Source organism: Astatotilapia calliptera, chromosome 10 (genome assembly GCF_900246225.1).
Source record: "Astatotilapia calliptera chromosome 10, fAstCal1.2, whole genome shotgun sequence".
NCBI classification, from domain to species: Eukaryota; Metazoa; Chordata; class Actinopteri; order Cichliformes; family Cichlidae; genus Astatotilapia; species Astatotilapia calliptera.
Window position 1 is genome coordinate 7,107,035 of NC_039311.1, and position 72,089 is coordinate 7,179,123.

The 72,089-nt window shown below is 42.9% G+C and overlaps 1 protein-coding gene and 2 pseudogenes across 2 annotated transcripts; all 3 read right to left on the reverse strand.

Annotated features, from left to right (window-relative positions):
- Positions 1-25,366: 25,366 nt before the first annotated feature.
- Positions 25,367-39,472, reverse strand: zpld1a (zona pellucida-like domain containing 1a). 2 transcript variants are annotated; one of them, XM_026182311.1, is made up of 12 exons: positions 39,423-39,472; positions 39,185-39,272; positions 38,595-38,708; positions 38,057-38,277; positions 37,563-37,744; positions 36,940-37,012; positions 36,401-36,498; positions 29,885-29,965; positions 29,609-29,780; positions 28,171-28,273; positions 27,866-27,895; positions 25,367-25,934 (listed from the first exon to the last, which is right to left on the reverse strand). In XM_026182311.1, the coding sequence occupies exons 3-12, from the start codon at positions 38,698-38,700 to the stop codon at positions 25,759-25,761; spliced, it is 1,242 nt and encodes a 413-aa protein (XP_026038096.1). In that variant the 5' UTR covers positions 38,701-38,708; positions 39,185-39,272; positions 39,423-39,472; the 3' UTR covers positions 25,367-25,758. The 2 variants fall into 2 exon arrangements, with proteins under 2 accessions (XP_026038096.1, XP_026038095.1); XM_026182310.1 differs by having other exon boundaries at positions 38,057-38,178; positions 39,185-39,464.
- A 2,606-nt stretch (positions 39,473-42,078) lies between these two features.
- On the reverse strand, positions 42,079-42,197 carry LOC113031275 (uncharacterized; annotated as a pseudogene).
- A 9,347-nt stretch (positions 42,198-51,544) lies between these two features.
- On the reverse strand, positions 51,545-51,663 carry LOC113031285 (uncharacterized; annotated as a pseudogene).
- Between the last annotated feature and the right edge of the window lie 20,426 nt (positions 51,664-72,089).

The window sequence follows — 72,089 nt, forward strand, 5'->3', positions numbered from 1 at the left end:
TGACATTTAGAACCAGTTTGGTAACATAAAAGTTTGTTTGTCAGTACCTGTGGATTAATAGAGAGGACACCGAAGTTAGCGTCTTGCTCAGGCCGGAGCTCATTTATTTCTGAGCTGCGCATGCGCAGAGCCTATAGCTAGAGTCTCTCTGATAGTTCCACAGCAGTGCAAGAGCACCATCTACTGGCATAATGAAATATAACCATGGTCTGGCAACACATAACAATGTCAAAATAAGTCACAATAATAAACAAAAAATAAGGGGGTAATTGGTTTTCTTACAAAAATAAACACGTAGCTTTTCAACCTGCTACATATTTGATGAAAATGAAAGGACAAAATGAAGTTGTTCCAAACAAAACACCAACTAAAGCCAAAGTTGGCTCTGGTGCAAAGTTATAATTAATAGTGTTAATTAAAACTCTTCCTGAGCTAAAGTAGCTCATGTTTCAAGTAGTTGTCAGCAACTTTGCAGTTTGAGACAAGCATGGCATTTTCACTGGTAGTTCCTGTCACTGATGTCCAGAATGAAAATGTTAAAGAGCTTTGGCCTGCTGTGGTCGTGGCTATTAAAACGGCATCCTTTGTTGCACTGAACATGGTAAGTACAAGTTCTTCATGTTGAAATAATTTGGTTTCTACGAGGTTTCAAATAAAATCAAATCACTTTTATCGTCACTGTTACTGTTTCTCATCACTTTAGATGCACAGTTTGTAATGTGGAGGTTTGCAGAAAATTTGGGAACAGGAAGTCTTTGCTGGCTGAGTAAGTAAAAGTCTTTGTGAGCTGAAGTAGTGTATTAGTAGGTTGTGCAAGAAGCCTTGGGAAATAGATGCTTGTCGTTTTCTCTGACTCTTGTAATATTTCAGATCCACTGAGGACAGATACAAAGCTATATATCATGCAACCCGGTCCCGCTCCATCCTCTTGTTGGGAATCGGATGCTACAAGAAACTGGATCAAAATGTGCAAAAATGATACTTAGAGTAGCTTAAATGTTGTCACGTACTGCACATTAAACCAGTTATTACACAGTACTCATAAGTGTAACATGCTGGTACAGCAGTGCCAGTTAGACTGTTGATACACAGAGTTAAATAACGCTATTAGATCTTTGTGTATTACATTACAGAAACTGCCACTGCAGACTTCACAAATGTAACAGGTGATCAAACGCATCCTCATTCTCTTCCCCCAGCCTGCAGACTCGTACCTAGTCCAGGTGTATAACCTCACCATTCTGTGTTCAGAGGAGTACATCATAGAGCACCAGTCAGTGCATTTCCTGGTGCAGCACGGATTTGACATCAGCAAGCAGTATGGCCACAGAAGCCATACTGCTTGTTCACAATTACCACTGGCCATAAGCCAGTGGTAATTGTGAACCAGAGGGCAGGGATCGCACTAAGGTGAAACACAGACAACCAGTTCACAAATGATAATGAAATAGAAAGGCGTGACATGCAAAAAAAGCCCATTTTTTTCTCTGTCAAACCTGTAAGAGAAGCACTTTGCGCTCCAATCACAAAATGGCATATAAAATGGGAACGGAAAGCGATATTGATGTGCTTGAAAAACTGAGCATTCCAACGAGTTGCTCTACATACCTGTGGGTTTTTGTGTTTGTAGATCCTAAGTTGAGGTCAATAGAGTTAAAAACAGTTATTTTTCTTTCTCTCCAAACTGACTGAAGAAATTAAATAGGGAGTGAATGGGAGCTCAGGATGGCATTCCTCTGAAACAAATGGCACCAGTTCATAAAGCATCAGACGTGTAGAAAAAAACACCCCCCCCCCCCCCCCCCCCAAAAAAAACAAAAAAAAGATACAGTATATATATATATATATATATCTTTCAGGTCAGTTCCGGATCGTTGAGTGTGAGAAGAACTGACCTGAAAGATAGGATCATGGCCAAGCTTGGAACCTGGACCCCCCGTAGCTGGTTACCAAGATTGCGTGAAGTACCCTCAGAAGGTCTGCTAGATGATGCTAATGCAGCACTACGGACGATACCTACAGCCACGATTACCGACACTAACAAGTTGATCTACAATACGGCAGCCATGATCAGTGAGATGCTTGGCTACAAGTTGAACAGCCACAAGGGGCAGTACCCTCCATGGAGAAGGAGGCTAGAGGCTAAGATCAAGGTAGCACGGAGGGAGGTTAGCTAACTATCGGAGTTGCAGAAAGGCGCGATGTGGAAGGTGCCTAAGAAGTACAGGAAACTGTCCATACCTGAATCCTTGGAAACTGCCAAGCAAAGACTCACAGCCTTGGCTGGCCGCTTGAGGAGGTACACCAGAGAGATAGAAGGCAGGAGAATAAACCAGCTGTTCTCCACAGAACCAGCCAAGGTATACTCTCAGTGGCAGGGGAACAATATGAGAACAGCACCACCAAGGCTGGAGGCAGAACAATACTAGAAGAGCATATGGGAGAAGGACGCAACCCATAACGGCAATGCTCAGTGGCTAGTGGATCTGAGTGCAGACCACAGCGACCTCCCCGAACAGGGTCCAGTAACCATCACAGTGGCAGATATACAAGAAAGGGTCTCCAGTATGAAGAGTTGGACAGCACCAGGCCCTGACATGGTTCACGCCTACTGGCTGAAGAAGCTGACTGCACTCCATGAGCACCTGGCAGCACAAATGAATCAGATGCTAGTTGACGAGAGACACCCAGAATGGCTAACCGAATGCCAAACAGTCCGGATCCCCAAGGATCCCCAGAAGGGACCGGTCCCCTCTAACTACCAACCAATAACCTGCCTCAGCACCACGTAGAAGCTCCTGTCAGGCATCATAGCGGCTAAGATGAACAGGCACATGGGTCAATACATGAGCGGGGCACAGAAAGGGATGGGCAAGAATACCAGAGGCGCAAAACACCAGCTACTGGCAGACCAAGCAGTCAGCCGAGACTGCAGGACCAGACTGACCAACCTGTGCACTGCCTGGATTGATTACAAGAAGGCCTATGACTCAATGCCCCACACCTGGATCCTGGAATGCCTAGAACTATATAAGATCAACAGGACCCTGAGAGCCTTCATCAGGAACTCAATGGGGATGTGGCGGACCACACTAGAGGCCAACCTCAAGCCCATAGCACAAGTCACCATCAAGTGTGGGATCTACCAAGGAGATGCTCTGTCCCCACTGCTGTTCTGCATAGGCCTTAACCCCCTCAGTGAGATAATTGACAAGACTGGCTACGGATACCGACTATGGAATGGAACAGTTGTCAGCCTGGATGACATCAAGCTGTATGCCAAGCGTGAACGAGACATCAATTCACTGATCCACACCACCAGGATATACAGCAAGGACATCGGAATGTCGTTCAGGCTGGAGAAGTGTAGTCGGATGGTAACAAAGAGAGGGAAGGTAGTCAGAACGGAGGGGATCAAACTACCAGAAGGCAACATTGCAGACATAGAGGACAGTTACAAGTACCTGGGGATCCTGCAGGCGAATGGGAATCATGAAGAGGCCGCTAGAAAAGCTGCAACCACCAAGTACCTGCAGAGGGTCAGGCAAGTCCTGAGGAGTCAGCTGAATGGTAAGAACAAGATCCGGGCTATCAACACCTAGGCCCTGCCCGTGATCAGGTACCCTGCTGGGGTAATAGGCTAGCCAAAGGAGGAGATAGAAGTCCCTTAATTTGTGATTAATGAATAAGTCAAAAGGTTAAAGGTAACACACTGTTTGATTTACTAATAGTCTTTTATTCTGTATGTTGTAGCTCTTACGGTGTGTTCACATACACGGCTGTTTAATAAAAGGATTGTGAACCATCAGTTTGAGAGACCATCTTTTCAACCGGGGATGCTACAGTAAGAGCTTGACCCCAGCTGAGAAGAGCTCCATCCCACGCTCAGCATCGAGGTCCCAGTTCCACAGCTCCACACAAGGTCTTCTGGGATCTGATGGTCAACTAAATTGCCCCGTCCTCAGCATGGAAGCATCTGCGCGAGATATGTGAAGACTTATCGAAGTGTCTGAAATGTAACATTCCAACTTCCCCCTTAGTGTGTTTGTTGGGCAGCTTAGATAATGTCACTTCAGAAAAGAATATCGCCCATATGGTTTTCACTGCCCTATGCATAGCCAAGAAAACAGTCCTCATGAACTGGAAAAATAAAAATAATCTTAATTCTAACCAATATAGAAATTATCTATTAGATTACATTAGTCTTGATACAGCCTCTGCCACCACATCAGATCAATTGCTCTGGGCTCCTTTGATCAGCTCCATCACCTAGTGGGGGTGGGGGGTCATAGTTTGGTCCCGCCTTCACTGTTGTGATTGGTGTGGGGTAGAGATGGACCGATCCGATATTACGTATCGGTATCGGTCCGATACTGACCTAAATTACTGGATCGGATATCGGAGAAAAATAAAAAATGTAATCCGATCTATTAATTATCACGAAAGCACCTCACAAAACTTGCAACACGCTGTAACTCACCTTAGAACGTTAGCACGTCGGAGCAGTATGCATCACGTGATAGAGCGGCTGTGGCATGCGGGACCTGTGGTCTGGATAGCATTTGGAGCTTCGCTAGCAACATTTCATCTCCGACAAAGTTATTCCCGAGAGAAGTAAAGCAAGTGTGTAAGTCCATCTCTGAATGTTTGTAAAGCATTCCTGCCTTAAGCTTAACAAGCGACTGCCTCTTCTCGCTGCTACTTCAATCATGAAACTGCTTAATGATCAGCTGATCGGCTTTTCTGTCGGGAGTCCATCTCTCTTGTTTGTTTTTGGCCCACTTTGCACCAGAAAGAGGAAACCAGCGGCTGAACAACAGCAGCACGTTTAAGCTTGATAAGCTGTTCTTAGAATTTATTTAATATTACTTTCTACTCGAGGATCTTTTTCTACGTAGCTGACGGCTGGTAACTGTGCAGGGGCGGATCTAGCAAAGTTTAGCCAGGGGGGCCGATAGGGCATTAACAGGGAAAAGGGGGCACAAAGACATACTTTTCTTTCTTATTCTCATTTAAAATGTCTAGCTTTTAATAAATAATTATCTGACACCCAAAGTTTTAATTTGATGTAAAATGAATAGAAGTCAATTACTGTATATAGTGACTATTAAGTCTAATATAAATACCCTAGTAAGCTATAGTACTTTTTCCTTTGTGCAGTCTGCAATTTTGTTGAAGAAAGATGTTGAATCTATTTAATATTTCTTGAAAAATAATTGATTTCTGTGCATTTTTTTTCACACTGCATCAAATTAAGGTTGATTACGTCGATTAAGCATCATGAGGTGGAGCGTGAGGGGTGGTTCCCTATTTTTTATTTATTTATTTTTGTTGTTGCTGGGAGTTGGAACCCTATTAGTTAGGTTGCTTAATATTTACGCTAAGTACTCTTTAAAATACCAGAATAGGGAGGATGGTGTAGGTTTAAGTTTATTAGATTGATCAGTATTGCTGAACTATGAAATTTTTTTTTTGCATACAGGTATAACAGAATAGCTTTAGTGTAGTTGTTGTTTTAAACTTGAGTATGAACTTATACAAAATGCAGCAAGATATTTTAAAAAACAGTTTTGTCGATTAAAAAACACTATATCGGATTCATATCGGTATCGGCAGATATCGATAAATAATTTCCCCCAGGGATCAATAAAGTATTCTGATTCTGATTCTGATATCCAAATTTATGATATCGGTATCGGACATAAAAAAGTGGTATCGTGCCATCTCTAGTGTGGGGGTAGGGACAGGCTTAGGGCGTCGGGGGGTTCCCCGGAGGCATCTTCCTTGGGGGGCTCAACCCGGGGTAGCGGTCATGTCCGGTTAGGGGCTCTGTTGGCTCTCAGGTGACTGTTTCCTCGCGGCTGCGTGCAGCGGGGCTAGGGGAGGGTCTGTGCTGACGGACGTGGGTTACTGACCTGGTAGCCTGGCTGCCCCTGGATGGGCGCTCCGCCTCTGGGCTGGGACCCGGACCGGGCCTCGGGGGCTTGGGTCCTGGTTGGTGTGTTGCCGGGGTTGTGGGCGGGTGGGTGCATGGGGGCCCAGCCCTGGAGCAGGTTGCCGCCGGTGCATCGAGCCACCTGGGGGGCTCTTCAACTGGTGGGGGAGATTGTCACATCTTGCAGGAGCTTTCCTCTCCTCAGGAGCTCCCTCTGCAGGAGGGGGAGATACAGGAGAGGTGGAGGAAGATCTCAGCCTGGGTGTTTATTGTCTTATGTAGTCTGGAAGATGAGTGGATGGTGGGGTGGGTGCAGTTTTCTCTGTGGTGGGGTTGGGTGGACTGTCCCGGGCTCTGTGAGGCCGGGCGGCGCTGCTGCACTGGGCCCCGGTCTGGATGGGCCTGGGCCCCCTTTCCCTGGCGGGTCGCGGAGTATGGGGGTGCCTACTGGGGTCAGCGGGGGAGCTGGCCCCAGGGAGGGGTCACTTGCCCCTCCCTTCCTTCCCTCCCCATCTCCAGCTGCCTCCCTCTTCCCGCTCCACCACAACCACCCACACATGCAGGGCCTTGGAGTAGGGGTATGTCACCAGGGTGCAGAGGAGGCTACCCCCCCTCTGTCCCCTTCTGGCTGCCTCTGCCTCAATTTTATCCCACAACTTAGACATTCACATTACTCACACTCTCATTACACATACATATAGGATCTTGGGGGTGGGCACAATACACGGAGTCCAAAGTACCATCAGGGTGTACACCCCACCCCTGGCATCGTTGCCCACCTCTCAATTTTAAATACACGTAGACATTGAGGGCTAGCAGGAGGGACCATGCGCTTACCTGCTGCTCTCTGGCAGGTAGCTCCAAGCCCTCCTGGGTTTTAAATGCACCTTAGAACACACATGCATCAACACTACAATGAGCGGGTGGAGGGAGGTTTGGAGTCTTCTCTCACCCCCATTCTCTGCGACCTGCTGGAGCAGGGGGGCTAGGAGGAGGAGTTGGCCGTCCGACTGCGGTCTGGAGTGTGGAGCCTTCCTGCTGCTGCGGAGTCGGGGCGGTCTGCCTCCCCCCACCGCAGGGAAAAGGGAAACACCACCTGGGTCTGGGTGCAGTTCCCCCCTCCAGGGGCGGGGGCACCTAGACCCGGTTTGTAGAGTACGCTTGGGGAGTGTGATCGTGTGTACAACGTCTCTTTATGTCTGTCTCCACGTTGGTTGAGTGTGGAGTAAGTGCATATGAGAGCATGAGGGTGGGAATGGATGTTTGTATCTGTGTGTGCCTGTATGTCTGTGTCTATATGTCAGGTTGGGTGTCAGGCGCCACCTCTCTGGGGACATCTCAGGCCCTCCAAGGTTTGGAGGCCTATCTCCCCCTACCACCACTTCCCCTGCCAGTGGCGGACCCCCTCAGACATCGGTGCGTTGGTGGTTCTTTGTGTCCGGGGATGGGCGTCCGGGTACACACCGGCTCACTCCTTGGCGGCCGCTTATCGGGGCCTGGAGCCTGGGGCTCGCTCGGGCCACTACAGAGGTGGGGTGCCCCCGGCCTCTCGGCCTGGGGCTCGGTCACTCAGGCGCAGCTGGCTGCCGGCGGAGCTCACGGGCGCGTCACTGCAACTCCCCCTGGCTTCTGCTCCGCGGCTGCTGAGTGAGCCCTCATCTGGGACTCTCCTCAGCTCTTTCCGGGACAGTGGCGCAGCTGCCCCTCTGTTGGTCTTCCTTGGTCTCTTGTGTTCTGGGGGCCTCTGGATGTCTGGAGTTTTGATCTCCTCCACACCTGCTTCATGCCCTGGAGGATGGGGCTGTGGCCCCCCCACACCCTCTAGCAGATTATTACATGAAGGAACCTTTTAAAAAACAAAAAACAAGCGCGTCCATGCTCACAGGTGTACACACGGGTGATCACACCCACAAACTACACCCCTTTTGGCTCCTACCTCAAAGCACACTGTGTTCTGTTGATCTTATGTGCTGCACAATAATGTTTAACATTTAGTATTTACTGTCATATTCCCATATATCATTGTGATGTTGTTTATTTTATTACTCTTGTTCTCTTCTGCTTGCTTTCTTTTTTCTTTCTCAGCAGGTGACCCAGGTGATTGATATATGCATTTTTTTTCTCTGCCCGTTCTGTTGGTTTTTGTCTTTTGCCCTTCTCCCCCGTCCCTCTTCTCAGCTGTTTCTCTTTCCCTCTTTCTTTCTCCCCTTCTTTCCCCCAGTCAAGTCTGTCCCGTATTCAGTAAGTGAAAATAAAATAAACAATAAAAGGTGAATCAAATGGACCATTACGGCAAGGCTGGGATGGTCAGTTTGGTAAAGTAAATCCGTTGGGCATCTTTCTTTGCCTTTAGACAACAATTCTGAGGGCAAAAGAGCCAAACGGGACAGGCCCAAAAAAAAAAAAAAAAAAAGCAAAAAAAAAAAAAAAGCATGGAAGCATCTGAAGAAGAGACAGAGTTTGCGGAGGATCCCAAGGCCAATGAGGAAGAGGAGCCTCCACACTCTGTTCGTCAAAGGAGGCCTTCTGAAAAAATGCAAGCATATCAGGAGGAGGAGGCCCACAAGAAAGAAAAACGGCTTCTCAAAGTTTATGATGAGTGGAAAAAGCAAGTACGTAAAACACGAGAGCAATTAAAAGGAGACTTAACAAACAATCAAATTGCTTCACTCATGGACATGTTAGAGAATGAAAAGGAGAATGTCATAAAGTTGTATATGGAAATTAGAGAAAATATTACTCCCTCGAGTGGCACAAGGCGACTCGTAGACGCATGTGAAGCAGTCACCAGAGACATTATCAAGATTGCTCATGAAAGACTCTCAGGCATAGATGACTATGATAGGGACAAGGTAAAGATACGTCTCCGTGAGCTTCTTGAGCCAGACTATGCTCAGTCCATTTACAGTTCCTCAGTCACGCACTCAAGTAAAAACTCTTCTGCCAGTAAGTCATACTCTGCAATGTCAATAGTAGCTGTTAGGAGAGCAGAAGCTGCAGCAGAGTTGGCAGCCAAAGAAGCAGAGTATGAGGTGTTATTAGAGGAGGAAAAACAAAAGGTTTTAGAAGAAAGGCAAAGAAAGGAGCTTGAATCTCAAAGGCGTGAGCTAGAGAAACTGAAGGCTGAAAAGGATTTAAAGGCTGCACGAGCTAGATTAAGGACCTATGACACTGAGATAAAGAGTGAAATCAGTGCCTCTGATGTTGACTATAGAAACACTGCTCAGAAAGCCTCAGTAAAGTCCCTGACAACAATGTAGTGTCTACCTCACTTCCACAAACAGATGTCCTCTACTTAGCACAAGCAGTACTGGATAGTGTTGCATTGAACAGACTGCCAGTGCCAGAGCCCTCCACGTTCACAGGTGACCCAATACAATTCATAGAGTGGAAAGCTTCCTTTACTGCTCTCATTGATAAACGGAACATCTCACCTGCTGACAAACTGCACTACTTAAAGAAATACATAGGAGGTCCAGTTCGACAAACGCTTGATGGCATCTTCTATAGAAACGACAGTGAAGCATACAGAGATGCATGGGAGCGTCTCAACCACAGGTATGGACATCCATTTGTGGTACAGAGGGCTTTCAGAGAAAGACTGGCAAAATGGCCAAAGATCCAAACAAATGACTCCACAGGATTCAGGGCATTTGCTGATTTCATTCAAACATGTCACGAGGCCATGCCCCACATTGAAGGCTTAAGCATTCTCAACGATTGTGAGGAGAACCAAAAACTCGTTCAAAAGTTACCAAACTGGGTAGCTGCAAGGTGGAATCATCAGGCCACTCAGTTTATGAAAGAAAGTGGGAAGTTTCCAGGTTTAAAGGACTTTGCCAAGTTGATGTCTTCTGAAGCAGAGATCATGTGCAACCCGATTACATCATTTCAGGCTCTCCACTCTGGTAAGGGCTGCCAAAAGGACAAAAGGCCCACCTCTAGTGTTCTCCATATCCAGGCAATAACTGAGACTGAAAATAAAGGTCCAAATGTTAAGGCCCCATGCATGTTCTGTCAAAACAACGGACATAAACTTCACAGTTGTCCACAGTTCAATGGAATATTGCTTGAGGAACGAAGGAAATATATAAAGGAGAAAAAACTCTGTTATGGTTGTCTCAAACCCGGACACAGCGCAAAGAACTGTAATTACAGACTTGTATGTGAAGTGTGTAAGAAAAAACATCCTACCTGTCTGCACGACTTCAACTATAACAATGATAAATCAGCCTCAAACCAGCCACAAACTCAGATCAGCACAGAACAGGCTGCAACCACCCTGTCTCTGAATGCAGAAGCCAGTGAACAGTGCGTGAGCACCTCCATGATTGTACCAGTATGGGTTTCTTCAGAGCAACATCCAGGTACAGTGGGGCAAAAAAGTATTTAGTCAGCCACCAATTGCGCAAGTTCCCCCACTTAAAATGATGACAGAGGTCAGTAATTTGCACCAGAGGTACACTTCAACTGTGAGAGACAAAATGTGAAAAAAAAATCCATGAATCCACATGGTAGGATTTGTAAAGAATTTATTCGTAAATTAGGGTGGAAAATAAGTATTTGGTCACCTCAAACAAGGAAAATCTCTGGCTCTCACAGACCTGTAACGTCTTCTGTAAGAAGCTTTTCTGTCCCCCACTCGTTACCTGTATGAATGGCACCTGTTTGAACTCATCATCTGTATAAAAGACACCTGTCCACAGCCTCAAACAGTCAGACTCCAAACTCTGCCATGGCCAAGACCAAAGAGCTTTCGAAGGACACCAGGAAAAGTATTGTAGACCTGCACCAGACTGGGAAGAGTGAATCTACAATAGGCAAGCAGCTTGGTGTGAAAAAATCAACTGTGGGAGCAATCATCAGAAAATGGAAGACACTGATAAATTCCCTCGATCTGGGGCTCCACGCAAGATCTCATCCCGTGGGGTCAAAATGATCATGAGAACGGTGAGCAAAGATCCCAGAACCACACGGGGGGACCTGGTGAATGACCTGCAGAGAGCTGGGACCAAAGTAACAAAGGTCACCATCAGTAACACACTACAACGGCAGGGAATCAAATCCCGCAGTGCCAGACGTATTCCGCTGCTGAAGCCAGTGCATGTCCAGGCCCGTCTGAAGTTTGCCAGAGAGCACATGGATGATACAGCAGAGGATTGGGAGAATGTCATGTGGTCAGATGAAACCAAAGTAGAACTTTTTGGTATAAACTCAACTCGTCGTGTTTGGAGGAAGAAGAATACTGAGTTGCATCCCAAGAACACCATACCTACTGTGAAGCATGGGGTGGAAACATCATCATGAGAGCGGTTAACTGGTATACATTCTTTAGTGTAAGCAGGAGGGAGTTCAATCATTTCTGAGGAGTTATAGCCTCTTACCTTGAGACCTGAGATGCGTTCGCTTGGCACAACAACATCCTTACCAAGCAGTGTAGTGAGCTTCAACCTTATTGGGGTAGCCCTAGCTTGGAGGTTATTAGACACATCTTGGTCAATGAACACGGTGTCACTTTGCGTGTCTAGGAGGGCATAAACAAGCCTTTCTGTAATGTACCTCCACCTGCAGACATCGACATGAACATACCACTTGGAGACCCAGAGGTTAAGAAGGTACAGGCACTGAACACGCTCAAAACAGAGAAAAAAGGTTTATCAGACAAGTTAACAAAGTTTTCCTCATGGTACAAAGCCACCCAAGCCATAGCTCGACTCATTCGCTGTGCCAAGGGAGACAAAACAACAGGCCACAGTACAGTACAAGAAAGACAAAATGCACAATGTGTTATTCTAAGGGACACACAAGTAAGTGAATATGCAGAGGAGATAAGGTTGCTAAAGAACGGGAAACCACTTCCACACAAAAATAAACTGTTTCAAATGGACACCTTTCTTGATACTGATGGACTCCTTAAGGTGGGAGGAAGACTTAAAGATGCTTCATTCTCCTCCATACTGAAACACCCAGTGATAGTTCCAAAAGGTCACCATGTCACTCAACTAATAATAGATCGCAGTAAGGTGCAGCACCAAGGGAAAGGTTTTACAATCAATGAGATCAGAGTGAATGGATTTTGGATTCCAGGCATCAACAAGGCCGTAGCAAATTTTATACACCACTGTGTGAAGTGTCGCAAACTCAGAAGAGGCACAGAGGAACAAAAGATGTCTGATCTCCCAACGCAGCGCTTAGATCCATCTCCACCATTTACATTCTGTGGAATGGACTGTTTTGGTCCTTTTCTAACCAAACAAGCTCGCAAAGAGCACAAGCATTATGGACTTCTTTTTACATGCCTTTGCTGCAGAGCAGTGCACATAGAAATGTTGGACAACATGACTACAGACGCCTTTATCAATGTGCTCTGCTGTTTTATAGCCATAAGAGGAGCAGTCAGTGAGATTAGATACGATCAAGGAAGCAACTTTGTCGGAGCCAAAAATGAACTACAAGAAGCTTTAAAACAAGTGGACTCCAACCGCATTACCACATTTCTTGCAGAGAAGCAGTGTGACTTCAAAATGCACACTCCTCATTCAAGTCATACAGGAGGTGTATGGGAAAGACAAATCAGGACAGTTCGAAACATTCTGCGCTCCACAGTTTCACTTTCATCTGGCAGAATGGATGACTGTGACAAAGTGGAGAAGCAGTTGTAATTCTCTCCATTTGTCCCATATGTGTTTACCTTTTTTTTGCACATTATACACATTATTCTGTTTCTATGTATTTGCTATGATTTGCTATTTGTCAAGTAACATTGCTTCACTCACTATCCCGGGTTTGTTTGTGTAAGCGTTTTGTTGCCGGCAAATCAAACATTCTGCAAATTAAGACAAATACTAAGTTATGTTTCTTTATACTTTATTATGTTACAGATTAAGTCATTTGTTCATACTTACTCTGTTTGTCTTTTCAGTCTTCATGAGTGTCAGGTGTGGGGAAACGCCCGCTTGGCATTTCCTCATTTTAAAGTCCTGATCATGTCACACATGACATCATCAGGTCAAACCATGTGGAGGGGTTTCTTTTTCCAGAGAGATGCTTCCTTTTGTTTGTGTTAATGTTTAAAGGGATTTGTTGAATGTTTTTCCTTTTGTTAATACTGCCATTTAGTTGTGTAAATGTGCATATTAGAAGTGTGTAGAGGTTTTGTGTTTTTAGATAACCTGAGTAGAGTTTTAGATCCCTCAGTTGAGTGAGTGGTACTGGCTGGGCAATTGGAGGGAAATTGATGGCCCTATTTAAAGCCAGTCTCTACCAGATGCAGGAGAGAGGAGAGGTGAGCTGTGTCACCAGAGCCATGTTATGTTGAGTTTTGTTAAATGAATTGATTTGGGGAAAGTTTTGTTAAGTTATACATTAGATTAAGTTCACTGCAAATAAATTGCTCACCTTGGAAACCCAAAATGTCTGCATAGTCTGCTTCCCTACCACCTTCCTTGATGTTCGAGTGTGACTACCTCACAAATGGTGGCAGCAGTGGCTCCAGGCCAGTAGGTAGCAGCAATGCAGAAAGGGGCCAGACCAAAAAAGCACCAAGTGCCAATGGACTCTGCAAGTGAGGAGCCTCCAGTGCTCAATCAGCTAGAGGAAGCAGAGCAAGAGCAAGGTACTGAACTGCATAACCTTGCTGAACTTTCAAACCTCCTGCGTGGTTTTATGAGGCAACAAAGCGACAGAGAGGCCCAATGGGAACTGGAGAAGCAGCGGCAGGAAGATCGCTGGCGGAAAATTCAGCACCAGTTCACTCAGCTCCAGCAGGAAGTGCAATCAGAACGTCGAGAGCATCAGCTGTTGGTGGAAGGTGCAACAGCAGATTCAGAGACACGTTTGAGGCCTACTGCGGAGCATCCAGCAATGCCTCAGTTACAATCTAACGTCATGGAGGCCGCAACAGCATCTCAGTCTGCCTCCTTAACAAGACCACCAGTTTGGAAAGGGCCTAAAATGCAGCCTTATAATGAGGACGAAGACATTGAGCATTACCTAACAACCTTTGAGAGGATCGCAAGCGGGTGCCAGTGGCCACACGAGGATTGGGCATTACATCTTGCTCCACTTCTCACTGGTAAGGCACGAGCTGCTTTTGTAGCCATGGACATTGATGAGATTATGGACTATGTAAAGGTGAAGAAAGCTGTTCTTGAAAAGTTTGAAATATGTGCAGAGACTTACAGACTCCGATTTCGCTCCACTACGTTGGGCGATGGCGAGACACCTAAAGAGTTAAGGACACGCTTGAAAGAACTGTATGATAAGTGGATAGTTCCAAGAGAAAAGTCCAAAGATGAAATAGGTGACGTCATTGTTTTAGAGCAGTTCCTGAGAGTTCTCAATCCCGAACTGCGCACGTGGATAAAGGAGCATAACCCAACCACGTCTAAGCAAGCAGCAGAGCTGGCTGATGCTTTTCTTGCAGCCCGTCGGCCACTAAAGAACTATGCAAGTCCCAAACAATTAGCCCCTGTAATAGCAGGTAGGACAGAGAGTGGTAACAGTCAAAAAACTAGGAATTTCAGGCAGGGCCCCCATAATTCCACTAGTAGTCGGGCTAGGGAAATCAAGCAACGTGGGCCTTTAGTGTGTCACTCCTGTGGTCAAACAGGTCACTTTAGGGCAGATTGTCCAAGTCAGACTGTCAGTAACACATATATGTGCTTTTCTTCAAGGGGTGTCGAAGATGAAGTTGAGTCTTCAGCGCCCTCTTCTCAGCATGAGCGCACCACATGCGTTTTTATTGAGGAAAAGCCATGTGTGGCTCTTCTGGATTCAGGAAGCAGCCGTACCTTGGTTAGGCAGGAATGTCTTCCTAGGGATGCTACATTTTGTGGCAAGGTAAAAGTTTGGTGTGTTCACGGTAATGATGTGGATTACCCAATTGCCAACATTAATATTCAGATTGACGGCAAGCTGTATTTACTTTCCGTGGGAGTTATGAGTAAACTGCCATATCAGGTTGTGTTGGGCCGTGATCTTCCCATTTTGCGAGATCTGATAGCCAGGGGAGAGGAAATCAACCCAAGTGTTACAGCTGAGTCTATGGTAGCAGTCACCAGGTCAAAATATAAGCATCACGCGGAAGAAGGTTTAGGTTGGGGTGAATTTCCTTTCGCTAACAGTGATGTTACTGATTTTGAAGGATTAAGTCAGGGTCGCATAAGAAAGAGCAGAGCCCAGAGACGACAGGCTAAGCTGAGGGGGACAAAGTTCACTGAACCAGTTCCAGTGCCACAATGTGATGAATTACTAGTCGTACCTGATGAAATGGCTCAGCTTCAAAGAGAGGATCCATCTCTAGCTCCCCTGTTTTCAAAGAGTGTCACAAACGCAACAGAGGTCACTGAGAGAGGCAGAGAGCTATTTTTCCTAAAGGGCGAGCTATTATATCGCCATAGTAGGGTTGGAGACCAGTTGGTTGTGCCTAAGAGTTTAAGATCCACAGTACTGCAGTTAGCTCACTCAGTCCCTTGGGCAGGACACCTGGGTCAAGCCAAAACCTTCTCTCGTATGTCAACTAGATTTTACTGGCCACAGCAGTTTACGGACACTGTGCAGTTTTGCAAGTCTTGTCCCGAGTGTCAGTTAACAGCACCCGGAAGGAAAGGTGACAGGGCTCCCCTGATCCCTATGCCAGTCATAGACACCCCGTTCTCTCGTGTTGCGATGGACATCATAGGCCCATTAGAGAGGAGCAGTGCAGGGCACAGGTATATTTTGGTAGTGTGTGACTACGCTACAAGATATCCCGAGGCTTTCCCCTTAAAAAAGGTTAAAGCTCGTCAGATTGCCAACTGCTTAATACAAATGTTCTCGAGGGTAGGCATCCCAAAAGAAATCATTACTGATCAAGGGTCCAACTTTACATCTAACTTCATGAGAGAAGTCTATAGATTGCTGGGGATCAAAGGTATTAAGACAACTCCCTACCACCCACAAACAGATGGCCTTGTTGAACGTTTCAACAAAACCCTTAAAGCTATGTTGAGGAAGTTTGTGAAAGATACAGGAGCGGATTGGGACCAGTGGCTTCCTTTCTTGCTCTTTGCCTACAGAGAGGTACCTCAAGCTTCCACAGGGTTTTCTCCTTTCCAGCTCTTGTATGGCCACGCTGTCCGGGGTCCCCTTGATGTGTTGAAAGAAGCTTGGGAGGCTCCAAATCCCAGAAAACAATGCAATGTTCTTTCATATGTACTGAAAATGAGAGATAAGCTTGAGGAGCTCCAAGAGCTGGCCAATACTCATCTGGTTGGTGTCCAACAACGTCAGAAGCAGAGTTATGACAAAGCAGCTCGTAGGAGGATTTTTCAAGAGGGACAAAAGGTTTTGCTGCTTCTTCCATCATCTGAGAACAGTCTCCTTGCCAAGTGGCAGGGACCGTATGTGATCAGTAGGAAAGTGGGTCCAGTTACCTATGAACTGTACATGCCTGAGCGTCGCAAGAAGCATCAGATATTTCATGTCAATTTGTTGAAAGAATGGTGTGATCGGCCAGCATCTTCACTAGAGTGTTGGGCTCGTGCCGTGGTCGAAGAGGAGGAACCACGGGAGCTGTTCTTTCCTTCTCCAGCAGGTCAACAACTAGTTCCTGATGTGAGTCATCTTACTTCCAAACAACAGACAGAGGTGAAAGCAATTATGCCTGCTGATCTTTTTAGCACTAAACCAGGTTGCACCAATCTCATCCAACATGAGATACGTCTCCACTGTCCCAATCAAAAACCTATTAGGGACACCACCTCACGGGTTCCTGCGAAGCTGATGCCAGCATTAAAACAAGAGGTGGAAGACATGCTTGACATGGGGGTCATTGAGCCATCTAGAGGTGAGTGGTGTAGTCCAGTGGTTCTAGTGCCGAAGAAAAATGACCCTAAACAGAGATTTTGTGTGGATTTCTCTAAACTCAATGCTGTTTCTGCTTTTGATGCTTATCCGATGCCAAGAGTAGAGGAACTGATTGAGCGTTTGGGGAACGCTAAGTATCTTACGACATTAGACCTTTGCAAGGGCTACTGGCAAGTACCTTTGACTGAGTCTTCGAAAGATTTGACAACTTTTAGAGTTCCCAGTGGACTTTATCGCTTCAGAACAATGCCTTTTGGTCTGCACGGTGCACCAGCCACATTTCAGAGGTTGGTGGACGAGGTTTTGAGAGGTGCAGATGGGTTTGCTGCAGCATACATTGATGACATTGTGGTGTTTAGCGAGACCTGGGAGGATCATGTTCAGCATCTTTCTGATGTCTTTCAACGGATTAAGAGAGCCGGGCTTGTCATAAATGCACACAAATGTCACATTGCTAAGTCTGAGGTGGAGTACTTGGGTTACGTCATCGGGGGTGGGGTCATCCGCCCTCAGGTGTCAAAGATTGAAGCCCTGAGTGCCTACCCACCTCCTACGACCAAACGGAAAGTGAAATCGTTTTTGGGTCTGGCGGGGTGGTATCGCCGCTTCATTCCCAACTTCTCTGCTAGAGCAGCAGTCCTTAGTGACCTTACTCGCAAATCTAGCCCCACAAAGGTTAAATGGACTGCCGAGTGTGATGCAGCTTTTGTTGATCTTAAAAACTGTTTGTGTAGTGAACCTGTTTTGCAGTGCCCGGATTTTACCCGGCCATTCACTTTGCAGACGGACGCTTCCGGAGAAGGACTCGGAGCAGTGTTGCTGCAGGGTGAGGGTGAGGATAAACGACCAGTGGTGTATATAAGCCGTAAGCTCTTTCCTAGGGAAATGAAATATTCCACTATTGAGAAAGAGGCACTGGCAATAAAATGGTCTCTGGATACATTGAAGTACTATCTAATGGGTGATGAGTTTGTTTTGGAAACTGACCATCGTGCATTACAATGGATGAACAGAATGAAAGACTCTAATGCCAGAATCACTAGATGGTATCTGTCCCTACAGCCATTTCGCTTCAGGATCCAGTATAGACCAGGGCACAAGAATGTGGTGGCCGATTTTCTGTCCCGTTCCATGGAGGAGTGAGTGCCTTAAGGGGGGGGGGAGTGTGACAAAGTGGAGAAGCAGTTGTAATTCTCTCCATTTGTCCCATATGTGTTTACCTTTTTTTTGCACATTATACACATTATTCTGTTTCTATGTATTTGCTATGATTTGCTATTTGTCAAGTAACATTGCTTCACTCACTATCCCGGGTTTGTTTGTGTAAGCGTTTTGTTGCCGGCAAATCAAACATTCTGCAAATTAAGACAAATACTAAGTTATGTTTCTTTATACTTTATTATGTTACAGATTAAGTCATTTGTTCATACTTACTCTGTTTGTCTTTTCAGTCTTCATGAGTGTCAGGTGTGGGGAAACGCCCGCTTGGCATTTCCTCATTTTAAAGTCCTGATCATGTCACACATGACATCATCAGGTCAAACCATGTGGAGGGGTTTCTTTTTCCAGAGAGATGCTTCCTTTTGTTTGTGTTAATGTTTAAAGGGATTTGTTGAATGTTTTTCCTTTTGTTAATACTGCCATTTAGTTGTGTAAATGTGCATATTAGAAGTGTGTAGAGGTTTTGTGTTTTTAGATAACCTGAGTAGAGTTTTAGATCCCTCAGTTGAGTGAGTGGTACTGGCTGGGCAATTGGAGGGAAATTGATGGCCCTATTTAAAGCCAGTCTCTACCAGATGCAGGAGAGAGGAGAGGTGAGCTGTGTCACCAGAGCCATGTTATGTTGAGTTTTGTTAAATGAATTGATTTGGGGAAAGTTTTGTTAAGTTATACATTAAATTAAGTTCACTGCAAATAAATTGCTCACCTTGGAAACCCAAAATGTCTGCATAGTCTGCTTCCCTACCACCTTCCTTGACGTTCGAGTGTGACTACCTCACAATGACGCATCGTTAAGGACATTCTTTTATGAGGCAATGGCGACTGTCAACAGCAGGCCTCTAACGGTGGACAACCTAAGTGACCCAAGCAGCCCAGAGCCCTTGACGCCAAATCACCTGCTTACTATGAAATCAAACATACCCCTGCCCCCTCCAGGCACATTCATCAAAGAGGATATTTACGCACGTAAAAGGTGGCGGCAGGTGCAGTACTTATCAGAACAGTTTTGGTCACGTTGGAAAAGGGAGTATCTATCCAACATCGCAACAAGACAGAAATGGCACACTCCAAGGAGAAACTTGAAAGTTGGAGATGTTGTCATGGAGAAGATGGATGATCTACCCCGCAATGAATGGAGATTAGCACGTGTAATGGACACAGTAACTGACAAAGACGGACTTGTAAGTAAGGATTTGCTTCGGAGAAAGGAAGACTGAGAAGGGACAATGTTCAAGTAAACGTTCTATAGTGGAACGCCCAGTGCAGAAACTGGTTTTGCTATTAGAGACTGTTTAACTGCAGTGTTTTGTAAACTTATGAGTGGCTATTATATTGTTGGAGTGAATGCTTTTATTTTGAAAGTCACAGATCGACAAGGTGCCGTAAATCAAGTGGCGTAAACCATATGGCAGAAGCGCGAGTTTTAATGCACAGAGAGAAGGTGTGCTCTATGGTTAATGGACGGGAATGGGAAAAAGAACGGCTATTAAGGTGCAACAGCAGTTTCTTAGCACCTGGTTGATGAGGGAACAAGGTTTGTAACAAAGTTTGTCCTGTAGATATGTATTTTGTTGTTTTACGGAGCATATAGCTGCTGACCGCTACTAAGCATAAAGGCTAAGTTTTCACCCACTAGAGGGCGCTAACGTACCTCGTCATGTTTAGGCAGCGATGCAACGATTTCCCTGTTATATGCAATAATTTACAAGTTTTAGTGTTATTTGTTATGTAAGGTAAGGAGAATTAATTTGTGATTAATGAATAAGTCAAAAGGTTAAAGGTAACACACTGTTTGATTTACTAATAGTCTTTTATTCTGTATGTTGTAGCTCTTACGGTGTGTTCACATACACGGCTGTTTAATAAAAGGATTGTGAACCATCAGTTTGAGAGACCATCTTTTCAACCGGGGATGCTACAGCCGGGGACTGGTGAGTGTCAGCACCACAGTCCAGGATGAGACAAGGAACATCCACGAATACATCACAAAGATGGACCCAACTGACAGCGTGCTCAGTGAATACCTCAGGCAGCAGAAACCCAAGAAAGTGGAGGAAGGCAAGGAACCATCATGGAAGGACAGGCCCCTGCATAGTTGGTACCACCGGCAGATAGAGGAGGTGGCTGATATCCAGAAATCCTACCAGTGGCTGGACAAAGCTGGACTGAAAGACAGCACGGAAGCACTAATCATGGCAGCACAGGAACAAGCTCTGAGCACAAGATCCATTGAGGCTGGGGTCTATCACACCAGGCAAGACCCCAGGTGCAGGCTGTGTAAAGATGCTCCAGAGACACATAACAGCAGGGTGTAAGATGCTAGCAGGCAAGGCATACATAGAACGCCATAAACAAGTGGCCGGCATAGTGTACAGGAACATCTGTGCCGAGTATAACCTGGAAGTCCCGGGGTCAAAATGGGAGATGCCCCCAAGGATGATGGAGAATGACCGAGCTAAGATCCTGTGGGACTTCCAGATACAGACGGACAAAATGGTGGTGGCTAACCAACCGGACATAGTGGTGGTAGACAAACAGAAGAAGACGGCCATAGTGATCGATGTAGCGGTTCCGAATGACAGCAACATCAGGAAGAAGGAACACGAGAAGCTCAAGAAATACCAAGGGCTCAGAGAAGAGCTTGAGAAGATGTGGAGGGTGAAGGTAATGGTGGTCCCCGTGGTAATCGGAGCACTAGGTGCGGTGACTCCCAAGCTAGGCGAGTGGCTCCAGCAGATCCCGGGAACAACAGCGGAGATCTCTGTCCAGAAGAGCGCAGTCCTAGGAACAGCTAAGGTACTGCGCAGGACCCTCAAGCTCCCAGGACTCTGGTAGAGGACCCGAGCTTGAAGGATTGACCGCCCACAGGGGACGAGTGGGGAATTTAAAAAAAAAAAAAAAAATTTCTTACTCTAACCTCACTGTAGTTCTCACACATATTTTTGGTGATATTTTGGAAAATAAATGAAAAACTAGAAAGTACAGTAACAAAAATGTGTTTGTTTTGTAGGCACGTTTGTGCTGGTCGATTTGGCATGACAGCGGTGTCTGCAGGGCAAACGGTTTGGGAGAAAACCAGCCTAAAGGAAGGAGAGTCACAGCAGAAAAGAGAAAGACCGGTCTCTTTTACGTGGTCTTGGTCTTGTCTTGGTCTTGGATCCCTTGGTCTTGTCTTGGTCTCGCTGTCTCCGCCTTGCTGTCTCAGATCGACATAGTGGTCGGGAGATTTGGACTCAACAGTATACATGACACAGAACGTAATGTTTGATAATGTGTCATGCAAAAGCATCAGCTCTAAGAGCCGTGCTTAGAGAGTGCTTTGTAGTGAATCAGAAGAGTCGACTCCCATTGAACGAGAGCCGGTTCCTCACTTAATTTCCTTTCACTGGTCAGCTCTCACACAGTGGCTCAGCTATGCTCCAATCCCTCCATATTGTGGCCAATCACATGTGAGGATATAGGATAAAATCATTATGTGACAAACAGAGAGGGTGAGAGACGCGACAGTCAAGTGGAGCGTGCGTCTGTCCTCTCAGTAAGTGAGTGAGACAGTAGACAGCGGTGAGGAGGGCTGTGTGAGTGCATCGCAAAAACACATAAATATGTCTGACACCCGTAAATGAAGCAGCATCTGGCTGCAGTTTAAAGACTTTTTGTCTCGGTCTTGGTCTCGTCTCGACTTTTAGAGCATCCTCACACAGAACATGACATCGTGGTTTGGGAACAGCTGTGTGAAGGACCAAAAAGCTCTCCAGAGAGTGATCCGTACAGCAGAACGCTGCTGCAGGATTGCTCTCCCCCCGCTTCAGGACACCTACACCAGGAGATGCCGGACTAGAGCAGCGCAGATACTGAAGGACCCTTCCCATCCTGGCAACAAACTGTTCCAACTTCTGCAATCTGGTAGAAGGTTCCGCATCATCCGGGCAAGGACAGAGAGACTCAAGAGGAGCTTCTATCCCCAAGCCATCCAGGCCCTAAACACACACACACCCGCCCTCTCACATCATCTATAATTGACTGAGACAGGACTCTCTTCCAGACACTCTAAACCCAGGCACAATGTACATTTCAAATTCCTTTAATTTTAAATATGTTTATATTGTCTATTCTGTAAAATAGTCAGATTTCTATTCTTATTAATGTACAGAATTCACCTGCTTGCTGCTACTACTGCACATTCACTCAATGTATATACTACATATATATAATGTTCTTCCTCTACCCCCCTCCCCCCACCCCCACCCCCGGAGCCAACTAGACCCGGAGGCGGGACCAATGGGGAAGCTTGTGCAGCACTCCACCTTTGATAGATAAAACCGTCCTATTCCAGAAAGGAGGTCTAGCTAACATCTCTGAGTTTGTTAAAATTGAGACGGTGGAAACTCAGGTTTCTTGTTTCAGAAAGAGAGTTCACTTCAACTCTTAGTGAGTTACCAGGATAACAGACTCCATTTGGTTGTCAATACATAAGGACAGCGATTACATCACAGATTTATTATCAGCTCAGAATAAAATCTAAAAGACTCCATCTGATGTTGTCCCTTTGTACCGAAAATATTTACTGTATGTTACACATTGATCAATTGTTTATCTTATTATAATAAGTTACACTGACCTAAAAATGTCTGTCACAATTGGATCTTGGAGATGATGACTTTAAGAGTCTAACATTAAACAAAAACTAATGTTTTAAATGCAGCCTGCAGACAATCTGTGTTCCCAAAATTTCACTTTGAAATGTGTTCACAGATTTAGGTACAGTATTTGAATTTTAGAGTCTGAGCTTTGAGATATTTTTCACTGAAAATCATTGAAATCAGTCTGGGTGGTTCAAACCAGAACCAGATCAACTTGACGAAATCATAGGGTCTGTAACAGATCAGTAAACTGTGTCTGGATCCAAAGTGGATCTTATTTTAAATCACAGATTTAGACCGCATCAATCCCAGATCAATTAGACTCCAGCCATTCCTCAGCTGATCACATCTGGATCTATTCATAGAAGGTTTTTTTTTAATGTTTATGATCTGTATTCCTATTTAAAATGTCTTGAAATATCTTGAAATCTTGAAATATCCAACTATACCATAAATTGAAATGCTCTGCTCTTTACCCGTTGCCATGGTGAATCCTAGTATCGGTTTTCCATGGAGAATGACTTTCTTTCACTCCTCATGCTCTAGCTTAAATCAGCTTGAACACACTCTGAGTTTGCTGTTCTAGAACAGCAGATCAGAGTATGTTCAAATAACTCAGGCTACGTCCACACGTACACGGGTATTTTTGAAAACGGAGATTTTCCGTTTTCGTTTTAAAAAAGAATCCCGTCCACACGTAAAGGCAGAAATGAAGGAAAACGCTGCTAGGAACATGCCAAAGCAACAGGTGGCGATATATTGCTAACCGTGCAGAAATGTTGGCCAATCAGAAGTCTAGAAGCCTCTGTGGGAAAAAGTAAACAAAGCTGGGGCATAGAAGCAGAACCCAGTCATATGTGTGGAGGGACAGTAACTGTGTGTGTATATGTAAGCATTTAAACACTGCAGAGAGTACAATTAACAGTAACAGTATTGTAGAAAATCATTTCACCAAAACAATAACGTGGCGCACAGTGTGACGTCAAAAAATGCGCACACCTTTGACGCTGCATTTTCTCCGTTTTTCTCGTCCACACGCAAAATGCAAAAATTGAGTTTTCAAAAATATCCACCCTGGCCGGAGTTTCTAAAAATCTCCGTTTTCAGTGACCAAAAATGCCGTTTACGTGTGGACGAAAGGTGCAAATGCATAGAAAAATCTGCGTTTTCAAAAATACCCGGGTACATGTGGACGTAACCTCAGAGTTGTCAATCTCACAGTTTATCAACTTAGAGTTTGCTTTCAAACTCAGAGTTTGATGAACATGCTTTCTGGAATAGCCCCCTACTATTAATGTAATAGGCATTATGAAAAGAAATACTGTGACCCTGAATTGGGTCACAGTTGGGATAGATCCTATCCCAGCTGTTATGGGGTGAAATTTAAGATACACCCTCAAAGGTCACCAGTATTTCACAGGCCTAAGGCCATGTCCACACTAATACGTTTTCGTTTGAAAACGCATATTTTTCTCTCTGTTTTGTCCTTCCGTGCACACTGAGATGGCTTCTTTGGTCAAGGAAAACTGATCTTTTTGAAATTGTAGATGAATTTAAAAACACTGTTTTCACACTGCAGTGTGGATTGCGAAAACGGAGGCTTTTGAAAACGATGACGCATTTTAGTCATATGATGCAGTCATGTAACCAATCAACTAAGATGGTGTATGGCATTGTACAGCAGTTTTGTTTTTCCCCCATTTTTCATAGCGCTATTAAAGATTAATATAAGTTTGTACATGCTCCACATTTTCACGTTTTTCTTCAAAGAAGACGGAATGTTAATTTCGGCATATTTGTTGTGGTACGTCTCCCAGTTTATATTCACGCTTGCTTTTCCAACTTTGTACTCTTGTGTTACTCGCAGCAACAATTCCACCTCATTGTTAGTCCATTTAAAAAACTTGGTGTTTTTCCTCGACATTTTGCCATGATGTTTCAAAGAGCTGGAAAGTAAATAAATGCAAGACGGAAATGACGCAGATCGAATCGTCTTACGTTTCATGGATGCACAGTACAGGAACATAAGCGTTTAAATAAAATTATCCATATATACAAAACAAAATGTTTTAATGAATTCTATTCTGTTATATTAGCTTTAGGTTTTCTATAAAAATTAAAAGAAACAGTAAAATGATAAATGATCCCAGAGGAAGTTAAGCCCCTCCATGAAGCAAAGAGGTCTTTGAGGTTATTAAGGACTATGATAAGGAATCAAACTGATTTTACATCAGGTTTGTATATTAGTAATGCAGAAATTTACATTTGCTTGCTCACCCCCAATCTCCACCTCACCTGATGTTCATGTGTCTGTGTGTGTTGGATAGTAGTGTTGTATGATCTGACCAAGCAGTGCATGAATGGATAAATGTGGATTGTAGTGTAAAAATACAAGCTATATCAATGCTAGTCATTTATCAATTCTTGTAATCCCACAGTAGTGTTTAAGAGGCAATGTATAGTTTATGTTTAGAAATATGCAAATGGGTATGTTTTAATAACAAGTCAAGGTGCAGTATTAGCAACATGGACGTTTGAAGACAATTTGTACATTTCGTGAACAAATCAAGTTGCATTTTAACCACATATCAGGAAAAGTTATACATAAGGTAGCACATGTACAAAATATCCTTAACAATCAAGTTTATTGCTAACACAGTAACTAAAAATATTTAAATCAAGCGATGGAAATACATATTTAGGGGAAAAAAACCTCCTAATAAATGATTAAGTAAATCTATCTCTCTAATATCTATCATTTCTCTCAGGAAATGCTATGTTTATTATACACTATATAATGCACTGCAAGCCATATAATTGATCCCGTACCCTGCAATGAAAACTGTATAGCTGAGGTATTGCAGTAAGTTTTTAGTATCCCCACTAATGGGTTAAAGCTGCATGAAAAATATGCAGGCTGAGGCTTAGCTTTTTGTGCGATAGGAACACAAAACCCAGTTTTACTTAACTCCTGCACTAATACTCATTGTACAGACCTGGTAACAGGTATTTTTTTTCAACAGTTAAATTCTTTGATGCCCACATGCACAGACAGCGTGTGTTCTGCATTCTTGGTTAGCATTGAACTGATGAGAAATGTGTGAGTTCAGGTACTCAGTTGAAGGTTAGGTTTCGGACTCCTGACAGGGTGCCGACTGGAGCGCTCTTGCCTTTCAGAAGGGTGAGGGACATGATGAAGAAGCATAGGCACATGACACCCAGAATGATCATGCCTGAGATGAGTGCGATGGTCATTGTATTTGTGTGAAACACTGGAGCTTTAAGATGGGCTAAGCAGCACAAACACAAAGAAACATTCCAAAATGTAAAAATGTCTTTCACATTCTCAATGCTTTTTCTTAAGTTCATGCAAAATGCCAAATAGCAGTGAGTGTTAAAACACTAATACCTTTTTTGCCATTCCAATGAGAAATGACACAACTTTTAATGTCAGATTGAGACATCCCGGCTCAGTATTTGATTTTCAATAACAACTAAAGCAATATACTGGCTGAACAATAAAATGAATCCTGAGGAATATAGTATGCGCAGGCATTGCATAGCCATATAGACTGACTTCTAACAGACCAAAATTTTTGAACATTGATGATCATTGCCGGCCGTAACTCACATAGTGTGTCATATATTGCTGCATATATTGCTATGTTCCTGTCTAGATTATTGTGGAATCATCCAGTTAAGGAAATCCCAAAGCTTGATTCTGTTCATCTGGACATAGTATTTTCAGTTGGGGAAACATTTCATCACTCATCCAGACTTCTTCAGTCTCAGCTGGCTGCAGGTTTCACCAGCTCATAATGCATTTGTAGCATTGTAAAATGGTAAAAGATGTACCATACAATGCTGTGATTCCAAACATGCTGGAAATCTTCTAATGGTACTCATGGCCAGCGATCAAGGGTCATGACTACGGATGGGTATTGATAAGATTTTCACGATTCCGATTCCATTTTCGATTCTGTTTAACGATTTGATTCTTTATCGATTCTCTTATTGATTCTTTTTTAGAAAGGAGAACACTAAGGTCGAATAGCTTAGAACTTTGTTTTATAGCTTCTCTTTGAACGAGATAGAAATTTAGGAGTAACATGGCCTTACAAACCCAACAGTGAGATCTTAAGAGATCCAGCCTATGGCTCTTCCATGGGGTATCACAGGGTCCCCAGGAAAAAAAATTGTAAATGTAAAATAATAAAATAAATATTATTCTGTAGCAATAACAAAGTATAACATCAATTATTCTGTAGCAATTACACAAGAATATCCAGTAATGTTCCTGCCTACAATTAAACACATTCACTTACCATCTGCTGTGGCAAATGGGTGCAAGCCTTTTACCACAAACTTAGTCACTGCACGATGACATTCGTCTATCCTGGCCTGAAAGGAGACGTTACCAGTAGACTGCAGCGAGAACTGCCAGCATCTGAGCCAGCCAGACTCTGTCTGTCTCTCTCATCATGATCACCTAAATGCAGCGCACAGTAATGGCAGGTTTTGTAATAAGGCAGATCGCACTAACATAATATGCACTGTTAGTTGATTATTTACCTGCCGCATTAACGGGAGAGGACGTGCAAACGTTACCGCTGCTGCTGGGTTGGATTTCACGAGTCCGGAGCGGAATTAAAAACACGACATTCATTTAAGGTCATCGTGTGTTTTGTGAGCAAATGCTTTTGCATATTCGTAGTGTTTCCTCCCTTAAATGAAATGTCTACTTTGCAAGTATTGCAAGTTGCCCTGTTGTCATCCGTTCTCGTAAAGTATAATCAAACTTTTGAGCATTTGAGCCGCCATGTTTCCTGCCAGGTAAATGACGCTCCGCAACGTGGTGACGTCATTCGGGGCAACTGGAATTGATAAGGGAATCGTTTGCAAAAATGGCAAACAATTCCAAGGAATTGAAACAGTGGGAACCGGTTCTCAACAAGAACCGGTTTTCGATACCCATCCCTAGTCATGACAATTTGCATGTTAATGATTATAAAATTGATATTACAGCCCATTGTTAGTTAGTAGTGCGTTAGTTAGTCCTTTTTATAAGGTAGGAAAATCTGCAGTCAGCTATGACTAAAGAAGTCACTTGGATGAGTGAAAATGTTTCTCCCAGTGAAAACACAAATATCTTATAACCTTTAAAAGTAGAACAACACACAAAAGCATCATACCACTTATTGAACAGAATGACAAGACTTACCCAGCTGAGAATTATTGGCTGGTATTTCATCTGTGAAAAACAAAGACATGGCATTTCAGCACACTGTAATCCATATGGTATATAGTTTCTTTCATTCGCGTGTATACAGTACGATAGACAAGGATGCCTTGTCTAACGTACTGTTTTGAAAATCCTAGGTCACCCAGACAAGCTTGCAACTTTAGTCAACATTTAGGTGTCAAATCTTGGATTTTGACATACATTAGTGTCTTGTAATACATTGGATAATCAGTAAAAATTATTCAGCTGTGGAAATGTTAGGCGAGAGTGTTATTAAACTATACCACTCCGAGTTATGATAGGCCCAGCAGTCAGGATGGCGTTTCCAGATGCAGCATTTGATCCCTTTCCATCAGAGACATCTCTCTTTTTCCTGCTGCCACAGATCTATGAAAATATTACACAGAAAGAATGAGTCCTCTCTCATGTGGTGTATGTTCTTATGATGAGGAATTCAGGACACAGACTACTAATATAACCCATCGATGTTGCCAAGATATGTGTCCAATTTGATATCGGAGGAATATCTAACCCCTTATTCTGCAGTGAGGGAAATAATGATTTGATCCCCTTTGCTCAAATGAACAGTCTCTAATATTTTTGGTAGTTTTATTATTGTATAATGGGGAGACACAGAACTAATCAATCATTCAGTTACAACTACTGTTGATCTCAGCTTGTCATCTGTATAAAGTAGACCTGTTTTCTTCCACTCTAGTCGCTCCACAATGCTCCATGATGATTCATGGTGAAACATGAAATCTAGATGCTCAGGTGTCTTTCAAGACATCGTACTGTCTGAAAAATGAGGAATGTAGGCTAATAACCTGTTATATCTTGTAACTGCTGTGCCCTCACCACTGTTCAATAACGGTACTGCTGTCTGTTAGACTCTATGGAAGGACCATTTGGAAATCTCAGTCTGTTTGGAAAGTCAGACAGTCACTTAGTCTGAAGAAATATGAATGTAATCTGGTCAACTAATTGCTTCTATGAGCAACTCTTTAGTGACAGTGGGAAGGAAAAACTCTCTTTTAATAGGAAGAAAGTTCCAGCAGAACCAGGCTCAGGGAGGGGCGGTCATCTGCTGCGATTGGTTGCGGTGAGAAGAGGTGGACATTCATCTAACACTGTATACTGAAGCATCAGATTAGCTCCAGCAAATTTATTACAATGAACTTTGCTTTGTAACGAATCCTTTATCACATACAGATGCTTTACGAAATGCCCATTGTGATAACAAGGAATGTTTCTATGAGCACCTAACTATACTTGAAGAACTGAATTTATGAATGCTGAAGTGAAGCTGATGTTTATATTCAAGAAATTTCTATAATTAATATTAAATTAGATGCAATGATGCAGTATATGCTTTGTAGGAAAACATAATGGAACTAGTATTTATTAATTCAAATAAACGTATACTTACCCTTTGAATGTAGAGTGAATATAAAAAACTATGAGAGGTATAAACTGTAATGGAAAAGAATGTACAGTAGAAGTATTTCCCAATTGTTTTTAAGAATTTGTAAATGAGCTTACGTATTTTAACCTAAGTAATAATAATAATAATAATAATAATAATAATAATAATAATAATAATAATAATAATGTCAATGGAGTTTTCCATTTTGAAATGAAGGTGACTCTAACAAGATTATTGTGTTATATTTTATCTCAAGATTTTTTTTTATGTGTGAGTGTGTCAGTATCCAATCTCACTGGCATCAGCATTGCACAATCATCTGCTCGGCACAGCTTGGTGACACAGTGTAGGAAGACAGTGGACATCTTCTGGTTCTTGTGCTTTACAAAGCGGAATACTTCAAAGGCAAAACGACCCATCTGGCTCTTCCCATTCTCAAACACTGTGGTCTGGGGGTCTTTTTCACAACTAGTTCAGAAAAGCAACATTAGAAAAGACTATTAAAACATTGTCAAGGATAGTCGGAGTCAGAGTTTTACACAATCATGGGCCTGTTATTGTACTGGAGTTACCTAAAGAAAAGATCGTAACGCAGGTCATCATTAGGATTTCCAGAAGGTGTGGTGTAACAGTAGTCCATTAGAATGTTCCATCTAATTTGCACAAAAATGTGATTAAAAGCAGAACAAAGGAACAGAACATGGTACAACCTGTTTTAGGATAACTCTGTTTCAGTATGCAGCCTTATGTGGAAATGGTGCCTCCAGAGCAAAGTTGTGAAAAAAAAACATTTTTGGATAATAATGGATACTAAAACCCATTATTGAATTGGATGCTTATTTATAACAGTAGCAATACCAATAGTGCCTTCTTTACCTCCTCTAGGTGTGACACAACTTCATAGAGCAACATTGCAGATGGGCATTCCAACAACACAACACTAAAATACTAAACAGTTATGGTAACTGTTAACTTGGCCAGTGGATACATTAATGTTCTCAGTTTAACTTAAGTTATTATTCAGATAGCAACTAATGTTATTGGTCCTACCCATCAGTAACGTTAATAGACAGTGCTGATTTTGCAGTCTAACAAAAAAGAAGTGTCTAAAAAGTGCTACGTTCTTCTTAAAGCCTCAGACTGAAACTGGCTAAACCCACCTGCGATCAGATCAATATCCCAGAAGGGTCATTTAATTCATGATAAAGTCCATTTAAAAATTGTTTATGTATTTTTTAGTATTGTATAAAAACAAACAATCAAGCAAAAAAAAAAAAGAAACTCCCTCTCACCCCTGGTGCATACTTGCCAAACTTGAGACCTCAGAAAGTGGTATACATATACATTTATATACAAAAAACTGGTACTTTACAGTGTTAATTTATCGGATAAAAGAGCTCTCTCGGTGGTGTGAAACTCTGCCATCTACTCCTTGCTATCTAAAATAAACCAGACGCTGGCATAAATTCTCAACCATCTCACACTTCTGTTTATTACGTTTTCTGTTTGACGTTTATTCAGCTGTCTAAAAACCCCGGAGGAACCCTCCTGAGGGATTAATCTAATCTAATCTAATCTAATCTAATCTAATCTAATCTAATCTAATAATTTAAATCTCAGCCGAACTGATTCAATTTTGTTGTCCGGGTGGAAAATCAGGAGAAATTCAGGAGAATGGTTGCTCGGGAGATTTTCGGAAGGGTCACTGAAATTCGGGATTCTCCCGGAAAAAATCGGGAGGGTTGGCATGTATGTGGGTGGATTGTATTTATTACAAAGTTTTAGTACAAAAGCTCTTCAGGTCTCTGCACACTGGTAGGACAGAAAGAAGAAGAAGAACAACAACAACAATCAAATATGCCCTTTTATTCCTTTGCTCTGAGCTGATTCAGCTAATTGCAGCGCAAGTTAAATAATTTCTTGTGCAGGAGGAAGAAAATTGTGGTTTGGTCTATAGCTAAATTGTGGACACTATTTATTTACTGATTGCAATGGTACAAAAGCACATGGTGAAATGCAAACTGTGTCCAGGAGAAAAATATGATTCAGTACTTGATAAATAAACCCTTGTTTACAAGCACAAAAGTAGGACATTTCTGTAGTTGGTCACCTGGTTTGCATACATCAAAGGAGGGATTGTGGCCTATTTCTCTATGCAGAAACTTGCACATGTCCTTAGGTTACTTGGTTGCCTCTTGGCAACTCAAAGCTTCAACTTCCTCAGCTGATTCCTTTTCTCCCCTCCTTTGTTGTCATGATTCTGTGTTTTTGGTCATTGTCATGCTGGAAGACTCATCCATGGTAAATTGTAAATGGCCTGTATTTATATAGCGCTTTACTAGTCCCTGAGGACCCCAACGCGCTTTACATATCCAGTCATCCACCCATTCACACACTGGTGATGGCAAGCTACACTGTAGCCACAGCCACCCTGGGGCGCACTGACAGAGACGAGGCTGTCGGACACTGGCGCCACCGGGCCCTCTGACCACCACCAGTAGGCAACAGGTGAAGTGTCTTGCCCAAGGACACAACGACCGAGACTGTCCAAGCCGGGGCTCGAACCAGCAACCTTCCGATTACAAGGCAAACTCCCAACTCTTGAGCCACGATCGCCCCGTGATCTATGCCTGTCCTGTAGCTTGACTGTACCTTCTTTTGGTGATATTTAGTATTTTGCTTCCTCCAAACACGGTGTGACAAGTTGATGCCAAAGAGCTTGAGTTTGTTTTCATCCTACCACAGCACTTTGTCCTAAGTCTTCTCTGAAACATTTAGATGTTCAAGGCTGTCTTGAGCAGGGTGAGCAGGTGTAGGCAATGCCAGACCTGTCCAATATAGTGCAGTGTGTTACCAATTATGTTTTTGGTGACTGTGGTTCCAGCTGCCTTCACATCATTAACAAGTTCATAGTTTTGGGCTAATGTCCCATCTTTCTCATGATCCTCCTCACCCCATGAGACAACAACTTGTATGGAGCTCCAGATAGAGGGTGATTGATGGCCTTTCTTCCATATCTAATTAACTGCACCAGCTGTTGTCACCTTCTTATCTAACTTCTTGCTGATGGTCATTTGAGCCACATGCAGATCTACAGTCTTGCTCATGACAAACTCTGACAGCTCTTTGGTCTTCTCCATGGTAGTGGAAGAAGTTGGAATTAAAGATTTTTTATTCTGTGGGCAAGTGTGCTTTATAAACATAATAAGCTGACTATCTGTAATTGATTGGTGGTCTGTATCTGTTTCTGAAACTGATTAATTGATTGTAATCTAATCTCTGGGAGCCAGAATTTTATCTAGATTGTAGGGATTCAAATGCATACTTAACTCAATTATATGAAAATCCATTTATAATTTTATGTAATGTGGGGATTTTTTTCTGGATTTTTGGTTAAAATTGTGTCTCGCTTCATTGAACTTAAACTATAAACAGTGTTGGGAAGGTTACTTTTATCATGTATTCCACTACAGATTACAGAATACTTGCCCCAAAATGTATTTTGTAATGTATTCTGTTATGTTACTCAATGAAAGTAATGTATTCTGAATACTTTGGAGTACTTAATATATTATCATGCTTTTTACAACTACATGAATGTACTATTGCTTTGTGATTTAATAACTATTACTGAAGGTTACTCACCATAACAGTACCAACTAGATTTTTAAATCTTAATATAAAATGAGTAACAGTAGGATGGACATTAGATAAGGCTGCACTTTTTGCACCAATTTCATATAGGAAACTATTCTGTGTGTATCTCCAAAAGTTGGTTCTCTTAATCTGGACGTAGCTTTTAAAGTGGGAGAAACGTTTTGTCACTCATCCAAGTGACTTCTTCAGTCTCAGATGACTGCAGGTTTCCCCAATCTTATAAACCAGGGATAGGCAACCTTTCTGATGATGAGTGCCATCTAAAATTTCCTCAGAAGTCAATGTGCCATTTGATTGCATTAGCAATAAATTTAATAACGCTCTATATTAACAGTTACACACTATATAAAACAACTTTATAGAATTATATTTGTTCACAGATGTTTGCAACTATCAGCGAATAGTTATCAGCTATTTTGAAACAAAAAAAGAAACTTTTTATCCATAACAAGAACTTCATAACAGCAAATGAACTGTACAACAGAAAGTGCAAATGCTATTTGTGGTCTCCTCACAACAATGATAAGAAAAATAAACTGGGCCAATATGGCATGTTTGTTAATACAGGGATACACATATTAATGTGATCTCTGGTCTCCGAGTGTCCAGCATTCAGACCTGAGGACACTCTTCGTGTAGAGAAAATCTGCTCACACAGATATGTAGAACCAATTACTGTCAAGGCCTCTGCAATGTTCTGAAGACAGTTAACCTTGTCAGGTAGTGATGTCCAGCAGGTGAAAATGCAAGCTCCATGAACACGCACAGCTGTGGATTCCAGCTGCGTTCGTAGTTCTGCAAACTTTTCTGCAAAGAATAAACTCCACCTAAACTTGGTTTATATCTGACCCAGATAGACTGCAGTTCATAACTTCTTAGTGTCAGTCCAAGTGTCAGTTCACCTGACACTTGGACACAGCGGCCGCCTCGGGTCTCTCCTTCTCCTGCCTCCCCTTTCCACCTGCTGGCCTCTGTGAAAGCTCCGCCATAGCCACCACCAAACAACTGACTTATTTTTACACATCGGCCACCATCTGGCCAATCCACCACCTTTCATTGTTTATACCGTTACAAAAAAGAAAAAAACCTTCGGCCCATAGAAACTGATGTTTCTATGTTACACACAACGCGCTCTGTTTAGACCCAGACCAAACAGTATTGTTTGACTGATGGCCCTGGTCTTTAAGTCTGACGTCACTAGCCTTGTCTGGGCTCAACTCCAGTGTGGGTCCATAAATCAAACAATCACTGTGGCATCACCGAGAGTTGAAAAACTGTCTTAAGTCTTTCATCTGTAATAAAATGATCAGCGTTCTGCTCTACCAGGTGTAACAACTCATTTTAACATCCAGGCATCCATGAAAACGGAATTTATGACATTTAACGGAGTTAGAAATTAGCAGGAAGTTAGCTCACTAGCTTCCTTCTAAATATTAATAATGCCAGTAATATAGCATGTCCTGACTGAGGGATTTTGGAAACAAATTCAAACGTACAGCTCCGACATAAATGAAGACAGAAAACTAAACAGCATTGACGTTTGTAGGGTTACTTAAGTTTGGCTAGCTGGTATATAACGATGTGCTACGTGACCGCTAGCGACACGGCTATATGAGCATAATATAAACACGCTTTTTTCAACTCAATAAAAGTTAACGTGAGGATTCTTGGTGGTCAGGAACAAATGTAATCGCATGGCAGGATGCTGTAAACAGACCAAACTTCAGCCAGGAGAACAACTGAGATAATCCATCCACAATACCAGGTTAGTCATTCATATACTGCTGTATGGGCTGGGCTGTACTTACATCGTAAGGTTTTAAAAACTGAGCTTTAAAAAGATTAGTGTTAATAAAAGCCGAGAGAGGCTGACAGTGATCACTGATTGATCACCCAGTTTTGTTTTAAGTTATAAAGTTATTTTGTTATTTTCATATGGCTTAATAATTATCCTTATTGCTGTTTAAGAGAGGAGTGGTGCTTCAAAGGATAGTTGCAGATTTCTGTCAGAATCTGCAGATTATACAGTACAAATAAAATGTTCACGTTTGTCCAGCGTTGTCTTCTCAACAGTTTCACTAACATCTACACTGGATGGCCAGGAAGCGTTCACGTCTTCTGGGGTGCTTCACCGGCGCTGATAATTGGCGTCTGTCTTGTGTCAGCAACGTAAAAGACGGATTTAATGCAACATGACCATTCAAACAGCAGTTGCTTTCTCAAACATCAGTTGTGTATCGGATTCAGTACCACATACGAAAGTGACCCAGGTTGGATTTGAAAATATCGGATTTGTGCTGTTCACGCTGTCATACCATGGGTTGCATAGGGTCAGAAAAGTTGGATTTGATGCGATTTCACCTGCAGTGTGAACGTAGCCTTAGTTACTCTGTTCTGGGGGACCCCATCCTTGGGGTGGACCAATTTTTGGCGCAGCGTGTTTTGCGGTTTAAAAGCCACAGAGACGCAGTGTTTAGAAAATGCGTCTCAAGTATTTCGATACTCCTGACATGTATGGGATAACTACAGGCTTTCGCTTAGTCAGCAGTTGTCCTTCTCTCCTTGATCGGCTGGAGCTTTCTTTAGGCGCCTTCCCAGCTTTGACAAATGTCCAGCTGGGATAACCACATTTCCTCAGGGCCTTCTTGATGTGATGTTCTTCTGCTTCCCTGGCCACTGTGTCTGCGGGGATGGTGTTGGCTCTATGTTGTTTATGCTCCAGTGGACGATGAGAGTCAAACCTTAAATACTGATCCGTATGCGTAGGTTTACTCCTCAACACTGACTATAAACGAACATGAAAATTAGAAATTACATTTACATCTATGTTAGAAATAACATAAATGTAGCCTTTTATTTTATGCCGAGAGACCATTTTCTTAGCTGTTTATACAGTTAAGGGTCACAGGGTGCTGGAGCCTATCCTAGCTTTCAGAGCCCAAAACAGAATTAGCAGTTAACCCAACATGCATGCGTGTGTGTGTGTGCGTGAGGGGGGGGGGGGGGGGGGGGGGGGTCATGTATCTCATCTGAAGACAGAAGCTAAGCACAGGTGGGCCTGATTAGTACTTTGATATGAGAACACTTAAGAATACTAGGTAATGTAAGCTGGACGTCTGTTGCTCAGGAGGTAGAGAAGGTCATCTACCAATCAGAAGGCAGAACACTGAACCCCAAGTTGCTCTACAGTACAGTCATTGAAGTGTGAACATTAGACGGTGAATGAGGCATGTTGTATAAGGAGGTTTGAGCGCTAAACTAGAAAAATACTATATAAGAATCAGTTCATTTACAATGAATAATGTCAATGTATTATTTTAACATATTTTCAATGCTTTTATGCACAGATGAAAGTCATCATGTATCATAGTTTAATGAGTCATCGTGTGGGTGGCATATTTAGGCTGAAAGGCTACATTGTGACTGAATACCTTCTATCCAGATTAGTGGCTTTTACAGCTGCAAATATGCGTGTCTTCAGGGTCAGTCCTGCCATTGGGATGGACAACTGCTGAATATATGATGAGTCCTGTATAAAAAGCAAATTGTCATTTAAGCATAGATGTGATATTACATGGCTCTTCGCGTCCACCCAACTGACAGTGATTTATTTGCTTTTTAGACATTTATTTTCTAAATAATTCGATGTAGCCCTAGTGTTTAATTCAAGTGGATTTAGGGTAAGAGTAAGAGTAAATTTAGTATACGTTTGTATAATTACAGTATTAGCAATAATTTGCTTTTTACATCAACTGTATAACAAGAATTTCTGGGAATCTGGCATCATTCTTCTTTTGTACATGGACAATTGATGCATACATCTGTAAGAGGTAGAGATCAACTTTACATAGATGCAGAGTTTCTTTATGTTCACTTTATGCATACAAGTATGGCTTTATCTTTGGTGCAACAGACTAAGATCACCTGTAAAACACAAATGAACATTTATAACTCACTGTTGTGAACTTACATTATAAAGCAGGAGATTCAATGTGCTAATGAAAGTGCCATTGCTTTCCTTCACTGAGATTGCAGCTGATGACCTACAGTCAAGATAAAGGAAAAAAGAAGTAAGTACCTAAAACATTATGAAAGTTAACAGTAATTATGGTAGCATCAGTATTTTAAAATTACATTTTTATATTAAAATTTACATAACATTGAGGAATCCTTGTCTTTAAAACCATGCCTATACGTCACTCTTTCAGGTTAACATATACACTTTCCTGACCAAACATTTCCAATATCTCCTTTTAGAAGTTAATATATGTAATCTGAATTGGACTTTTTGTGGGGTCGAGGACCTAAAATCTGAAAATATGTAACAAACTGTGTTTGGGTTGTATTTCATGAAAACAACAACAAAAAAAAATTCTGTTGTATTGTGTGGAACTTAATAACTTTATATTATAAATTTTCATTATTATTATTAGTATTGCTTTTATTAATATTGTTGTTATTTTTTTTTATTGTTATTATTAACTTATTATTAAACTGCTTCTTTTTTTGTCTGCCAATTGATATAATGATTGAAACTTACATGTATATAGGATCACGGTATCAAACAAGCTTAAAGGTATGAGTGAGACTTACGAGGCCAGCTGTGTATTGTTGACTAGGTATTCCAATGGGTAGCTGCAGCTAAACTTATACAGCAGACCTGGCAGGTAGCTGATGATGGTTGGAGGGTCTGGTGTATCAATATACCCTGATATGTTTCCAATCTGCACCAGGGACAGGTTCCCATAAGCATTGGGTCCTTGAGCAGTTAACACCTGTAAGCAACATCAGTGTGAGTAAAATTCCTGCTCCAGCTCTTTTACTAAGATAAGAAGGGTTGGACATTGTGCAGGATAAAAAGAAAAGTTCTCAAGATCAAGAAAAGCTTGATTGAAGTACATATCTCTCTCTCTCTCTCTCTCTCTCTCTCTCTCTCTCTCTATATATATATATATATATATATATATATGTGTGTGTGTGTGTGTGTGTGTGTGTGTGTGTGTGTGTGTGTGTGTGTGTGTGTGTGTGTGTGTGTGTGTGTAATTTAGTAAGAGCAGTTAATACAAAAAAGAAAATGTTTTTCTTACCACCAAAGAATTACCACAGGACTCAAGTGTTGCCAGGCTGATGCTAAAGATTACAACAGTGGGGAAGGTGTTGTTATTGATAAAGCCTCTGCAGTGGGCATCTCCATGGCGACCATTAAGGGCTAGGTCGGTGTCAGTGTAGCCAGAGAAGAGAACAGGGCAAAAATTGATCTTGAGGGTAATGGTCTGGACCCCACAGTATACACTGATATCTCTCTCAGCTGGAAAAGAAGCCAAAAAATCTAATGATATGTACATAAATTGTGTATTTTACAATAGTACATTTCTCTCTCTCTCGCTCTCTCTCTCTCCCCCCCCCCCCCCCCCCCCCCCAAAAAAAAAGAAAAAAAAAAGATTTAGCTTCTGGGATTACAGTCTGTAACATTTAGTTTTGTATGTCATAATACTGGTGTCCAAAAAACTTATCACCTCATCTTTGGAACATGTAGGTAGTCCAAAAGAATTTTTTTCACATTTTTAGAATGTTAACATAATTTCTATTCAGTTATTCACAAAACAAAAGTCTTTAAGTCCTCACCAGGGAAGCGGCTGTGAAAATTTGCATCACAGTTGTATCCATTGAATTGAGCTCCAACTGAAAAGGCCTTACTAAACATTAAAAAAATGACAAATATATGTTCCATTTCAGCACCTGAAACAGATCAATAATGTAATGTGAATAATCCAATCAACACCATTTGTTTTATATTGTGGGGTCTTTACCTTACAGTATAAAGTGCACCGAGGCAACTGTTGTTGTGAATTGCCACTATATAAATAAAACTTAATTAAAATTCATTTTTCACTTTAGAAAATACAACGTCTCATGTAGGAAGACAGAAAGTAAAATCTGTTTTACATGCACTAATGGCAGGAGGGAAGATTTACAGTTTTCCCTTAAGTTGAACATTTTTTATATTCCTACCAAATACATTCACTGAGCACCCACAGCTTTGGCAAGTTATAAGAAACTGATACAGTTTTAAATGAGGCCTCAGTGACAATTACAATGATTGAAAGTCCTCTGGAAACTGTTAAATTAAAACTAGTTTGTAGCAGATTATGTAGTTAATAAAACCCTCACCTACAAAAGCAAACAGTTGTTCTGTGAGAGGGAGAACTACTCACCCTGGTTCCTGGCAGCCAGCAAGTGAGCGGTTCTCCATAAGCCTGGGACAGACGATGGAGTGGTCTGCACAGCATCCCTACCTGACAACTAGAAACAGAACTCATGAGCAGGAGGGAAAAAGGGACCATACACATAACAGATTCATTATTTGAACGTGTCAACAAAAAGGGTTGTCTGGATTGAACATGGGAAAGTCCATCAAAACTGAATGTGTTATACAAATCCTTTCACATCCACAGAAATATGAGCAGGTTTTGAAGTTTCCCACTCATATCCTTTCGGCCCAATCTGGCTCTGTCACTGCTCACAAATGGTTTGACGCTGCATGAGGTCCAGGAGCTGGGGGGGTGGGGTGGGGGTGGGGGTGGGGGTGTTGAATTATCTTTTCATCGCTTCAGTGGCCTTGGCTTGCTGACTGAGCCATTCCTTTCTCTCTAGGCCAGTCAGGGAGTGCAAAGCCCACTGTGCGGGCCTTTGGCCCAGGGAATCCATGCTTTTTCATTCTTTGTCTGCTGCAGTTCTCAGTCAACACAACAGCAGGCAATCTGGTAGGTGGGGCTGCAAGCTGCCTGTGACTGCATACCTGATCCCAAATTTTGACTCCTGGTCACAGGACCCTCACCACATGGCAAAGTAAAAGAAAGCTAAATTTGTGGAGTTTCATGGGATTAGCCAGTTGAAATATGAATATAAATGTATGTGGAACACGAGGACAGGACATTGCGGTTTGAATTTTTAGGAAACTTCTCACTCTAGGCCTATTGGGGGGAAAAAAGGACACATTTTTGTGCTAAAGCTAAAAAGCATTCTTCTTTTGCACAAATTAATCTGTTTAATCAGGTGTAGTCTGCTGAGTTGTATCACCTTCATACTTCTCCAGTCCACAAAATATCTTGTTGAGGCTGTACATTAGGAAGTCTGCAGCTAAGAAAAAAAGTCTTTGTTCTTGTGATTCCTTGGGCTTTTTGAGAGGGACAGAAAAGGTTTGGTTACATCACAAAAATACACAGCCAGTGTGCACAGTCCACAACTTTAGACTATTAAAACAAGAATTTAAGAATATGAAAAAAGGCTCAACACAACAGGAACTCAGCGTAATTGTCAGTCCACAAATATAATCAAACAGTATATTGGAATATATCAGGAAACAATATCAGGAAATACCAAACAAAATATGCAAGACAAAACTAGAATTGAAATTATTAATAAAAAAGAAAAAATCATTTCCTAGTTCAAAGACTGCTTGCAGAACTTTGAACAGTAACAAATCCGGTTGATTTCTAGCTAACCAGTTAAAAATAAATAAAGAAAAAACAACTATATGTGCTGTTAAAGATTTATCTGGGAACACAATATATGAACCTGAAAGAATAAACAACATTTTTAGGGATTTCTATGAAACTTTATAGTCACCACAAATGAACCCGTCTAAAAATGAAATTGACCAGTTTCTTGGCATGGTAACTCTTCCAAAATTATTAGACCGTCAAGCAATGGCACTGGATTTGCTACTGACACCAGGGGAACTCCAGAAGCCCTGATAAGTATGCCCAATAATAACGCTCCAGGTCCAGACAGTTTTCCTGCAGAATTCTACAAAGAATTCTGGACAGTTCTGGCACCAGTATTCCACAGAATGTTGCAGGAAGTCAAGGAAAATGGCAGACTACCACCAAATATGAATTCTGCCAATATTAGTCTCCTGCTAAAACCAGGCAAAGACTCCTGATTTCCCTCAAGCTATCGTCCAAAATCCCTTATTAATGTAGACCTCAAAATAATCTGCGAAGCTCTCTCAGAAAGATTAGAGAAGATAACCCCCCTTTTAATTCTAACTGACCAGACTGGTTTCATAAAAGGCAGGCACTCGTCAACAAATATACGTAGATTGCTTGATTTAATAGACTACTCATGAAGTGAAAACATTGAAACTACAATATTGTCTCTAGATCCCGAAAAAGAGTTTGACAGAGTTAACTGGAAATTTTTATTTGAAACTTTACGCAAATTTGGTTTTGGAAACTCTTTCATAAACTGGCTAAAAATATTAGAATTATATAGAATTCCCCAACAGCTTGTGTCAGAACAAATGACCAAACATCCTCCAGCTTCTGTGTCCTGAGGGGCACCAGGCCCTGATGTTGTGTAATATGCCTCACCCAGCAACTAAGGCCCTGGTGTGGTGTAGATGGCCTCAGCCAGAGCCACAGGCCCTGGTGTGGTGTAGGTGGTCTCAGCCGGCAACTCAGGCCCTGGTGTGGTGTAGGTGACCTCAGCCGGCAACTCAGGCCCTAGGGTTGTGTAGATGGCCTCGGACAGAAATACAGGCCCTGGTGTGGTGTAGGTGGCCTCAGCTGGGAACTCAGGCCCTGGTGTGATGTAGATGGCCTCAGCCAGAGCCACAGGCCCTGGTGTTGTGTAGGTGGCCTAAGCCGGCAACTAAGGCCCAGGTGTGGTGTAGATGGCCTCAGCCAGAGCCACAGGCCCTGGTGTGGTGAAGAAGGCCTCGACCACCAGCACAGGCCCTGGTGTAGTGAAGATGGCCTCATGCACCAGCACAGGGCCTGGTGTGGTGTAGTTGGCCTCATCCAGAGCCACAGGCCCTGGTGTGGTGTAGGTGGCCTCAGCTGGGAACTCAGGCCCTGGTGTGATGTAGATGGCCTCAGCCAGAGCCACAGGCCCTGGTTTGGTGTAGGTGACCTTAGCCGGCAAATCAGGCCCTGGGGTTGTATAGATGACCTCGGCCAGAAGCACAGGCCCTGGTGAGGTGTAGGTGGCCTCAGCCAGAGCCACAGGCCGTCGTTAATGTGCCCTCATTAATGGGCAGCTGCTTTGAGTCTTTCAATACGCCCCTTCTCTGGATCAAAAGCAGTTCAATGACATGAAAAGTAAAGGCTTACAGCACCTGGTATTCCCAGGCAGTCTCCCATCCAAGTACTAACCAAGACAAGCCCTGCGTAGCTTCTGAGGTCAGACGAAGTCAGGCGTGCTCAGGGTGGTATGGCTGTAAGCTGCTGGTGCCAGCACAATGTGTCAATTTATGGAATCAAGTGATGAGGTGGCCAGTACCTGAAGTTTCGAACACAACCCTACAATTGAACTACAGAGTTAACGGTACCTGCATACTTGCCTAATACCCTAACCCAAAGACTCAGATAAGCATTAAACCAGCAGCACAGGCTCTGGAGTTTTGAAGATGGGCTCAGGCACCAGCACAGGGCCTGGTGTGGTGAAGTTGGGCTCGGCCAGAGCCACAGGCCCTGGTGTGGTGAAGATGGTGTTGAAATCTCCCAATTCTTTTGATCTTTGGGCTGAAGGAAGGACAATACTCGGTGTATAAATGCTCAATCAACAATCATTTATTTCCATACAATTCAACACAAAGAGCATTTAGAACCATCATGATGGGGAGACATGCCTGAAGAGGGTCACAGCAGTCTCAAAATGGTGACGGGTTACACAGCCTCTTATAGCTCCTAGCGGCCCCCACCTAGTTGTAAAAGCCTAAACATTCACATTCTTTTCTCCCTTACGGCGTCTAAGTTATGACCTCGGCAGTTGTTTCTCTGCTTTCTGTAAGGTGGGGGTATGGAATGTGGTCTATCTCCCCTGTCTTAGACACCAAGTCTCCTGCTTACAACCTTCTTTTTATGATTCAACAATAGAGCATGTCAAGAAAACAGTGTAACACATTCCCAGCAGATCAAGGATACAGAGTGATGCACATTTATCTAATGAACTAATATGTGAATATGTTCTGTTAACTCAAAAGTATAATGAGAACTAAACTACATACAGATCACACGCTCTATATTAAAGGGTATAATATGATCTACAGCAGTATTCTAATTCAACTACTTTGATTACATATATAAGGTAACCTATAATAACAGAATAATCTAATAATTCCCCCTTTTGATCTCTTAAAAAGAGATCACTTATAACGTACACTCCAGCATTGCAAGGTCCAGTTCTTCTTGGTCCTGAGGCCCTCTGTCCCCCTTTAACGGGTGGACCATATGTGGGATGACCTCTGTGTTCACGCAGTTCAGATGCAAGCAAAGTTAGATTTACAACCATAACAGCAGTTACAGATGACACTCCCATCACTCCCCAATTCTCCCACAACTTTATTTTGGTGCTCCAGTTTTCCACTCCCATTTTAATGCCACCTTATACCTTTCAAATGTACTTAGACTAGAACCTCTGTCTAAGGAGCTTTTAACCTTTATTTTTATTGCTGCAGCTACCAGTGTCTTCCAGTTGGGTGATTCTCAGCTTCTTTCTTCGACCTCCGGGGTTAGACCACCCTTTAGTCATTGCACAGTTCTGGGGATTATTCTGCCCCGATTTCAAACAAAGATCTGTGTGTTTTGGGATCACCGCCGTGTCCCCCTTTTTGCCAAGAGCCTCTCGAACCTCGTTGGTCTGGTGTTCCTGGTTTTCGCCAACCCCTTCATGGTTATTGCTGTGTTTCTGGGATCCATCTTCTCCAGGAGCCCAAACGCCATGACACTTGACCCCAGTTGATGTCTCGGCAGTCCCTACATCTGTCTCTGCTGTGAAGGGTCCGCATATCTCCATGTCCCCGTCTGGTGTCTGTTCCTTTATCTGCAAGAGACAGAAAACCAAAACACCTCTCTCCCTAGCCTTGATAATCTAATATTGTTATCTATTGTTGTTCTAATGATTCAAATTTGGTTTCAAATATTATGTTCAGGACTCTTTGACCCAGGGACTTATTCTAATCATAATCTATGTGTGTGTAAAAGAAATCAAAAATTAATAAACCATTTCTAAGTCTAACACATTATAAGCTTAAGTTTTACCATAGCTAAATTATTAAACACACAAATAACGTCATAAGATGTTCATAAAACCATTGTTTGATGTTTGGACTCAACTTCCCCTTTTTGACACACTCCCATGTGTCAATTCATTGGAGCTATAAAATTAAGAACTCTGTTCTGTCTCTAAGTTTTGGAAAATTTTATGCTTGTCAAAATTTGAAGAATTTTTATCATAAGTAAAAGTTATGGCGTTATCATCCCCTCAGGGCTTAGCTTTCCCTCTTTTAGTAATATTCCTCCCACAAATATTCGCAATTACCCTCCTTTGGTGTGAAAACTGTTGGTATGGTCAAGTGGGAACTATAGAAACAAAAGCTCAGGACAGAAGAGTTATCAGTCATGTACTTCATACCAATTTTGCATATGTTTTATTTCATCTTGATCCTCTGAGTGTAATGGTACATTTTAATTTTAATTTATCAAAACTAAACACAACAGGTTTTCTTTCTTTACTTTGCTCTTGTTCTTTTGCAGTACCACATCCTATCAAATGTCCCTGTCGATTATATTCTACTTTTAATAACTTACTATTTCAAGCGAGAACCTAAATCACGTGGACCAATGTTTGTTTTTGCATATCTCTATTTCGAATGTGGCAAGTCATTCATAGATATTGTTAAAGTTTTGGCGATTTTCCTCTATAAAATTTTATTGACTTTTTACAGTGGCCTGCTATGGTTAATAGATAAGATAAGATAAGATAACCTTTATTAGTCCCACACGTGGGAAATTTGTTTTGTCACAGCAGGAAGTGGACAGTGCAAAAGTTATGAGGCAAAAATTAGAATACATACAATACAATACAATAGTAACATATTCCAGTCATGAGTGATATCAAAAGTTTTCTCCACTGTAGCATTTGGCATTCCCAATAATATAACATGATACCTTAATCAAAACACAGCTAATATAGCACAGTTTTCTTAATGCAAACATCAGTAACTCAGAATTAGCAACCAAAGTGTCAAGTCTGCAGTTCATACTTATGTGAAGCTACAGTCTCCTCCTCCAGTCTCTCTTATCCTCCTGCTCCTGCAAAAACGAAACAAAGCGAAGCATCCACCCTTCTCTTGCCGGCTGGATGAATTGTGTATCGGCATTTGTACAGTCTTTGTCTCAGTATCAAGTCAGTCAAAACTTTTAGTCGTCAGTCCATCACAGTCCATTCACATGCCTTCATCCACACACATTCATACCAGATGTTGCTGATAATGGAGTCTCACGCGCGACCTATTCGAGCCTCCATCACCAGCAAGATGACGTCATCATTTTAAAAGGAAACAACTCTTTGTTCTTTTGTTCTGGATTGACTCACTGCAATCCTTTTAAACTCAGGACTTCTCATATGATCAGTGTCACATATAAGTGAATTTCTCCCAAGCCAATTACAATCATGGAGAAGCACACTTTGCAACTGTTTACAGTAATAATATTTTATAGCGCTTTAAATCTCAATCTTTCAGGCCTGGTTTAAAGAGCTGATTGTTCAATCATGGACTCACAAAATATCAACATATCACCACCGGTGGATCACACCTCTCAGATTTTCTTATCTCAGTGCACTGTAACAAAAACGAAAACAGACGTAACCAACAAAATACTACTAAAATAACACAAACTAGGGCCCGTTGCAGACATGTCCAAGCATAAAACTATCCCTCTCTCACTTACGAGAAAGAACACAAGCCAAAGCTCACTGATAACATCAAGCTAGCGCTAAACAAAACCAAAAAATCAGCCAGAAATTCACAGGAACGTTTTGCTTCCTGCTGGGACAATATTGTGTGGGAATGAGAACCTCAGGTGCCGTAACACCCTTTGTTCCTCCTTGAATTAAATCTCAATCACAGAAAATGCCGTACTCCAACCTAAACTTACACTATTAATTCATCATTTTTCACTCTGCGCCACTGTTCCTCATCAGGGCTGTGTGAAGCACAGCAAAGAATTCAGTCAAGGCCTTGAGGCATAAACAGACATCACGCACAGACATTATTTTCATAACCAAACCGTTTTAGACCTTATTCCTAAAATCTACATAAATGCCCTCTGGGTGACATATAACACATTCTAAGTAATCAATGGTAATCAATGGCTCCTCGTAAAAATTATGCATTGGGATGTTTGTGTGCAGCATTTTGCATATCAGCATAAGCATTTGTTAGCAAAGCATTCTTCATTGCATCAGCGTGTGTGTGTGTGTGTGTGCGGATCACTTCTCAGTGAATCAGCATTCCAATATGTGTGTGTGTGTGTGTGTGTATGTGTGTATTTCACTTCATTCTGAATCTGTGTGTGTAGACGTGTGTGTTTGTGTGGGTGTTTATGTTCATCACTTTCCTGTTCTGGTGTTCTGGGTAAACCACGGCCTGAAGCATGCCCTGGGGTCCTGCCCTCCTCCTTTTCAGTCTGTTTGCGACCATTGCTGCTGCTGCTGCGGCTCAAAGTTCAGTCCGTCCTGGTTCTGACCCCAATTGGGGCGGTCCTTTCTCCAGTGTCCATGCTCACCGCAGGTGAAACCTGCATCTTCTCCTGGGTTTTTTGTCCATTCTGAGGTGCCTTCTGTCCTCAGTTACTCCTCCTGTCCCGGCCACGCCCTTTTTGCTGCCCGATCCTCCGTATTGGTCCATCACTGTCCTGCACAGTGTAAATGCAGAGTTATCAAGGTCAGCATTCTTTTGCTCGGCCTTACTTTTCCTTCGGGCTTGGCGGGCGTCTCGTCACAGCTCTGTCAGCTGACGCAGTCTGGGAATTTTCCCCCGTGTAGTGAAATGGGCCTTAGGTTTAGTGCTCTCCGTCTCTGCTGCATGAGATCGCATTCCTGCAGTACTGTTGACTTTTTCAGGTTGTTGTTGTGGGTCCAGCTGTTGCAGCATTTGGTCAGTGTCACGTATAGGGGAGAGCAGGAGTCCAGTCAGCCTCGGCTTTCAGGGCCGGCAAAGCAGCCTGTAATTAAATATACAGAGAAAAAAAAAAAACAGACAAAAAACAAAAGCAAACAAACAGGAAAATGATGTTGTGTTGGCTGTATTACAACGAGAGGGGAGAACCACCGGGACCAGGCCCTGTGTCAGCCTTCTCTCCCCCCCTTTTTTTTTTTCTCTCCCGATATAATCATCTCCTAACCCACCAAGTTGACAGGACAACATGCACCTGTTCAAATTCGTAAGATCATGTTTAAACTCACAAAAGAGAATTTTCTTTCATTCAGTAATCACTTGTGTTAATCAATCAACAGAAAACGTGTCACAATTTGGATCTTTTTACCACTAGATTTGTCGTGTCTTCACTGGTTGGTCAGACCAGTGTCTTTTTTTCTTTGAAGTTAAATTATTGTCCTGCAACCCAGAGAGTTTATTTGTCAGTAATGTATTTATCCTTTAACAACAGGTGTCTGGTAAGTTTCGCTGCGTTAGCCTTGCTGGAAAATCTTCACGTGTTCATGAATGTAAGCTGTTTCTTCATTGCGTGTGTGTGCATTTGTAGGCAGGCAGGTTAATTTTAATTTTTTCTCAAAGTAGGCGTTACCTAAAAAGGAGCCTTTCTCTCACATTTCTCTGCTTGTGTGTGTTTTTGTTTCACCTTTTGTTGTGATGCTCCGGACGCCTTCCCAACCTCCACAAGTCTGTTGGCCCCAATTTTATGTGTTAAAAATTCTCTTAATTTCTCCTCTAATTCTCTCCTCTCTGCTGTCTATTTCACAGCTGCTGATTCGTGCTGGGTGTGGTCCCCATTACTTATAATTTTGCTTCGGCCGCTGTGCTTGTGGGGGCAGTTGGTCCAGGTCCGCAGCTTCCTGTATTGACACACTAAGAGATTTATTTAATTAAATTTTCATCACTGTTACACAGATAAGCAGGCAACACGCCTACCTTGACAGCATAAACTGCACGCCAGTCTCCCAACACATTCCTCTCTCTACTCCTCCATAAGTCTCCACTACACACCTCTTACTATCTCTCTTTTTTATTTTTATTTTTTATATTTATTACACCACAGAGTAATACACCCAATTATGCCCGTCTATCTCTATGTGGCTCCAAATTCCCTCTTTATTTAATTTCACACTCGTCAGGGGACAGGCACACAACAATTTCAACCACTGAAACGAGGAATTCAACCTTTTTATATTTCACCTATGATAGAACTCAACCTTAGATGTAAAAGCATTCTCTTGTTCTATTCCAGAATAAATGTGAACCCGTGATTACACGGCCGTTCCAGTGTTATTCTGTAGCTATGCGGGAGTCCTCAGTTCCCAAGTTGCCACCTTAGCATCCAGACGCCGCTGGTCCTGGCCACGCGTCCACGACCAGGAGGGGCGCCACTCCTTGAACAAAATTAGTTTCCACAGGTACACTAGGCGTCAACCTTTGATCTTAAAGCATTTTCTTCGCACTAATGTCCTCCTATTCAAACACATCAACCGTCACTGTGACTGTGTTTCACGCTTCACACACAGACAACACACCCAAAGTGCGCCTCACACACACACCCAGAGCGCGCCTTACACACACACAGCACTCTTCATCAGCGGAACTTTACACAGAAAACTCTGAGCTCAACTGTTAGAACTCTTTGAAGCACAACTGCACCATAGACCAAAATACCCCTTTCTCTGCGCTTATGACCGCCACCACGGGGCAAAATCGCATCATAAAAGTGACACTCGTCCCCGAGGCTCAAAACCGACACCATAAGCCAGGTTCTGCTTTACCTTTATTTCATGGCAAGTAAAATTTTACTTATTATTTATGACCGCAGCCCTCGAGGCAAAAACCGACACCACAAATCACCGTCAAACCTCTATTCAATGTACTGAAATCAGCACCAATCGCTGCTGTACCCACGGCCGCACCACCAGAACACGGCCATATCATAAACCAAAACCTACGGACGTGTTTCGCTTTTACACGTTGCCAGCGTTCAACCGCACCGTAAGCCAGCAGCTGCTTTTCCTTATTTCTATACTAATTTCATGGCCGCATCAACGAAGACTCAAACCGACATCATAACCAACTTCAAAACCTCTACTCAATGTACTGGACTTATGGCCGCGTCTCCAAGAGATTCTAATGTATTATTGCTACAGAAGCCAGTCTTAGACAAAGTTAAATGTGGAAGGTAAAGTGGGCTGCAACTAGTCCAACGTAGTATCTTATTAGTATCTCGGTAGAAGCAGTTTACTGCAACTAGTCCAACGTAGTGTCTTATTAGTATCTCGGTAGAAGCAGTTTACTTAACACACTGGAATTCAGCCTCAACTTATGTTGTTAGTATCTTGCGCCAAAAACCAGACACCGACAAATTTAATGTGAAAATACGTGTAACTCAGTGAACAGATTAATTTGGAAAGCCCAATATGCACATTTGGTATTTATAATACAACAGGCTGTGCTTACCTTTTTATATTTGGACCGGTCCTCTGTTCACCTCGCCCCAAGATCTCACCAAAGGCCAAATCTGCCCCTCCTCAGCACACCAAAGATCCGGGTCACCAGGCACCAAGTTGTTGAAATCTCCCAATTCTTTTGATATTTGGGCTGAAGGAAGGACAATACTCGGTGTATAAATGCTCAATCAACAATCATTTATTTCCATACAATTCAACACAAAGAGCATTTAGAACCATCATGATGGGGAGACATGCCTGAAGAGGGTCACAGCAGTCTCAAAATGGTGACGGGTTACACAGCCTCTTATAGCTCCTAGCGGCCCCCACCTAGTCGTAAAAGCCTAAACATTCACATTCTTTTCTCCCTTACGGCGCCTAAGTTATGACCTCGGCAGTTGTTTCTCTGCTTTCTGTAAGGTGGGGGTATGGAATGTGGTCTATCTCCCCTGTCTTAGACACCAAGTCTCCTGCTTACAACCTTCTTTTTATGATTCAACAATAGAGCATGTCAAGAAAACAGTGTAACACATTCCCAGCAGATCAAGGATACAGAGTGATGCACATTTATCTAATGAACTAATATGTGAATATGTTCTGTTAACTCAAAAGTATAATGAGAACTAAACTACATACAGATCACACGCTCTATATTAAAGGGTATAATATGATCTACAGCAGTATTCTAATTCAACTACTTTGATTACATATATAAGGTAACCTATAATAACAGAATAATCTAATACCTGAAGTTTCGAACACAACCCTACAATTGAACTACAGAGTTAACGGTACCTGCATACTTGCCTAATACCCTAACCCAAAGACTCAGATAAGCATTAAACCAGCAGCACAGGCTCTGGATTTTTGAAGATGGGCTCAGGCACCAGCACAGGGCCTGGTGTGGTGTAGGTGGCCTAAGCAAGAGGCACAGGCCCTGATGTTGTGTAATTTTCCTCACCCAACAACTAAGGCCGTGGTGTGGTGTAGATGGCCTCAGCCAGAGCCACAGGCCCTGGTGTGGTGAAGATGGCCTCATGCACCAGCACAGGGCCTGGTGTGGTGTAGTTGGCCTCATCCAGAGCCACAGGCCCTGGTGTGGTATAGAATGACCTCGGCCAGAAGCACAGGCCCTGGTGTGGTGTAGGTGGCCTCAACCAACAGAACAGGGCCTGGTGTTGTATAGATGGCCTCATGCACCAGCACAGGGCCTGGTGTGGTGTAGTTCAACAAAGCCAGCAGCACAGGCCCTGGTGTGGTATAGGTGACCCAACCCGTTCTCACTCCCAAAGCGTAACATTTTACGCTAGGTGACAAATCGTCACCATATTACGTTTTCGGCTACCCACCACGTTCCTAAATGACGACCTCGGAAAAAGAGGAAATATGAGAACCGTCTGGACTGAACCTACACATGTTCGCTCTTTTTCTTCAAATCGCTTAGAAACATGCTATTTAACATCATTAAAGTCCTGGTTACGGTCTGGAATAAGGTTATGGTTAGGGCTAGGGATAAGGTTAGGTTTAGGGCTGGAATACAGGGCTGGAACGTCTATTACCGCGGGAGCGTCATTGCACTGGATTCCAGCCATAACCCACCGCGTACCATAAGAACGCCGAAGGTCTCCTTTCGCGTTCCTCAGGAACGCCGCGGGACGTGACAAAACGTCGACATGTTACGCCTCGGGAGTGAGAACGCTCTGGGTGACCTTAGCCGGCAACTCAGGCCCTGGGGTTGTATAGATGACCTCGGCCAGAAGCAGAGGCCCTGGTGAGGTGTAGGTGGCCTCAGCCAGAGCCACAGGCCCTTATGTTGTGTAATTTGGCCTCACCCAGCAACTAAGGTCCTTGTTTCGTGTAGATGGCCTCGGCCAGAGCCACAGGCCCTGGTGTGGTGTAGGTGGCCTAAGCCAGAGCCACAGGCCCAAGCCAGAGCCACAGGCCCTGGTGTGGTGTAGGTGGCCTCATGCACCAGCACAGGCCCTGGTGAGGTGTAGGTGGCCTCAGCCAGAGCCACAGGCCGTTGTTAATGTGCCCTCATTAATGGGCAGCTGCTTTGGGTCTTTCAATACCCCCCTTCTCTGGATCAAAAGCAGTGCAATGACATGAAAAGCAAAGGCTTACAGCACCTGGTATTCCGTGGCAACCTCCCATCCAAGTACTAACTAAGACCAGCCCTGCTTAGCTTCCGAGGTCAAACGAAGTCGGGTGTGCTCAGGGTGGTATGGCCGTAAGCTGCTTGCACCAGCATAATGTGTCAATTTATGGAATCAAGTGATGAGGTGGCCAGTACCTGAAGTTCCGAACACAACCCTACAATTCAATATTGAATTGGTGTTCAATATTGAATCGGTGTACAACTTTGCTAAAACAATGTCGGACTCTGTAGTTTTCTCTGGTCCCCTCCCCAATCAGACCAGGAGTGACATGTTTAGCCGCATGTTCTCCTTAAATTGCTGGCTGTCTGAGTGGTGTCCCAGAAACGATGTGGGCATCATAGATAATTGGCAAACCTTCTGGAGGAAACCTGGTCTTGTTAGGAGAGACGGCATCCATCCCACTTTGGATGGAGCAGCTCTCATTTCTAGAAATATCCTCCTCCTGTTTTGGCTTCCCTTCACTGGCTTCCTGTTAAGTCCAGAATTGAATTCAAAATCCTGCTCCTCACATACAAGGTCTTAAATAATCAGGCCCCATCTTATCTTAATGACCTTGTAGTACCATATCACCCTATTAGAGCACTTCGCTCTCGCTTTGTAGGCCTACTTGTCGTTCCTAGAGTATTTAAAAGTAGAATGGGAGGGAGAGCCTTCAGTTTTCAGGCCCCTCTTCTGTGGAACCAGCTTCCAGTTTGGATTCGGGAGACAGAAACTATCTCTACTTTTAAGATTAGGCTTAAAACTTTCCTTTTTGCTAAAGCATATAGTTAGGGCTGGACCAGGTGACCCTGAATCCTCCCTTAGTTATGCTGCAATAGACGTAGGCTGCCGGGGGATTCCCATGATGCGTTGAGTTTTTCCTTTCCAGTCACCTTTCTCACTCACTATGTATTAACAGACCTCTCTGCATTGAATCATATCTGTTATTAACCTCTGTCTCTCTTCCACAGCATGTCTTTTATCCTGTCTTCCTTCTCTCACCCCAACCGGTCGCAGCAGATGGCCCCGCCCCTCCCTGAGCCTGGTTCTGCCGGAGGTTTCTTCCTGTTAAAAGGGAGTTTTTCCTTCCCACTGTCGCCAAAGTGCTTGCTCATTGGGGGTCATATGATTGTTGGGCTTTTCTCTGTATCTATGAAGCGCCTTGATATAACAGATATGATTCAATGCAGAGAGGTCTGTTAATACATAGTGAGCGAGAAAGGTGACTGGAAAGGAAAAACTCAATGCATCATGGGAATCCCCCGCAAGCCTATGTCTATTGCAGCATAACTAAGGGAGGATTCAGGGTCACCTGGTCCAGCCCTAACTATATGCTTTAGCAAAAAGGAAAGTTTTAAGCCTAATCTTGAAAGTAGAGATAGTTTCTGTCTCCTGAATCCAAACTGGAAGCTGGTTCCACAGAAGAGGGGCCTGAAAACTGAAGGCTCTCCCTCCCATTCTACTTTTAAATACTCTAGGAACAACAAGTAGGCCTGCAGAGCGAGAGCAAAGTGCTCTAATAGGGTGATATGGTACTACAAGGTCATTTTGATAAGATGGGGCCTGATTATTTAAGACCTTGTATGTGAGGAGCAGGATTTTGAATTCAATTCTGGATTTAACAGGAAGCCAATGAAGGGAAGCCAAAACAGGAGAAATATGCTCTCTCTTTCTAGTCCCTGTCAGTACTCTTGCTGCAGCATTTTGGATTAGCTGAAGGCTTTTCAGTGAGTTTTTTGGACATCCTGATAATAATGAATTACAGTAGTCCAGCCTGGAAGTAATAAATGCATGAACTAGTTTTTCAGCGTCACTCTGAGACAGGATATTTCTAATTTTAGAGATGTTGCGCAAATGGAAGACCGCAGTCTTACATATTTGTTTAATATGTGCATTGAAGGACATGTCCTGGTCGAAAACGACTCCAAGGTTCCTCACAGCGTTACTGGAGGCCAAGGTAATGCCATCCAGAGTAAGAATCTGGTTAGATACCATATTTCTAAGCTTTTCAGGGCCGAGTACAATAACCTCAGTTTTATCTGAATTAAGAAGCAGAAAGTTAGCGGCCATCCAGGTCTTTATGTCTTTAAGACATTCCTGCAGTTTAACTAATTGGTGTGTGTTATCTGGCTTCATGGACAGATAGAGCTGGGTGTCATCTGCATAGCAGTGAAAATGTATGCTATGTCTTCTAATGATACTGCCTAAGGGAAGCATGTATAATGTAAACAGAATTGGTCCTAGCACTGAACCCTGTGGAACTCCATAATTAACCTCAGTGTGTGAAGAGGACTCTCCATTTACATAAACAAATTGCAGTCTATTAGATAGATATGATACAAACCACTGCAGTGCAGTACCTGTAATACCTACAGCATGTTCTAATCGCTCTAATAGGATATTATGGTCGACAGTATTGAATGCTGCACTAAGGTCTAGCAGGACAAGCACAGAGATGAGTCCACTGTCAGAGGCCATAAGAAGATCATTTGTAACCTTCACTAAAGCTTTTTCTGTGCTGTGATGAGCTCTGAAACCTGACTGAAACTCTTCAAATAAATATTTATGGCTTTATCTTATAGAATTCAATATTCCCGTGTTGAGGAAACAGGTTTTGCAGCTGTTTGAGCTAAGATTTTCAAGTTATTCACATAATGAAAACCTCTACTTTGTTTCGGGCCAGTTCCCCATTCAAATGCATGTAACAGTGACAAACGCACTGTCTTGGCGAAAGAAAGCGTTTTTGTACAACTTCATATAAATTAGCTGTAACTTTTGATAGACGACTCAGACTCACATATTTATGGCTTTATCTTATAGAATTCAATATCCCCATGCTGGGCAAACAGGTTTTGCAGCTGTTTGAGCTAAAATTTTCCAGTTATTCACATAATGAAAACTGTTAGAGTTGAATTGTTAGATGTTTGTCATTTTTATGTTTACCATTTGTACAGTGTTTTAACTGATGAAACTCCACTGTCCTTCCCCCCAGATCCTCGAGGTTCTGGTGGGGGGCTGTAATGTTTTATTGCAGATACATCCTATCTGGAAGATCTGCTTCTTTTGATGTAGGCTTCCTGCGTTTACGACCCTTTAGTCAGCAGGAGGTCTAACACACACACACACACACACACACACACATTCTTAAGGAAGTTCACACATATACATAAAATGCTTTCTCTTAGAACCAAGGGGGCGTGGCTTTGTTCTGACGTGTTTTGTGTGAACTGTCTCTCAATAAAAGGTAGCAGGAGGAAGTCAGATCTGGGGGTCATTTTCGTGGTGGACACAGACGAGGCCTCCCTTGCGCAAATAATCGATCGATCGACTGTCTTGTTTTCTTCATGATGAATAAGTCTCTAGAATTAGCGGGGCTTGTGGAAACACAGACCCAACATTTATTTGGTCCTTCGGAGCCGGAGCCTAACATATTGCATCCACCGAGGAGAGGGAGAGGACGCCACCGCAATGTCTGGGGTGATTGACGTAAAGCCCTGGTGTTTCACTTTGCTTTGTTACCAGGCCGGGAAGTTTGCGCCTGACCTCCCCTCGGGATGGATGACAATTGATGGGATTCAGAGACTCTTCCCATGAACGTAAACAAACAGTGAGTACAGAAGGCCTTAGAGAGCGGCTACGTGCCCGTGCGTGAAAGCAGGTACGTGAGCGCGCAAGCTGTGCGTGTAGACGCAAGCTGCCTGGTTTCTCCGCCAGTGTTTTTGTTTTAATCTTTTTTGATTTATTTAAGGAGGGTTAAGTCGGTTTCTCCACCGAATAGAAGGAGGGCAAGGACGGTTTCTCCACTGAAAGGAGGATAGAGCTCTATAAAATAAAAAGGGACTCCGCAGTTAAGGGCGTTGAGTGAATGGTTTCTCCACCAATGTTAAGGAGGAAAGAGCTCGCCGCGGTAAGGGGGATTATAGGCCTTAAAAAGAGTGTGAATGAGCGCATGCATGTGTGAGTGCCAGTAAGTGAACACAGCAGCACAGAAGGAAACCTAAAGCGGTGTTAACGGAATTCTGTGACCTGTTGTGTACACGTAGCCTGGGTTTTGGAGTAAGGTGTTACCTGCCGTAAACTTAAAAGAATTGTCATAATGGGGAATAAAATGTGTAAGTCTGCCTTAGAAGGGGATGTAAAATTTATGGAGAAATTTTCACCGGGCAGCACGCAGTATGTAGGTTGTTGGCGTGAAAAATATGGATTTGAAGGGACATCAGTGGAAGTTAAAGGTAAAATGCTTGTAGAAAGAATAGCTGTAAGTGTAGCAGGTAAAACAGGGAAAGCGAAGCAGAGGAAGGAATTGCAGTTAGCAGTTGCTAAGTTGTGGCTGGAGCAGGCTCAAAAGAGAAGAGAAGCACAGAATGTTAAAAGAGCAATATTGCAAGCAGTAGTTGTGAAACCTGAGGATGAAACCACAGCTCAATCCACTGCAACTACTTTAGAACAACACCGTAGAAAAGCATTAGGAAGAGCAAGAATGTTAGCAGAAAGAAGAAGAGCCAGAGAAGAGCGTGAGAGAGCAGAGGCAGAGGTGGAGGAGAAATTAAAGGCTGAGTATGGAGAGACATTAGGAGCAGCATTGAGTCCAAGACAGATTAGGCAGGGCAGGAAACAGAAAGTAAGATTAGTGAACACAAACGTTACAACCACATATCCATCCCTGACACAACACAAAAAAAAATATGGTGTTTCTGTCCCAGAGTGTGAAGATGAAGAAAGTTTTTTCTCCTGATCCATTCCGTGAGTGTGAGCATGTTTGACGTCATGGTGTGTGTGAAAAGGTATCCAGCTGGGGCAGACATGATTCTGCAGATCACCTGCCCAGTGGACAAAAAGAAATAAAATAGTTGTGTGGATGAATGATAGCATGAAGAGTGTTTGGTGTTTCTCAGTCTGAAACAGCTGTAATGCTATTTTCTGTTTTGGAGAAAAGTACAGTTAAAAAAAAACAGAGAGAGAGAGATGTGTGTTGTTTAAGCAGTGATGAGAATAATGAAAGTGTGATGAGAGATGAACACAAAAACATACAGAAAATGCATTAACTATACTAACCCTACATGCACATACACAGTAAATGATATTCATGAAGACCAGACAGCATCTTAAGCATGAGATTCTGTTTGTCATCTTGTCCAAGTCACTAGTAAGATGAAAGTGATACATAGACTAGTGGACTGAATATTATAGGAAGACAGATGGTTGCATCATAGAGGAGAAAACAGAATGCTGATGAGAGGTCTTAAATGAGTGAGCTGAGTGAGCTGATTTTGAGTTTCTGGTGTGTGAAGACGTTTTACCATGGCACACAATTAGTTACATGAGAAGAAACGTATTATGTGCTGAGACAGGAGGGTTATGCTGTGTGTTGTGTGTATGGCTGATTTGGATGAATGTTTGAGATTAAACTGGCTGTTGATTTGTCTTTTGTTATTAAGTTGAGCCTGCCAATTGGGTTGTTACGATTTATCCCCCTGGCATGAAGAACACGTGTCATGACTTAAACAAGGCCTTTCTTTCCTTTGCTTTCCTTTATTTTCTTTCTTTTATTTTGTTACTTTCATGGTGCACTGAAAGTTTTGTTTGATGATCCATGTTTGAGAAGATCTGGATGATTAGAACCAAAGCGTCGTCGAGAAAACTGTTGCAAAGTGAGCTTCTCCAAAATTAAAATGGGCTCAGGAGAAAGCCACTTATTGAGACAATTAGGAAACAAGTTCCTGTCCAAAAGGATTCAACGAGGAAATCCAGTCTAAATTATTTTTTCTTTTTGAAATGACGTCGTTTTGCTGAGTGTGGAAACGAATGCGACGATAATTTCCACAATTAGCAAAAGAAGAAATCACTGAGTGAATGAAGTAAGAATTTTAAAATAAATGGGGAACTGACTGACTGACAAAAGCTGACAAGACTGACTGACTTAACACCATTGTGTGAAGTTAACCCCCACCTGACAAAGGTGTGGATGTATCTCTGTGTGTGTCTCTGTTGCAGGAGCAGAAGGAGACCACAGGAGGAAACTTGGGTCACATGACTATGTGAACTTTGAAAATTTAACCTTTTTAGTTTAAATTTTCTGTGTCTGTGAATTTACCAGGTACCATTCACTACCTTGTGTTGCTCACAGAGATTACTGTGAGAAAGAGTGTATACACCTTGTTACACCCCGGCCTAGGCAACCGGCGTGCAACTCAGGAAAAATAGGAAAAAGGGAAAAAAAGGGCCCCCAAGCTCACTGCTCTTAGGGAGGGCGAACTCATAAAAAAAAAACTAATACGAGCTACCACAAAAATAATCCCAAAACGAAAGTATCGACCACTATTGTCTTTAAAGCAAAATATGATATTTATTTACATCACAACACAAGGCGCCAAACTATTTACAAGGGGGGGGGAAGATCGCAACCATGACATACAGAAACACCGGGCTTAAATACATAGAGGGAGCAATTAGGGAATGGATCACAGGAGGGAAACACAGCTGGGGCAAATTAGACCTGACGAGACAAGGAAACGTAAACTGAACACACCAAGATAACACAGACTTTCAAAGTAAAACAGGAAACACATAACAGTCACGCCAAACCAAAACGCCTAAAACAATACACTGCCAACGCCGAACCATAACATACCCCCCCACCCAAAAAAAACAATCATTTAAAACATACAACCCCAACGAAAAATGTTCATTCCATGTCCAGCCCATATGGCACCGGCCGCCGTCCCGCCGGCGACGCTGATGGCTGGACGGGTCCTCCAGTGGAAACGGAAAACTGGAGCGGGCCCTCGGATCCTCCAGTGAAGACAGACGAAAGGCTGGAGCGGTCCCACGGGTCCTCCAGCGAAGACAGACCAGCTGCAAACACGGACACGCAGCCCACCAGCTGCAAACACGGACACGCAGCCCACCAGCTGCAGAAGGCTGGAGCGGTCCCACGGATCCTCCAGCGAAGACAAACGAAGGCTGGAGCGGTTCCCCGGACCCTCCAGCGACGGCAGATGAAGGCTGGAGCGGTCCCTCGGATCCTCCAGCGAAGACAAACGAAGGCTGGAGTGGTTCCCCGGACCCTCCAGCGACGGCGGATGAAGGCTGGAGCGGTCCCTCGGACCCTCCAGCGACGGCGGATGAAGGCTAGAGCAGTCCCCCGGATCCTCCAGCGAAGACAGACGGCTGAAGCGGTCCCTCCCTTGGACCCTCCAGCGACGGCGGATGGCTTAAGCGGTCCTCGGACCCCCCAGCGACTGGACGAGCCCCCATATGTTACACCCCGGCCTAGGCAACCGGCGTGCAACTCAGGAAAAATAGGAAAAAGGGAAAAAAAGGGCCCCCAAGCTCACTGCTCTTAGGGAGGGCGAACTCATAAAAAAAAACTAATACGAGCTACCACAAAAATAATCCCAAAACGAAAGTATCGACCACTATTGTCTTTAAAGCAAAATATGATATTTATTTACATCACAACACAAGGCGCCAAACTATTTACAAGGGGGGGGGGGGGGGGGGGGGGGGGGGGGGATCGCCGAACCGTAACAACCTGCGCAGCGCTAACATTTACATTTCTTTTTACAGCAGATGGCTAATCATGTGCTTTGATCATGTGATTTACAGCAGGACACAACTTAATGATGTTTTTCTACCACAGGATTACTGAGATTTTGTATGAAGAGAACTGTAGTTACAGGCTATATGTTGATGGTGAAATTACACTGTGTTGTTGAGAGAATGTTGGAGAAAATGTGAATGTTACAGGGGAGAAATTAATACCATTTCAGACATACTGTGATGAGACCATTGTTACTTTTCCACAGCGAGTGTTAACTTTACAACTTTTCATAGCTCCTCTGGAATCTGGATGGCCGACACCTGACAACCAGGATGAACCGCGTGTTTGGCTAATGTTTGTTTTTCTTTAAGAGTGCTTGTAAAGGATTCAGCACAGACAGACAAGTGATAATTGAACAGATGTGCAGTGGTTACAGAATAGTTACATGGAGCTCATTATCTGACCACACTGTTGGGCTCATGGTGAGTGACAAACTTAAGGGAAGTCACTGATTACAATGTGGAATGACATTGAGATGTTAAACAATTTGGAACAAATTATGGGAAAAAGTAGGAGTTTAATGAGTTTAGAATAAACCTGCAATGATACTTGTCTCTGTGACGCTGAATACTTTATTACTCTTATGATCTATAGTTAGTTGCAAATGTGAAGTTGTTTTAACTTTAAGACTTTGTCTTCTAGGATACAGGCTCTGGGTGGAGCTGGGAGCTAAACAAGCTAAACATTTAAGTGCTGACTAATGCTTTTACACAGGGTTACAGCTTGGAGTGAAGCTGCTCCAAGGGACAAACCCTGGAGATTGTTTTAGAGAGAATGTGCAACATTCTTGTGCATGTCTCATTGGGGAGTTGACACGTGGCGAAAGCCGTGTGGCGAGAGGAGTGTCATTTTTTAATTTGGAGAAGGAGTGACTGAGAGGATCGCCCACAAGATGGAAGCTGAGGCCTGGAGAGAGTCTTCAGGAGGATCGGAGATCACCTTCAGCACAGAGAGCTGTGCTACTGGGCTTCCAAAGGATTGTCACGAGGAGATCATCACGAGGAGACTTTGCACAGCAAAATCTTAAATAAGATGAAAGAGTTACGACGTTGACGTTAAGGAAGACAACTAAGGGGTACGACGTGCTCTGCCTTAAAATCTTCAGCAGCGTTGGAAAATGGAACATGAGGGAGCGTGCCAAGCTCCAAAAAGTGACAGCGCAGAGGAGGTCCAGCAATGAACTTGTGGTTCTGTGAACAGCACAAATGCCAGGTGACTGTAAAATAACTAACAGCACTTTTTCCACAAGTGAAGCCAGTAACTTACTATCCTAAAAGATTAGCTCTAGTTGCTCGTGCTTTACCTCCATGCGTGGGATCAGTATGTGCAGCAGCTTAAGCTGTACAATGTTTCAATAGTTTATTTCACCTTTTGACAGTGTTAGTTCCACACGAGGTAGATGTTTACTACTGCAGACTAAACTTACATTTCTGTCACCTACAAGACACTTGTCTTTAATGTTACTGTTTCTCTCACAACCATACATATTACCATAAAGTGGTGCACAATTCTGAATCTGTCAACCCTTTTTGCCAACGAAAGAAGAGGGCACTTCTCATGAGAGTAGAGAGCGCGAGGAGAAGAAGTGTAAGCCGAGGGATGACTTAATAGCTGTGCCACTCGTTGAGGGAAAGGTTTGGTTTGTTGATGATTTGAGTTTTACAACAGCAGAGGGACAGACTAGAACAGGTTTTACTGTAGCAGACAGTGAGAGAGTTGGCGGTGCTGGACCAAGGCCAGGAAGATCGTGAAGGACCTCAGCCATCCCAACAACAGACTGTTCTCTCTGTTGAGGTCAGGAAAGCGATTCCGCTCCCTGAAGACCAAGACAGAGAGACTGAGGAGGAGCTTCTTCCCGCAGGCGATACGGTCTCTCAATCACACCACCACACAGTACTGACCCACACATATGGTTCTTACACACACACTGGACTTTCTGGACTTTGTTTTTGCACAACACTGGTCACTATATTCTTCATTTCCAGTTAATACTTGTACAGCTGCTGTTATTGTGTATATATTTATTTATATTTAGATTTCTTCATACATTCTTATATAGTTCTATATTGTGTATTGTGTATTTTGTTGTACAGTTATTTTATTTTCAACTTTAATTTATATATTTTATCTTATTCTTCCCAGTTAAATTTACCCTTCATTCTAATTTGTGTTGTACAGTTATTTCATTTTTAACCTTAATTTATATTTTATTCCTTCCTAGTTAAATTTACCCTTTTTAATTTTTCATATTTATTTCCTATCTTATTCATAGCCTTTTCCTTTTTTGTTTTCTTTAGGTCACGAGCAGTTGTCCAAGCATTTCACTACATATCGTACTGTGTATGACTGTGTACGTGACAAATAAAATTTGAATTTGAATTTGAATTTGAATTTGAGAGTTATCTATGTAGGACAACTAGCATGCTTAATAGCTGCTTGAGCAGCAGAGATGCTAGCTTTAACGGAAGTGTGTCAAGCTGTAGAGAGACAATATACACTGAGAGCCAGTGTGTATTTGCTACTGTACATTTCCTTGTAGTGCAGTGAGTGAGACGAGGTGTGACAACCTCTACAGGGAAACCTGTAGAACGCACCAAACTCTTGCAAAATCTGCTGGAGGCAGTGTTATTAACCAGTGGAATTGCCGTTTGTAATTGTGCAGCACACATGCGAGGGCAAGATCAAGTTGCATTAGGGAAAGTTTCTGCAGATAAGATCGCAAAAGAGGCAGCTTTAGTTAAACATGGTGTTAACATTTTAGCAGTGCAACATCAGCAGACATGTAGGGCCACTCACCTACAGCAGGAAAACAGTTGTGACTTACAGAGGGAGCAAGCTAGCAGGATGGTGTTTATTATCTGTGTGATAAACCAATACTGCCTAATAATTTGTATAAGACAGGGGCAGGGATAGCTCAGTAGGTAAAGTGGTCGCCCCATGATCAGAAGGTCGGCGGTTCGAATCCACTTAACGGCTACCCTGAGGTACCCCTGAGCAAGGTACCGTCCCTACACACTGCTCCCCGGGCGCCTGCTTAGTGGGCTGCCCACTGCTTCACTGAGTGAATGGGTCAAATGCAGAGAAAAACAAGTAATTTCCCCATGGGGATCAATAAAGTATCCATTATTATTATTATTAAGACTGCTGCTATTTTGAGCCATGGGCCATGCCATGTCTCAACAGGAGGGAGATGAGCAGTCGTTATACTCACTCTAGAAGTAGTTTATACTTTAGGATTATTTAAATACTTTTAAAAAAAAAAACTTTTTGCAGGCAGAGAGAACTAATAGAACAGTAAAGTTAAGACTTAGGAAGACAGACAGGACATGGTTAGACTGTATAGAATTACTTAAGATATACATGAGGATTCCTCCAACAGAGAATGGTCTGACTCTTTGAGATTACATATGTTAGAGCATTTAGAGTTCTTCTGTAGTGATGATAGAAAAGCAGAAGAGAGAGCATATTAGCAGATTAGATGCTTGAAATGTTTAAAAGTAAAGAAGTCATGAGAACAAATGATCTGCCAGATGATTCTGTTTCTCTGCAGGAGCAGAATCTGATGTCTGGAGATTGGATGTTGATAAGGCCATGGAGAGGAAGTGCTGGTCCAGTCCGCAGTGGAGAGGTCCCTATCGGGTGCTCCTGACAACGACCACAGCAGTGAAGATTGCTGGAAGAAACACTTGGATACATCAAGCGTACTGCAAGAAGGTGACACACATCCAGGCCAGCTCGGAGCAAGTGGCAGGAAGACCGGGTATAAAGGGGGGGAAAGCCTCCAGGGCCCCTCGTCTCAATCCGGTGAAGAAACCAACTGAGCCACAGGTACTCATCAGAATGGCTGGGAATGTGCTGTGCATCTTCTTGAGCCTGTGGACCCTGAGTGGGATGACAGGGAGCGCACTGGAACAGAGCAAACCACACCCAGTACCCGCATGGGTTTTCAACAACTACTGGTGGCAGTTTATGAACACAACCGCTCACATAAAGAACGAGACCAATGGTTATGCTTGTGCCACTGGCTACACATTCTTCTGGACTGTGGCCATATAGCATCACTGAGAGCGAGACAGTTTGTTTGGTTGCTTTAGCAACACATCCAGGGACACTGCTGACTTTTCAACTGCTCGGAACCTGAATGGAAGGTTGATTCACCAGTAGCTGGTAAGGTGAACTGCTCTGGTACGACAGACAGTACTGACTCAAAGAATATGACTTGTTGCAGGACATTGAACAGTTAAACGAACTGAAAACAGGCCAATTGCCTATGTGTATGAAGGACAATGGATTAGTCCAAGTTGGAGATTTATCATGGAATTTGTGCAACATCACCTATTCTTTTGTCTTCTGCAAGAAGGATGTAAACAGAGAAGCCTTTTGTCTACATTTACATCATGATCACTTGAGGTTTTGAGCCAAGAAGATCAAAACAGCTTGATCCAATTTCCTTTACAAAGCTTTTTCTGTGGTGACAACAGGACAGGAGAAGAGTTGTAAATGCAGATAATTCACCAGTTGACTCTAACCCCCACAGGATGCCTACAGTGAGAAGATTTGGGGGGTTGATAGGAGTCATAAAGAAGGGTGTTGACCAGGCTGCAGCTTTGAAGCTAGCTGAGAGCCACACGGACAAACAATGAAGTCAACTGATGCGTTTAAATGCCTATGTCTGTATACAGTTGGATTGTAGTGACACATGATTTTTGAGAATGATGATTCTTCTTGTTCGACTGTTGACATTCAGTTGTTTACTTGCAGAAATACATAATGAATTGCACCAGGAGTAGATGAGCCACAAGGCTGGATAGCTTGGTTAATGTCTGGTCCTTGGTGGCATCTTCTTTTGAAAATATTAACTCCTGTTTTTGTATTGTTGATACTGATTTGCTTATGTATAGGATGCATTTTACCTTGTATAAGATCAATGCTGACTAAGATGATTTCCAATACATTTGTTAATTATGTACTTTTATAACAACATGATATGACTGAAATTACTGACATGACAGAAGCCTGTATATAAATGATGCCTGCTCTGAAAATGTTAAGCAAGAGGTGTATGGCTAGAATGTACTACATAGAAATAATTGGAGCATAAAAACAACATAACAGGAGGGAATGTTAGAGTTGAATTGTTAGATGTTTGTCATTTTTATGTTTACCATTTGTACAGTGTTTTAACTGATGAAACTCCACTGTCCTTCCCCCCAGATCCTCGAGGTTCTGGTGGGGGGCTGTAATGTTTTATTGCAGATACATCCTATCTGGGAGATCTAACACACTTGTCTGAATTTCTACGAACATTATTGCTAAGGATTGTCTTATTGCATTGGAGTCACACTGGGTTAAATATGTACACTTGGGTTTTAAGGGGTATTTATTATTTTCTTCTTTTTTTTGGGTTGTATGGAAGCCCCAAACGCAATTTCATTGTTCTTGACAATGACAATAAATAAATAAATACTAAAATACTAAACACACACACACACACACACACACACATTCTTACAGAAGTTCACACATATGCATAAAATGCTTTGTCTTAGAACCAAGGGGGCGTGGCTTTGTTCTGACGTGTTTTGTGTGAACTGTCTCTCAATAAAAGGTAGCAGGAGGAGGTCAGATCTGGGGGTCATTTTCGTGGTGGACACAGACAAGGCCTCCCTTGCGCAAATAATCGATCGATCGACTGTCTTGTTTTCTTCATGATGAATAAGTCTCTAGAATTAGCGGGGCTTGTGGAAACACAGACCCAACAAAAACCTATACTTTGTTTCGTGCGAGAACTGCATTCAAATGCATGTAATAGTCAGAAACGCACGGTCTCGGCGAAATAAAGTGTTTTTGTACAGCTTCATGAAGACACCTGTAACTTTTGATAGAAGGCTCAGATTCACGTATTTATGGTTTTATCTTATAGAATTCAATATCCCCGTGCTGGGCAAACAGGTTTTGCAGCTGTTTGAGCTAAGATTTTCAAGTTATTCACATAATGAAAACTTATACTTTGTGTAGCACCCTCAAGGATTGACGTACGCACGATGTAGTTATAAAATAGGGTTTATTCTGGTCTTGGCAACCCTTGAGAACTGCTCACGGACAAAACAATAAAACAAAAACATCACATCAAAATGCGCTCTTGTACTTAGTGCCAATCAATCAAAAATCCTTAATTACAGAAAATAAACATTTATTTTATTTTATTTTATTTTTATTTTATTTTACTGAATACAGTGTTCCAAGCTGGAACAGATTAATGCCAATTAAAGTTGAACACTGTGTACATGCGCTTAAAAAAAGAGTCGACTGCCCGACTGCACAAATTCCATTAATTTGTATTTGCTGATATTGCTCTAGGCTGATAGCACTATATTGCATCCAATGACGTATTGTAATCATTTCAAGATTCGTTATTTTGTTGTTTTTGTTTTTAATTAGTGCCTCACAGTCTTGTATCCTTTGCTCTTATTTCCTTTTCAATATACTGAAAAGTCAGGCGCAGTGAATCAGATGATTTGTTATTAGGAGACTTCCACTGGATGCAAAGGGCTGCACTGAATGTGGGAGCTTGTAGTGTGGCCGTAGACATAGCTGTAGAAACAGAAAATAAACATTTAAAATACACAAACCTCATGAGCTGACATCCAGGAGGTGCTAAATAGTCCTTTATGGCCTTATTGCCTTATCTTCCATCTTCTTTGTCAATTATTTCCACTCTTTAAACGATATTTTCTCCATGTGTGGAGCTAACTGTGAGTTGCAGCATGCAAAGGAGGGCGCAAAGGAACAAAATCCAGACATACAGCTTAACAAATATCAAATGCAACAAACATCAAATGCAAAAGACTGTTACACTCCCACCAATCACTTGTGATTAAAAAGAATAAAGTATTGCCTATGAACTAATGAACGGCTTTTGAATGAACTATCATGAATTATCCTTTAAGCAGAGTGCGGTGGAGAATCTTCTTCCGCTTCCATCAGAATGACTGTCTTCTGAATGGGTCTTTCCAGGTGAACAGGTTTGGAGGTACGTTTTCCTGCCCTATCCAGGGTTGGATCACTCAGCAGCAATTTCACCTTCCTCACTTTTCCATCCTTTCCAGGATACACTTCAATGATCCTTGCCAACTTCCACTGGTTGCGTGGAGTTATCTCATCCTTCAGGAGGACAACATCATTGATCTTAGCATTTCTGTGCTCTTTGGTCCACTTCTGTCTGCCTTGAAGATTTAACAAATACTCCTTTTTCCACCTTGTCCATAAAGTGTTGGCAAGTAGTTGAACACGACGCCACCTCTTACGGAGATAAAGATCTTCTTTCACAAACCTTCCTGGAGGTGGAGAGATGATTGTGGACTTCATGGTTAGTATGTGATTCGGTGTCAAAGGTTCTGGGTTTGATGGATCACATAGTTGGTCAGTAGTCAATGGTCTGCTATTAATCATTGCCATGACTTCATACAGGAATGTCCTCAGAGTGGAGCTGTCGAGTTGTTTGGCTGATTGTTCCAGAATGGACATGGGAACACTTCTTATGGTGCGAATTTGTCTTTCCCAGACACCACCCATATGACTAGATGCTGGGGTGTTCATGAGAAACTCACAGTCCAGTTTCCGTAGCTTGGCTTGATCCATTTCCTTAAATGCTCCAATAAACTCATTTCTAGCGCTGACAAAATTCGTGCCTTGATCGCATCTTATCTGGCGAACTGTACCTCTGATGGCCATGAATGCACGTAAGGAGTTGATGAGGGAATCTGTAGAGAGATCGTCAAGCATTTCAAGATGCACTGCTCTGGAGCGCATGCAAGTGATTAGCAAGCCATAACGCTTTAGCTCCTTGCGGCCTTCTTTGACATAAAAAGGACCAAAGCAGTCCATCCCACAGTAGGTGAATGGCGGTGTGGTCTCCATCCGATCCTCTGGGAGGTCTGCCATCTTCTGCTGCTCTGTGCGCCTTCTGAACCTTCTGCATTTTACACATTTATAGATGTAAGATGACACAATCTTGCTGCATCCAAGAATCCAGAATCCGTTAGCTCGAAGTTCATTCATGGTGATCCCTTGTCCTTGATGGTATGTCTTCTCGTGATAATGTTTGACCGTGACTGTCTCTTGGCAGGATCGCAGGATGCTTGACATTGGGGTGCAAAGCTGCATGTGTTAAGCGTCCGCCTACCCGAAGAATGTCTTGGTCATCAAGAAATGGACATAACTTGTGTAACTTGCTAACCTTGTCGTTCATCTGCATCACATCATGATGTTGCAAGGTTTTTATTTGCTGAGCAAAGGCTGTTTCTTGAACCATCTTTATGATTGTTAACTCTGCTTCCTTTCTCTCTTGTAGGCTCCTGATGTCGTGTGATCTAATCTTGTGATCCTTCGCTTCTTTCACATAGCACTTGAGTCTAGCAACTGCCTTAATAATCCTCGACCAGTCGGAAAACTTGTGTAAGCAATCTAACAGTGACCTTTGTTCCTCCACTTGTATCTTGTGGACTTGAACCTTCTTAACCTCCGGGTCACTGGTCGATAACTCTCCCACCTTAATTTCCCCACTGGGTATGACCTTCTGCCAAAGGAGGTCTGGGCCTTTGAACCAGTTTGATGCTACAAGTTGTTCTGCTGTGAGACCTCTTGAGGCGTGGTCCGCCGATTATCTTCGGAAGTTACATACCTCCATTGGGTTGAATCTGTACTTTGTTTGATGTGTTCCACTCGGTTTGCAACAAACACATGAAATCTTCTGGCTTCATTGCTGAGGTATCCGAGTACCACCTTCGAGTCAGTCCAATACCTTTCTTCTGAAATTTCCACTTCCAATTCCTTTTTCAGCATGTCACCAGTGCGCACAGCAACAACGGCCGCCGACAACTCAAGCCGAGGTATAGTTGTGACTTTGGTTGGTGGAACTTTTGATCTTCCCATCACCAATGAGCAGTGGACTTCACCAGTTGTGCTTACTGCTCTGAGGTAAGTGCACATTCCATATCCAGATGCACTTGCATCAGAAAAATGATGAAGTTCGTAGTGCTGTGCCTTGAAGTTCAAAGGACTGTAGCATCTGTGAACCTTTACGTCTGCAAGGTTTCCCAGGTCACGCAACCAATACTCCCACTGAGGTCGAAGTCTGTCAGGTAAGTTATCATCCCAGCTGAGTTTATCTCGACACATTTGTTGCAAGATCTGCTTTCCCAGCAGAATGAAAGGTGACACAAACCCAAGTGGATCGAACACTGAGGCGACTATGGCCAATACTCCTCTTCTACTACTCTGAACTGAAATTGATCTGATGCCACACACCATTGTACGCCAAGTGCTCTTTCCATGTGTACTTCACCGAATGCCATATCTAGCTCTTTGGGAGCTGCAGCGCATTTTTCTTTCGGAAGCGAAGCTAGAACTTTGGTGCTGTTTGAGATGAACTTGTGTTTGCCCATGCTGCAGAGTTTGCGTGCTTCATTAACCAGCTGTATTGCCTGATCTTCAGTGTCAACACTTGCTAGTCCGTCATCAACATAGAAGTTGGTTTTGATGAACTTGATGGTTTCTTCATTAAAACTTCCTTCCCCTTCAGCTGCAAGATGCTTGAGGCCATAGTTGGCGCAACATGGAGAAGATGCCTCTCCAAATAGGTGTACCTTCATCCTGTAGACAGTGAATGGAGTTTCAAGGTCACCGTTCTCCCACCACAAGAACTGTAGGTAATCTTGGTCACAAGCATCCACATGGAATTGGTGGAACATACGTTCGATGTCACACATGAAAGCCACTGGGCCTCTTCGGAAGCGACACAAGACTCCGAGCAAGGTGTTTGTTAGCTCTGGACCAGTGAGGAGATGGTCATTTAAGGAAGCGCCTTGGAACTTGGCAGAGGCATCAAAGACGACACGAATCTTTCCGGGTTTTTGTGGATGATACACACCATGGTGTGGGATGTACCAAACTGGTGTCTTGTCAATGTCTTGCTCTGGGACCTTTTCAGCATCTCCATGGGCTAGGATCTCATCCATGAATTTCTTATAGTCCATGTAGTACTGCTTGTTACTCTTGAGCCTTTTTTCTAAACATTTGAGGCGATGAATAGTAGGGGTGCAACGATATTCGTATCGATATTGAACCGTTCGATACAGTGCTTTCGGTTCGGTACGCATATGTATCGAACAATACAAAATTTGTAATTTATTTGATCAACTTTCCTTCTGACGATGCTGTCTGTGTTGAGCGCTCAGTGAATCTGCGTTCGACTGCTCCGCCTAGGGTCGACAGTGCAGCCTAGGCGGAGTAGTCGAACGCAGATTCACTGAGCGCTCAACACAGACAGCATCATCAGAAGGAAGAGCGCAGGGCAAGCTAGCGAGACAGAAGTTAAGCTCTCCTTACAACATGGACCTCCCCCACCCTCATTCAGATCTGGCGTTTGGAATTATTTTGGTTTTCATGTGACGTATGACCCTGAAGGTAAGCGAGTCATGGACTAAAGTAAAACAGTATGTTGGATGTGCCATGCAATGCTCAATTACATGGGTGGGAACTAGTGTGTTAGCGCAGTTAGCTCGTTAACGTGTTGGCTGTCTAGCCCCATGCACGGGGCGATCGGCGGTAGCTCGTTAACGGAGATTTGCCGTGTTGTGGCGTTAAGGTCATTTCAACGAGATTAACCTGAAAGCACTAGTGGGAACACAACGAATATGACTGCACATTTACACTGACATCATCCTAGTGCAAAGATAAGTGGAAGCAGAAAAAAAACAAGCAAGCATGCTACTAACTTTAGCCAAGTCATTTAGACAGCTGTTTAATATGCTGCTGAGAATATAGCCCAGAAGAAGCGGATAGTATAGCTTTTATTTTGGAAAGAGACATTTCTCTGTAATAAACTCTCTTTTCCAAAGATGAGTGATTCCTCAATCAGATACAGGGCTCGCAATATCGCTAGCCCGACGTCCCGGGGCTAGCGATTTTTTCAGTCGGGGTACCAAAATCTATCTCTGCCCTGCCCGTCGGGCTTTTGTAGGAAGGAAAAATATATGTCAATGCTTTTGCATTCTTTCGGAATTGTAGCTGGGTAATTATGTCATTGGCATCGGTGAGCCACTGTCAATATGTGACATATTGAAATCGCGTTTGAATTTGCGCTTGTTTTTTTGCTTTCACTTTGCAATCACGTGAACTGTGTATAGAGAGCGACAGCACTGATCTGTGAGTGATGATAATTTGTGCACCAATTCCTCTGACATCGTCTTATTAATTGTTAGCTTACTATGCAAACATGACAAGTGAAATCTCCTGCAGTAAGCTTAAACATGTGAGAGGTTGATCGCGCAGAGAATCGCTGAGCTTATGTGAGTCCGTGTGTAAAAGCAGCAGGATATATATTTGACTACGATGACCTGGATGACTGAGAACCTTCACAGACAGATATATATTTTAGTTCTGCTGAGCCAAATAAGACAGGTCAGGGTGAAGAAGTGACAGCCAAAGAAAAGCTTACCACAAAACGGAGAAGTTATGACAAATCAGACTATAAGGCAAAAAGAAAGTACAGCTTTATGGTTTCATGGACAAAAGAATTTCTGTGGCTGCAATATGACGAGCTAAATAACCAGGGCTGCACATAAGTGGTCCGCAGGTGCGTATTCGCTGTCAAAATAAAAAACACGCACAAGGGTTAGGGTTAAATTTAAAAACTGTACTTTTGAGTTAAAATATATATTTATAATTTTAATAAATGACAAATTAAAAAGGCATGAACATTTTTTTGTATCGAAAAAACTATCGAACTGTGACACCAAAGTATCGAACCGAACCGAACCGTGAATTTTGTGTATCGTTGCACCCCTAATGAATAGCACATGCCTTGTTGTTTGGCAGGTTCGGCCTTTCACTCTTAAATGGGAGTGGCATTTCAAAATGACCATCCTCTTTGTGCCTAATGCCGGCCTTCATCTTTGTTAAAAATTTGAGATCTTCTTGAGAGACCTTTGTGTCTTCTGGTGCTTTCTCAACAAAGTCAGACTCCAACATCTTTAGGACCTCTGTGGGAGAGATCATTTCCTTTATTTGAGTTCTGTAGACATAGTGAACCTTGTTGGTGAGATTTGAAGAGGGATTAATGTCAGGCACCACTTCCTTCACAATGACTTGGTGACTTATTCCGAAGGCGTCTCCATAATCGAGACATGGATTGCCATAACCCACAATACTCCATCCCAGATCAGTTCTTTGCGCAAACGGCTGATTTTCCTTTCCAGACACAACCTCCCAAGGAACAAGTGCTTGGGGGCAGTTGTACCCAATCAGCAGATCAACATCACAGCTTTGTAGTGGAGTGATCTCACTTGCAATGCATTCAAGATGAGACCATGCCTTAGCTGTTGCAGGCGATGGAATGTGATCTCGGTTTGCGGGAATAAAGTCTCTGGCATACGTCACTGGTAGGGAAATGGTCTTATTTGAGTAGAACCCTCTGACTTGTAGACCTGAGAGCTTGCGACAGGACACAACTGTGTTTCTTGAAGACATGGTAGTGAGCTTTAGCTGAGTCGATTCACCTTTGATATGCAGAGCTTGTGCCGTTTCTTCAAGAATAAAGGCCGTATCGCTCTGTGTATCAAGGAGCGTGTACACAAGAATTTCATGCTCTGGCTCACCTTTGGTTGACACCCATACTGGAATAATGGAAGATGTGTGAGTGTCGTGAACATTCTGTTAGAAGTTGCTTCACTTGTTGTTGGTGTGACACTGTTGTCTTGTGAGACATCTGCGTTCATTTGTCTTGTCCTGTCACTGTTCTTGTGTGGATTTCTCCTTTTTCTGTCTTCCTTCGTGCGATTGTCATGAAGACATGTTGGATGTCTTTTATTGCATGTGTCACAGGTTTCTCTCCCTTCGCAATCTTTGGAGCGATGACCA

Bases quoted from the DNA above. Each gene is read 5' to 3' on its own strand.
- zpld1a (XM_026182311.1), bottom strand. From the start codon at position 38,700: ATGGAACATATATTTGTCATTTTTTTAATGTTTAGTAAGGCCTTTTCA. The intron at 38,278-38,594 runs GTGAGGACTTAA...CTTCTTTTCCAG, and splicing joins TTTTCACAGCCGCTTCCCTG to CTGAGAGAGATATCAGTGTA. The intron at 29,781-29,884 runs GTAACTCCAGTA...TTTCTGAACTAG, and splicing joins CGTTACGATCTTTTCTTTAG to TTGTGAAAAAGACCCCCAGA.